Source organism: Nannobrachium achirus (genome assembly GCF_963921795.1).
Source record: "Nannobrachium achirus genome assembly, chromosome: 1".
NCBI classification, from domain to species: domain Eukaryota; kingdom Metazoa; phylum Chordata; class Actinopteri; order Myctophiformes; family Myctophidae; genus Nannobrachium; species Nannobrachium achirus.
Window position 1 is genome coordinate 26,865,723 of NC_137810.1, and position 60,000 is coordinate 26,925,722.

At 42.7% G+C, this 60,000-nt stretch overlaps 3 protein-coding genes across 4 annotated transcripts in view; all 3 read right to left on the bottom strand.

Annotated features, from left to right (window-relative positions):
- Positions 1-5,552, bottom strand: part of LOC308284222 (prothrombin-like) — a 24,862-nt gene extending 19,310 nt beyond the window's left edge. Inside the window, exons 1-2 of one of the 2 annotated variants that reach the window (XM_080724772.1) lie at positions 5,441-5,552; positions 5,200-5,354 (exon numbers count right to left, since the gene is read on the bottom strand). Coding sequence is in view for 1 of the 2 variants with exons in the window: in XM_080724771.1 (XP_080580897.1) it covers positions 5,441-5,498 (58 nt within the window). In the remaining variant the exon portion in view is untranslated. The remainder of the gene's footprint in view (positions 1-5,199; positions 5,355-5,440) is intronic. The other variant, XM_080724771.1, reaches the window with a different exon arrangement.
- A 7,336-nt stretch (positions 5,553-12,888) lies between these two features.
- On the bottom strand, positions 12,889-36,941 carry kank4 (KN motif and ankyrin repeat domains 4; the record flags this gene model as incomplete). Its single annotated transcript, XM_080727877.1, has 9 exons — positions 12,889-13,021; positions 13,846-14,046; positions 15,814-15,956; positions 16,585-16,804; positions 17,422-17,506; positions 20,680-20,961; positions 27,547-27,637; positions 31,043-34,810; positions 36,923-36,941. The coding sequence occupies 9 exons, from the start codon at positions 36,939-36,941 to the stop codon at positions 12,896-12,898; spliced, it is 4,935 nt and encodes a 1,644-aa protein (XP_080584003.1). The 3' UTR covers positions 12,889-12,895.
- Positions 24,263-26,297, bottom strand: LOC308299467 (triokinase/FMN cyclase-like; the record flags this gene model as incomplete). The annotated part of the gene is made up of 1 exon (XM_080743245.1): positions 24,263-26,297. One exon carries the CDS (start codon positions 26,295-26,297, stop codon positions 24,339-24,341), a length of 1,959 nt encoding a protein of 652 aa, XP_080599371.1. The 3' UTR covers positions 24,263-24,338.
- Positions 36,942-60,000: the final 23,059 nt, after the last annotated feature.

Genomic DNA, 60,000 nt, shown 5'->3' on the forward strand with positions numbered 1-60,000 from the left:
ATTGTAGTCATATGTAGGCCTACAAGTAAAATGCAATGGAATTCAATCCTGTACTATAGGCCTACTCAATTCAATTCAATTCAATTCAAATAGCTTTATTGGCATGACTGTAACAAATTACAATATTGCCAAAGCATCAAGTGCAGTGGAAAATAATGATAATAAAATAAAAAAGACAAAACAAATAATATAGAACATAATGAATACAATAAAATATACAAATTCTGCCATAATGATTCAGATGTACAGAATTGAACTGTGTGTGTGTCAAGATATAGTCCATTGTCAAGATATTCACATGAGTGTATTGTTTGCTTACGTGTCCCTCAGTTTGTGACATGCAGTCACATATTGTGCAGCTAAATGTGCTGCAGGTCCCTCTCCTAGTAGAATGTGTTGTTTGTCATTGTCATCTAGAACTGTGAAGTTTGGAATTAACAGTTCAAATTTCTTAAAGTAGTCTGCTCTTATGTTATTATATTTGCCACATTTTAATAGAAAGTGCATCTCATTCTCGACCTCAGAGGTTGTACAGTGACCACACACTCTTTGTTCTGGAGGCAGGTAGGACTTCTTGTGCCGTCCTTTCTCTATGGCCAGACTGTGGTCACTCAGTATGTATTTGGTCAGTATCTGTCTCCGCTTTTTATCTTTGACCATAAACAGATACTCTGCCAGTTTATATTCATGTTTTAGGGCCAGATAGCAATTAAGTCTGTGTTGGGTTTTGGTTTGATTGGTCCAATGTTCCAGATAGAGATAGGCATCTTTAGTTTGTTTAATAATTAGGTTTACTCTAATTAGTGGCTGCAAAACAGTGCTGGTCTGAGGTTGAGAGTGATCAATAAAACTGTTAACCAGTTGACATAAGGGACTCTTTTGAGGTTTCAACTCCTGGGCTTGCAAGGCCTGGAATCCCAGGGTGTCTTGAGGGCTTGATTTAAGATGCAACCAAAATGTTACAGTTATTTTCCTAATGTTGACAATTAAAGGGTAACGGCCTAATTCTGCCCTGCATGCATTGGTTGGTGTTTTCCTTTGAATGTTTAATATGGATCTACAGAATTCTGCATGCAGGGTCTCTGTGGGATGTTTGTCCATATTATCTATCTATCTATCTATCTATCTATAAAAAATATGTTTTACATATGAGGCATTTATTCCTAGGCCTACAATATTGCAGGGCTACAGGCATAACTGTGCAAACTGCTGCTACATTATGAAATATATTACTTTATGCAGTGACAGACAGACTGACTTCTTTAAAGTGCACTCCGCTACGGCCACCATAAAGTGTGTGTTGCTTTGTGTAGAGATAGCTTTGTAGGTAGCCAAGCCTATAGTTATGCAAATGTCAGTCTGCTATACAAGCATCCTACTGAACTGAGGCATGGACTTGACAGTGAGTTGATGTCACTGTCACAGTATCAATCTGGTTGACTTCAGCTACTTACACTATAATGCTTCATGTACATGATTATAAATATTTATAATTGAGAACTGAGAGGTGCAGTAATCAATGATATATAGATGCTGTGAAGTAATGACCACCACTCATCTCTACTTTCAAATTGCCTAGGTATGAAATAAGGCTAAATTGGTGCATGCATGTATAGTTTAATAAAATCAAGTAATAGTAACTTAAGTAATTCTTAGAACTTAGGTAATACATCATTACACCAACATCAATTACATCAAATGCAAAGAAATGGTAGAATTAGTTGGCTAATCTAAGAAAAACATAGTAGACAAATGTTTTCAAACCAACAAGGAAAGAAAGACAGACAGGCGAACAGCAGAGCTTTTCCATATGACACATGCCCAGCTGAGTTGATAGAGAGCCTTACATTCATTCAAGTGGTGGGCTGAATGGGCTGGAACTGGTTTTGCGAGGTGGACAAGGACACAAAGAAATTAAGCTCCCAACCCCCACCAACAATTGTGCAGAGAGAGCAGGCAGAGTGTGATGCAGAATGGGACAGGTTAAGGAGAAAGGACATGATCAGAATACAGAAGATGTCAGTCAAGAAGGAAACATAGGAAATAATGGTAAAGCAGCTGAAGCAGCAGAAACGAGTCAGATGGACACAGATGAAACAGTGTGATGGGATGATACCTATAAGGGTGTTGAGAGTAACACTCTCAAAATAAAACAAACTCTCTCTCTCTCTCTCTCTCTCTCTCTCTCTCTCTCTCTCTCTCTCTCTCTGAAAAAGTGGAACTGTTATTAAGTGCTGATAATAAGCTCATTGTCATGTGAACTGTTACCTTGATAATTATCCATTTTAGTCCCACAGCCAGTTCTCAATTATAAACATCTATAATCATGTTTCACGAAACATTATAGAATAAGTACCTTAAGTCAATTCAATTCAGGGCCGCCGGTGAGAACAGGATGTGGGACAGACATTAGCATAACCTGTTTTTGGCTTGGCCATCTGATATACAAAGGTGTTCCACTGCAATCCCCTCCCCCCCAACTCTCTTCTCTCCTTTTCTGTCAAACTAAGCAGACAAAGACACATGATAACATAACAGTAAACTACAAATCTCCCCCCCCCTCTCTCTCTCTCTCTCTCTCTCTCTCTCTCTCTCTCTCTCTCTCTCTCTCTCTCTCTCTCTCTCTCTCTCAGTAAAAGTAACATTTTGACCACAAAAAGTATCATAGGATTATCAATACATGTGGTGTGATACTGTGGACTCTGTGGCCTAGTGGATTTGTACAACTTTAGTTACTAGTTACTTTAGATTTAGAATATTATCAAAAAACATAGGCCTACATTAATCAATTCAGCCCTGTCAAACTAAGCCAACAAGATAACATAAGAATCTGTTTCTTTCTCTCAAAATTGAGACTATAGGAACAGTTTTTAATGTATTTGAACTAATTTAGCCTCAGTCACACAAAATCACTGCCTGTGGTGAGATTTGAACCCACGAATGAGGAACTAAATGGATCACTAGTCTAACACCTAGCATAGTGAGCCACTGAGGTGGAGACATAATGTATAGGCTTCTTACATAACAAAACAATGACAGACAGTGGGACATTCTGCCTAATGAGTAATTTTACTTTTGGTACTTTAAGTATAATGCAACATCATTTATAGGTACAGCCCTGGTGTTGTTTATTTTATATTAGTGGTCTGTGGAAATGGAAATACTTACTCGAGACTACAGGAACAGTTTATAATGTATTTTAACTAATGTAGCCTCAGTCACACATAATCACTGCCTGCAGTGAGATGCAAACCCACGAATGAGGAACTTGTAGATCGGCTATTTTCAAATGATTTCCATATATTTGAAAACTTGAAATGGGACATTCTGCCTAATGAGTAATTTTACTTTTGGTACTTTAAGTATAATGCAACATCATTTATGTGTAAAGCCCTGGTGTTGTTTATTTTATATTTGTGGTCTGTGGAAATAGAAATACTTTTAAGTTTTAAGTTCAGTTGATTTTGAGGGTTGTAGATTCATTTGGCTCTGATTTCAACAATATATATAAACAATCTCCATTTAAGCAAGGCAACTCACAGAAAAGAAAAGAAACTATTTACAAGCTCACAATGCAAGTTAAAGTAACCAACAAGTAATAGACTCGAATAGCCGACTCAAATTGAAGAATCGCCACCCCGTGGCTGAACAGCCACACTACACGTTGAAATACAATATCACATTTCTAGGGGGCGCGGCTAAGAATTTGGAGGCGTGTTTGACAGAGGTACCTCTAGGTATCGCGAGGTATTTACTGGTGTCATTTTAGACTTGGCGACGCTAAATTTTGTCACCCACTGTACAGTACAGTTGACATACAGAACACTATACAGACAGTATATTTGACATACAGAACACTATACATACAGTATAGTTGACATACAGAACACTATACACACAGTACAGTTGACATACAGAACACTATACATACAGTATAGTTGAAATACAGAACACTATACAGTATAGTTGACATACAGAACATTGTTACATAGTTGACATACAGAACATTGTTACATACAGTATACTGTAGTTGACATACAGAACATTGTTACATACAGTATAGTTGACATACAGAACATTGTTACATACAGTATACTGTAGTTGACATACAGAACATTGTTACATACAGTATACTGTAGTTGACAATTGACATACAGAACATTGTTACATACAGTATAGTTGACATACAGAACATTGTTACATACAGTATAGTTGACATACAGAACATTGTTACATACGGTATACTGTAGTTGAGATACAGAACATTGTTACATACAGTATAGTTGACATACAGAACATTGTTACATACAGTATAGTTGACATACTTGTCAGACACAGCGGACAAACCATGGATAAAGAAAACAGCGCCTCCTCCACATTAAGCGGCTTCCTATAATGGCCGACACTGACTGTTTGGCCCTCCTTTTGGAGAGGCCAGCCTGTAGCCTAACTGTGAGATGGTCTGCTCTAGCTGTTGATATTTCAGCACTTTGGTTGGAAAGGCTTCCAAGCTGTAGTCAAAACTACAGCCGACCTCGAGAATGAACACCTCATAAGGTTTTCATTTACAACATAGACATCAGTGGTGTTAGCTGTAATGTTTGTTTGAGAACACAGAATCATCATTACACAGGTTAAACTATATTGTATAAGCGCGTGCTTATACAATATACAGCTTGATGGAGGACCTAAAAAGTAGAAGAGAATATCTTTAAATCTACTATTCTGTCATGCCTACTTATGTAGAGGCCCTGTATACATGGCAACCATTTAAGATGTGGGACATGGTTTCAGTTATTTGCTCAATGCCATGATGTAACTGTATACAGTGAGGAGCATGACTGCCTGGAAACCAGATGCAGAGAGTAAGTTTAGATGGTAAAACCATTTTATGGCAAAACATTTTAACACAGAGTGAGAGACAGAATGGTCCGCAGTAGATATACATGCAGTCTTCCCTTGTAGTCTCAACCCATTAATTTATTAGTGAATTAATTTTCCCCATTGACTTGAATGGGGAAAATTCAAATGGTAAAACAGATTTAATTTGCAAGTGTGACTCGTGTCACAACAACCACACTTGCAATTTCCTTGAGCATTAATCAGTGGAAGGCGGTGTTCTGTTCCACACACAGTCATTGCTCTGACAGAGATACTGGGGTCAGATATAACATTCTCTGAGTCAGAGTTAGACCCTACCCAATCCAGGGTAACATCAGCCCAGCAACACAAGTCAGTTAGGTCCAGCCAGTCTGACACACCGAAGCCAGGGAAGCGACTGTCCAGCTTTCCATTGGGTTTCCTCTTGAAGCCTAGGAAGTTAGTCCCCATCCCACGCCAGGGGGACCTTGAGTCTTTTTAGATCCAAGAATTAGTACACTCTCAGAGTTACAGATCCGATAGTAATAATAATAATAATTCATAATGATGCTATATTTACCATGGTTAGCCTGGTTGCTACATAGAAACAGCAGAAGGAGAATTAAAGGGTCCTTCATGGTTCAAACTCTAACCCCGATGTGGTGGCGGTCACTCTCTCTCTCTCTCTCTCTCTCTCTCTCTCTCTCTCTCTCTCTCTCTCTCTCTCTCTCTCTCTCTCTCTCTCTCCTTCCTGTCATCCAGGTTCATTGATTGACAGGTCAAATGATCAGTTTGTTTACATTTCGACTTGCTGCTTTGGCAACCGAACTTTTATTTTATTTGTTAAACAACTCAAAGTGCATCTGAGTTCATAATGAGTCAAGTTCAAGTTTTATTTGAAGGACCCCCTTAACTCTGAGAGTGCCTACAAATGGACCCTCTCAGAGTTACATACCTGTAAGGGTCCATTTGGTTTCATTTGTACACTCTCAGAGTTACAGACCTGCCATTGGAGCCTGCCCCAATGCTCACAGTGTTCGCCAATGCTCACAACCCTTGTAAATATGCTCTTTTCACAAAATACATTTCTTAATTCTTTAATGTATGCTTTGTACTCACAGACATGAGTGTACAACATGAGAAATTGCTGGGATTGTCTACAAATTAATTCAATATTTTGTATCATTGACTGCCAAGAAAAAAACAGTGACTTTCAAAGGGGGTTTGTCTGCAAGGTTTTGAATGGGAGCCAAAGCAGATCCGGATCTTGTTTCCTGCACAGACAGGAAGCACTTTATTTTTGGCTATTCGGCACCCTTTTTCTGCGATTATTTTTTAATACATTTTATTAATATGATAGTTTTTAATAACTCTGGAATCTCTGGGCTGGCACTCATGAAAAACTTGGGAAATTCGGGCCTTGGCAGTCAAGTCTTGAGACTTTGTGTTCTACTTCTGATTTATTTAAATCTATTTCCCTTTCATACATATTCAATAAGTCAACCATTGTCAGTAACCATAGTCAACTAACAACAGTCAGTAACCTAGTCAGTAACCATAACCATAGTCAACCATAGTCAGTAACCTGGTCAACCATAGTCGGGTCCAGAAAAAGGTTAAACTCTGTGTGATTACTTTTTCACCTTGTGTCTTGTCACTCAATTCATTTTCACGTTAAGTTAACAAATTCACAATTTCACTAACCTGATAACTTGAAACTTGAGCTCACCTCACCTGTCCTACCTATCATGTTTGCAGATGGTCTGATAAATAGGTTTTTGTTTAAACAATGTATGTATTTTGTTTTATATTAATATGCTACACACGGTATGATCTGAACTGTAAAACTATAGTTTGCTAATATCTGAACTAGCCTACAACAGACCAGCTGTCACTGTCTGTAAGATGAGGAGATCACACCTACAGTAACGTTGATCTATCAGATTCAGTCCTTTGATGTAGGACTAAGATTGTTGTCTCCCTGCATGTGTCCTTTGATCAACGTCTTGCCTCCTGTGTGAACAAACTGTCTGTCTGGTTAGGCCATGACTTTGTGTATTCCTACTGGATTAAGGTGACTGTAAATTGACGTTAGAACTCAGTTTTAGCCTGGCTTCACACAGGTGAGGTCAATGCTTAGGACCCTGTCCTCAATGCTGTGTCTCTCCTACTTGATTTATGCCATTCCGGGACCTGTTTTGTGATGCCTGCCAGAATAAATGCTGGAAACTACCTCATCATCTTCTGGATCCTATATTCTTTTATATTTTAGTGAAGGTTCTATATTTCTTTTATTTGTATTTAGTCTGAGTTTCTTATTTATCATGGTCATCTATGGTCCTTTACTTCTCCACCACTTGCCATTGCCAACAAACATCAGGCACCACCACCTGAAGTCGTGCAGTTCCAAAGGCAAGGAGATAAGGCTCCTAAGGCAAGAACAGCTGCCAAGAAACCGCCTTCCATTTTACACCGAGCTTCAGACTGGTACTCGCAACGCTCAGACCATCCTGCCACCAAGGATTACCAGCAAGAGGAGGAGCTTGCAGCATCTATAAGTAGCTCTAGCAGATTCTGCTTGTAGCAAAGCATCTTTGATGTTTATTCACCTGCCTTCTGTGGTGCTTCCCTGTCATGTCATCTATGGCGCTTCCCTTTCATCTATGGTGCTTGACAGCCCATTCATGAAACCCAAAACGGCCTATCTGATTGTATTAAACAACTTTAAACTCATCAATATTGTAACCGGAAAGCTTGGGTCTTTGTCTCTGTCAAGTCTTTGTTTCATAAAAATCCACCGATGTCATGTTATAAGCAGCTTTCTGTCAATAAATTTGTGCGGCCATTACATCGTTTTCAATAACGCCATGCCCTGCTACATTATGTGTATTTTGATTCCGGTCTGTTGAGTGATTTCCAACGCTTCCAAACTTGAACAGAAATAATTCCTGTTAAGAATTGCTTCCCCAAAGCCAAGTGGATGAATTTGGGTCTTGTGCATTTTGTTTGTCTGTTACAGTATGTGTTACCAGGGGCGTCACAAGGGGGGGAAAAGTGGGACTGAGCTCACTGCGAGCTTGTAGATCTGCTATATTTGAAAAGTCGTGAAAATGTGTGCAAATCTTTGAATATATGTATTTTTTAAGCGAACATTTGTAACTAAAATGTTGCTTCTGGGGGGGGGGGGGGGGTGATCTACAAGCTCGCTTGTATATCTGCGAGCTTGTATATCTGCTATATTTCAATAGTTAAAGCACAAAATAATGCGTTCCCAGTCTAAATGGGTTAATCCCCTTTTCCCCTAAGAAGAACATTCATGGGAGGCCCAAAGTGAATCCTTGTACCCAGGGCCCGGAATTTGGTGCGACACCCCTGTGTGTTACATTCCAAGCTACTGAACTGAGATCCAGATGTTCTAATCAAAACATTGAAACCCATGAATGTATCATACATTATGAAGACTGGATGAAAGAAATCATTTCAACAATCTTTATATTTATATATTCAGAAGTACAACTGATTTATGACATACAAGCCCATTGTACAAGGAATATTACATACAAGTACAGGTTTTATACATTTGACATGTCATTTACGTACTCTGATATTCAGTCATATCTTCAAATAAGGATGAAGTTGTCCCCTAGCTTAACCACGTGAACCCTTCTTGGGCCAACATTCTGTGAAAATAGCAGATCTACAAGCTCTCAACGCCTTGCCTTTGCGATGTGTTGTGACTTGTAAGATTGTAGATCACTATTTTCACGAATATATTTGGTGTAAGGGAAAAATGCAAGGGGCCTTGTATGGGCAATGAAGAATATAGGGTTTAAGTAGTTAAGCCAGTTTCGAGTGCTTCAAAATATCCCCACTGATAATGGTTGATGTAAAAGGGCAGCCAAACCACTGTAGTATCCAAGGGCACAAAAAATAGTTCATACCCCGTCCAATTGTTAATGAACATGAACCAGACAATTATTATCTCTCACCCCAAACACGGTCAGTGGAATATTTGTCCATGCATACATATATTGTTTACAGTAAAAATATAACATTTTGAATAAATACTAATTATTATTTGAGAGGAAACTTTCAGACAATACATGATATATATATTTTCTTTTTCACAATACTTTATGTACATGTATTGGACTGGATTTACAGCAACAGAAAATAAAATGTTGTGACTCAGATTAAATGGGTATTTATTACTGGCTAAACCGTAAAACCCCTCCTAGGCTGGGTCACAAGAAAATAAAGCTTTTCCCTTGAGGCTCAATTTACATCAACAGAACATATCAAATATTAAACTTTTCTGTGGCACATATGTGTTTTTTTCCGGGGAAATAGAATATAATCTGATATTAGCCACAAAAGCATTTAAATACAGATTTGTCTGGTTTTGTGTAAACACAACCTTATTGCTAAGAAATTAATTAAGCTGATCTTCTCTCAAACTTTTTTCTTCTTCATGAAAATGAAGTCATGTAGGATCTATATAGTGCTACATATAGCTTTCATATACTTTATCTATCAGATGTGAATGTTTTGGTCAGTCTATACTATTCCATGTAAAGACCCATATTTATAAATATATATATATATGGGAATGAAGAACTACTGATTGGCCACAACTAACAATATATACTTTTAAATGCAATTTGAGGATGTGAAATCGAGATGGCTCACAAGGCAGTGGGACATGCTCTATGCATGACACTATGAACTCCAATATATTTTTGAGGCACCCTAAATCAGAATTCACATGAACACCTCTCACGAAGCCAAAAGCAGCAGTGCCCAGATTCTGATTCTGTCATGTCATAGACAAGATACCAGATACCACTTCCTGGCGAATTCATTCTAAGCAAATAATTGATCCAGAAGATATGAAGTACTGTATTCTATCATAATGTAAACTGAAATACAGCATTATTTGGACTTTGGTTGCCTGGTTTCTAGCTTTGGGCGAGAGGTGTTCATATTCATAGATTCTGAATGGACTGTCATAGACATTAAGAGTGGCATTGCCCTATACAGCCTCCAGGATAAAGTCCACCTCCAGTGAGCCCCATCACCCCACTCAAAGGTCTCCATGGCTCATCAAGTACAGTACTGTACTGCTAATCGCCGGTCGCAATACCCATGGAAGTTAGTCAAGTATGAATACAGTACATTTCTCCATTTCATACTACAGGGCCAACCAATGATTTGCAGACAAAGTCTTAAAAGCATTTCATTGTTACTGAGGTCACTGACAAGAAACTTTAAATAGTAAACATGGTTTCAGATACTCCTGTCTCGTTCTTTATGAATATGGGTCTAGATGTCTGGTAAACAGGAGAGAAAGAGTCTGCCCTCCATGGAATTCAGCTTCATTACAGCACCTAAAATGTGGGCCTGTCTTCTTAAGGCTAGTCAAACAACCACCTTTGTTTTATGATTGCCAAGGTAGTATTCCGATGATATTGCTCTGCATTCCAAAAAAAAAAAAACATAATAAAAATGTTATGTTTTTTCTGTTTCTACATTTTAAGACAAGGAGGGACACAATGTCACTCAGCTTTGGTCAGATTAGATATCGACGTTCTTTTGTGGTAACAGTGACAAAACAAAATCCATACGTGTTGTGTTTGACTATAAATTCTGTGCTTCAACAGGCTTGCAGGGTCCTGTGGTCCATGCCAAGTTTAGCTACATTTTCTCTGGAATGTATCACAGCCAGCCTAACATTCTTTGTGCACTTTGTAGCAGTTGCATACAATAGCTTTGAAATGAGCGAGCGAACAAGCCTCACAATATATTTGAATTGGAGGAAAGAAAGAGAGTAAAGAGTATTTACACATTTCACTGTGGCAAACATCTGAGGTTTTCATGGCTGTGCTATAGGCACTGCAGTGACAAAGTATGATCTTCTGATAAGCTGTTGGTTTCGGTCCGAAAAATCTAGTTTAGCAAGGTTCTTCACAGTTAATATGCAACAGGCAGGACTGGCGGATCCAGAATTGTCTAGACCAGGGGTCTTCAAAATTTTCAGGCCAAGGACCCCTTAGTCGAGAGAGAGATGAAGCAGGAACAACCTGTTAATAGATTCCATATACAGTGGTTTCATTGTGTGACAGCACAATCATCAGTGTATTTTGGATTCATGTCAATTTATGTTTTCAGATAGTTAACCACTTGAGCCATCATTACCTAATGAACTTCTTGACCTTTTACTCTATACTTAGTCTGCTCTTTTTCCCCTCTACACCAAACCTCTTTGCCGAAAAAAGCCGATCTACAAGCTCACAACGTTGTGAGCTTGTAGATCTGCTATTTTTGGCTACAGTTCTCAGAATATGGACACTAGGGTTCAAGTTGTTAATATAAAAAGGATTGGAAGATTTGGAGGACCCCCTGTAGTAACTCTGAGGACCCCCTAGGGGTCCCGGACCCCCTGTTGAAGACCCCTGGTCTAGACAAAAGCATAATGATCGTTTTCATCAACGTCTTTCACATCATGTTTGCACAGCCACGAGTAAATCAAACACTTTGCCAAAGGTCCTGTGTAAATTCCAGAAAAGGAGAGAGAGAGGGAGACAGACAGTATTACAACATACTGTGATGTGGTACATTAGGACAGCCAGCAGAGGGAGCAACTGTTTATTGGCATGCAGCACCTTTTTGTTTTTTATCAGTACTTTTATCAGTACAACCTTCCTATTGGAAGACCTGGGAGTCTCTTCATGATGGTCATACACAAAATCACATCTGTGGCATCCTGCAGAAACCTCTGTTGTTCGTCTTTAATGTAAGCAGTGATTATAATTTATGGCATTGCAAAATGTTAAATAATTGGAAAAACTGGAAACACAAGGTGGTTTGCACCTAAACCAGCTTATTTTTGTTCGTTCTGCACGACACCAATTATATGACAGGAATAATTATACTACAAACAGTAAAACAAAGTGCAATAGAAAATATACATTTGCGCGTGTGTTAATCTAATAACATAATACTCTGATAGAATAACATTCTCTATACTCTTTATATATTTTTATGCGATTCCAATAATGGCTTATGTCCAAATATAAAAAGAATGAGGTCAATGTTATTTAAAAAAAGAAATGATAAACATATTTTCTTTCTGTAATATGATCATATTTGGAAGGTAGATCATGTGCTTTTAAGATTCTTTTGTGAGGAGCTTGTTGATGATATCAAAGCAGCTATTTATCCATTCATCACTCCACTCCATCCATCCACCCACCCATCACTCATAGCCCCTTCCTCACGTCAGTCACTCTAGTTGCTATGGCAATGTCCCTTTTTTGCAGTCTTATCTGCCCAGTTTCTGACACCACACTGTCGTAAACACCCACACGGAACGTTGGCAGAGATATGGTGGGAAAATGTAGTTTGAAGCTCAAGAATCAAAGGAGTTAGTGAATGAGGCTTGGATGTAAGCTCCTGCAGCAGTTGTGAAGTCAGGATAATACATTGTGTATATATGTTGTGTGTGTGTGTGTGTGTGTGTGTGTGTGTGTGTGTGTGTGTGTGTGTGTGTGTGTGTGTGTGTGTGTGTGTGTGTATATATATATATATATATACACACACACACACACCCACACACACACACATATATAGACATCCAATCTTTTTAAATGGGCATTGTAATCCCACCTGACAGTCTAATTATCTTTGACACTAGAGTGTTAAGCCTGAGTTACACATTTTGCGCGCTGTGTCGTGCATCTAAAATCGCAAGAAGTGTGCGTGACACAGCGTGCAGCTAAGTATAAATCACCCTTAAGTTCATGGTTCACTCTGTAAGACAATATACCCAGCTGCTCAGCTAGCAGCACTATATCACTGCTAGGAGGAGAGAGAGAGAGAGAGAGAGAGAGAGAGAGAGAGAGGGGAAGCAGCCTTTGGCAGTGCGATGGATTCTGCCTGTGTTCACTTGATTTGGTAGAGGGGGGAGGGGCTTGGAGAGTAAGAGGTGGCAGATATTGCAAGAGGCAAGGGGCCGGTAAAGACGAGTCAGGGCGCCTCAGTCCAGGGCTGGGGCAGAGGCAGAGGCAGGGCCAGAAGCTCTGGCCTCTTCGTGGGCCTTCAGAAGGTCAACAATGTCTTGGTGGGAGGCTGCTGTGGCCACCGCCAGGGCCGTCTGGCCGTCCTGGGGACAAAGCACAAGCAGAATGTCACTGCTTCAAATGAAAGACATTGCAGTTATGCTGCTTATCCAGCAAGTGGCAGTATTGTCATAAGTTGAAGATCCTCCATTAGGAACTGCACCTCAGAAACATGGGTCCAGCGGTTCACCCTCCTAGGGAGCCACGCCACATATTAAAGCGTGCCATCTATACAGGGTCGGGTGAACACTTTGTGGTGCCATGGCCTAGTTGTGCAGGGGGCGCAAGTTGGCACCTCGACAGAGTGCAGTTCTAGTTACTTGCGTAAGCAGAGCGCGCAAGTACTGTAATCGGCTGGCTATGCAGATGTCCCCTATTTTTGGAGACCGTAGCCCTATAACGACTGGGATTCTGGGGATGTATGTTGGTATGTGTGTCAATCCAGACAAAAAAAGTCCAGCATTGAGTTCAATGGGGGAGTGGGAATGTATGTATGTATGTATGTCAGTGTCTCATCATTAACAGCCAATGAGGGACCAGCATTCCTGGTGATGCCACTGGTGATGTCAGCAAAGTTTGGTTTATAAGAGCGTTCTTGGTAATGTCTTCATTAACATCCAATGAGGCCAGCAGCGTACACCTCCTGGCGTGCTCTGCTTGCGCAAGTTGCACAAGTTGGCACCTCGACAGAGTGCAGCTCTAGTTTATACTGTGATGCTTGCCAAAAACAAAATATTTCCGGCACTGTATGAATTAGACTTAAATTGTGTGCGCTAAAGCACTCACGGGAAAACAGTAGGCTGCTTTTCTGCACAAGCAAATATGCAAACGGCGCTCAACTCTACCCGGGGGAAAGCGGTCGGTGTACCTTATCAGTGAGGCCGGTGTCACACCGTCCGGTCTCCAGCAGTAGACTGGTGATGTTTGTGTGTCCGTGCTCGCAAGAACACATCAGGGCCGTGGAGCCGTCCCTGTCCTGGGCGTTGACATCCGCACCGCAGCTCAGCAGCAACTTCACCATGGCAACACGACCGTGACTAACTGCGAGCATGAGCCCAGTCTGGCTGGCCTAGAGAAAGAGAGAGACGCAGGTATGTGGTTTGGACAGGTATGCAGAATAAAGGCAAGGAAGAATGTGATTTGGGAGGAGATTGGAAGGAGGCACAAGAGAATGGTAAGAAGGGTAAAAGATGAGTAAAACAGGAGATAACTGGAGAAAGAAAAGGAGGGACAAAATGAACAGAGCAATGTAGGTGGAGGTGATGATGATGATGACTGCTAGGCTGAGTGCAGGTGCTCTCAATTGAGTTTTACAGATGTGGATTACTGGTAAGCCCCAGGCTTATAGACTAATACGTTCCTTTCTGTAGCCCACAAAGAAGCATGTCATGGTGAGGAGAATTAATGTATTCAAGAATGTACCGGTACGCCCATTTGTGTTTTTGTGGGGAGCATGTCCATTTAGCACATACATTTGATGGGTGCACCTTTATACAGTCCATAGTAGGTGCATACTAATTAACTGACCTCTCTCATTATTATTATTTTTTTTTTTTGCGAGTGAAGCTTCTGCTGATGTTTTTTAAGAATATTATTCTTATACATCAATATTAATATTGATGTTTTTTTTGAATATTTATCGCACCATTCTCTTAAAGTCAGCACGACAGTCCCAGGAGGGGGATGGCTGTTTCGGAGATGCTGGAACCAACCACCATATCTGGCAACAAGCACCACACCACGCTGCCTACATCACATGCACATCCTGCCTATTCTAATGTCTCATCTCTTGACCCTGTCTGCCCTATACTGTAAATCATCTATTCCAGCTGACCAGTAAGCTTCTAGTCTGAAACATGAAGCCAGTGCCGAAAGGTGAGTTCACACAGGAGGATATTTTCTATTTGCGTCGCTTCATTCCTGAGCAAAGACGAGTTGGAAGCAAATGTCACACATTCGCTTTGCCCGGTTCGCCTCACGCCACACAAAAAAAGAGCTTCACCTCCAGTGTGAGCTCATCTGAAGTGTCCTAAACCTGCATTCTAATGGCCAGCAGGGGGCCACTCCACTAGTTGCAAAAAGAAGTCTGTATGTAGTCAATGGGAAAATTACCATACTTCTCACTTGATTTATTACCTCAGTAAACATTTTCCTAAGGAGTTTTTGTTCTCAAAACACTTGAAAATGGGACTTGACGTGACGTCATGGTGACTAGGTCCATTACTTTTCATACTTAGTCTATGTTTGCAGCCAGGCTGTTAACGAGCAGATCCACCTAATAAAGTGGCCACTGAATGCATAGTATTTGTGTGTGTGTGTGTGTGTGTGTGTGTGTGTGTGTGTGTGTGTGTGTGTGTGTGTGTGTGTGTGTGTGTGTGTGTGTGTGTGTGTGTGTGTGTGTGTGTGTGTGTGTGTGTGTGTGTGTGTGTGCGAGCGTGCGCATGTGCACTTATCTGTACACACAGTGGGCAAAGATATGTATAAAGTCAAAGTGCATGTAAATGGCGCATTTATACAGCATCTTTCTCCAAATGAAAGCACTTTACATGGCTTCCTACACCCATTCACACACAGACAGCAGAGGCAACAGTGTGTTGCTCAAGGACGCTTGGACACTACGCCAGGAGGGCATAGAACCGGAAACCTTCAGATTCCCAAGCTGTTTGCTCTACCTGCTGAGCCACTAATCATCCATTCATACCTCCATTCGCCCAAACACCTGCATGTGTGTGTGTGTGTGTGTGTGTGTGTGTGTGTGTGTGTGTGTGTGTGTGTGTGTGTGTGTGTGTGTGTGTGTGTGTGTGTGTGTGTGTGTGTGTGTGTGTGTATACTGTACCTGGCTGGATCGGGCATTGACCTCGCCCCGCTTCAACAGCTGTAGCACCACCTCCAGGTCATCAGGGCTCTCTGCAGCTGTCAGTGCAGCCAACATCACTGCTGTGTAGCCTGCCTTGTTCACGTTATCTGTCTCACATAAGCCTGTACGCACACAAGAAACAAATAAATCTATAACATTGGAGATGTGTTTCTTTTTCTTTTTGTTTTTAGTCCTTTGTTAAGTTGCTGCCAAGGCTTTTGTGCATGCTGCAATTACACGACAATGAAGCTCACATACGTTCTAGTTCTAGTGAAATCACTTTGTCCGATTGTTCCTTACATTGCATAGAGGTTAATAAAATGCTAAGCGTGCACTGCTCAGTGCTTCGTCATGCTACTGGCGTTTGTAGCATACTGTAAACATGTGACGTTACCACTGAAAACCATTCAAAACATACTGGTTTCAGGACAAAATTACTGGTGGATTCTACCCCCACTAATTAGACTGTACAGTATTGGGGATGGGACAATATGAACATTTCTTGTCACGATTACTGTGACCAAAGAAATTGCGAAGAGATTTGGTGAGAGTGAAAAAAGACTGTATCAAGTACGTTATGTCCAGGTCCGTTTTACCAATTATAGAGGGCTTAAATGGTACCCGCAGCTCGGCAAATAAAAGGTGAATTGATCAGTGCATGTGTTTTTCATCACGATAAACGATAATAACGATTATCCTCCCATCCCTATACGGCATGTCTATGCATCTCACACTCTCTCTCTCTCTCACCTGTATCCAAAAGCAGTTTGACCACAGGGAAGTTGGAATGGGACACGCTGTAGTGGAGTGCTGTGTTCCCATTGCCATCTGTCAGGTTAACAACGTATGGCAGCAGGGTTGGTGTGGTCAAGCCCACCTGCCTCAGGTATAAGGTGACGGTGTCGGCCAGGGAGTCTTTCTGACTGGACACTTTGAACCACTCCTGATAGAGCACCAACAGAACCTGACGCTGAGAGAGACAATACATTGTGGTTACATTTCCACCATGCCCCACACCACATTTATAGTCTTAAGCCCTATATACTTTGCTGTCCCCCAGGGCTCTGTACTTGGTCCCCTTGTTTTCCCCCTCTACACTAAACCTCTTCGCCAAAAAGCTGATCTACAAGCTCATAATGTGTCTTGTTGTTGTGCCGCATTGCAAATCTTGTAGATTTAAGAGCTATTTTGGCCAAAAGTTTGCTGTTTTTTGCCTAATGTTCGCGTATTAGGCCATGCCAAGAATAGGGATGCTAGGGTTCATGTGGTTAACAGGTGTCGAGTTGTTTGCATTTTGCAATCTTTATCTAGGTTTTTAAGGTTTAAGGTTTAAAACCAGAAACTGACCAAATTCACAAAGTGGCTATTTTGCTTAGCCCACCCTGTCGAGTATGACATTAGAGCAAAATGGCTGCCATGTGAATGTGGTCAATGGTACTGAGAGAGCCTCTCTTCTCTGTCTATTAAACACAAGAAGCATTTACCCTGACGCCAAAAATAAAATTTCTTTTACTATACACAGAACACACCTTGACGTCTTCAGAAGGTACCTGATTTACAACGATCAGAAGGATGAAGAATCCTTACCATTTCTTTGTCTGGAGAAGAAACCTCTTCCATGCGGTCCTTGACATAAACGCAGGCATCTATGAAGTTCTGGTTAACCTGCTCTCTGAACAAAAAGACATAACAACGCAGTGAGCGACTGAGGTGTATATTATGCGTATTGTTCCTGTCGAGTGGAAACCTTGTACTGTATGTCCAAAATCCTTCCTTTTGTGTTATAAAAAATCAAACCTCGGTTCGAAGTGGAGCGGTGAATTTGAGCAGCTGTACCCTATGTGAGTGAGTGAGTGAGTAAACTGTGCCTGTGAGTGAGTGGTGAGTGTGCCTGGCCTGCACAAAACAGCGCCCCTCCTTTAACTAGTGTGTTGTGTGTGGCCACTCAAGGTATTGCCAGGCTACGGACATGGCCAGCCAGCCACCCAGCCAGCCACCCACCCAGCCAGCCACCCACATACCCACGGACATACCTGTCTATTGGGAGCGCTTTCACCGCTCCAAAAACACTTATAAAAGATCTACAAGCTACACAAGGTCTACAAGCTCATGTGTCACATAGTGACATGTTGTGAATTTGTAGAGTTTCTATTATTTTCACTACTTTTGTGTGACACTCTTGTATGATGACGTAGCAGGGCGTTAATTTAGAAAGAACATAAAAAGTTGAAACATGGAGATACAACACTTCTGCCCAACAGCAACATTATGTATTTCTTTCTTAATTATTTTATCCCCCACAATTGTGTAACCCATTTTTCACCCAGTGTCAATTATCTAATGTAATCCTGGGCGCTACACACCCTCTGCCAACCCGAGGAGAGCAACGGACTGACCTCATGCTTCCATCTATGCATGAGCAGCCCAAGTTGCTTCTTTTCACCTGACAGGGGGGCGTTTCCCCGGTTGGACGTATCATGTGGAAGGAACACGCTATTCCAACCAGTTCCTTCCCCTCCATCAGGCGCCCCGGCTGGCAAGGGGGAGGCAGTATAGAGACCAGGATTACTGCATGTTCTTTGTGAGGGTACCTATCCTAGGAGACACGGGGAGAACATGCAAACACCACAGAGTTTTGCAAACCCCACCTAGGGTATGGGCACTGATGACGCGGAGGAGAGAACACACCCCAGCACCCACAGCATCCCCGGCGGGAATCGAACACAGGACCTTCTCGCTGTGAGGGTAACATGTCCTTGGTTCGAACTCCCTTTGGTCCCACCACCTAAACCTAACCTTAACCCTAATCCTAACTTCAGTAAAACTATGCCTAAACCTAACCTTAACCCTAACCCTAACCTCAGTAAAACTAACGCTGGTGAGTAGCTAACCTGCCGACGCTGGTGAGTATAACTGCCGACGGTGTTCGGACCATGGGGAAGTCCCCGCTGTGAGGCGACAGCACTACCGACCCTTTGTATACATTTATAATGTCCTGCTAGGCTTTATTAATCTATTAATATCCTATCCTGCCTGTGACATCGCTGCTTAAACTTTGGAAAACTATTTGAAAAATTATTTTCATTTACTGAGACTGATGAGAGCAATACTTTCGTTTAGCCACTCACACAAAAGTTCAGCTGAGCTGATAATCCATCACACGAGGGACTCGCTTGCCAAATCTACAACCTGAAAGGCATCGCGATGCGAAGCGTAGTCTTCTTGTAAATCTGTTCCTTTTCACAAGCATCAATGATGTACTTATTGTTAACATTACCCTTCAGTGCATGACTGTTCTGGTGTTAAATGGGGAACTGATGTATGCGAATGATTCACAAATGAACATGATTTTGATTGGTGGGATTCATCATGTGATATTTTTGTATACTATTTAAATGGTTTAGAGAAAGAAAATGCTGCTATTTGTCCCAAAGCAACTGCTAAAGATTGCTGCTATTTGTTTCAAAGAGCTTTATACGCTGTATATATAACATGTATATAACAACGAAATGTGATGAAATGTGGCTCTGTTTATACAATGCTGTACCCTCCAACGGTATATATATGTTCCCCCTTTTCAACTGTTTTTATCATATTTTGACACTTGCTTTGGCAATGTAACCGTATGTTTCCTCAGGCCAATACAGCTCCTTTGAATTGAAATTGATACCTCTATGGATGTGTTGTGCACGCCTTTTGGGAATCCCACATTGGCCTTCACTTAGGAGCACTAAAATATTGTATACATTTAAGAAGAGCTTTGTGACTGAGGCCCCATCTTCTGCTAAAATTCTACTATACTTGCAGGAATATTTGGCCCTCACAAGTATAGTAACACACACACACACACACACACACACACACACACACACACACACACACACACACACACACACACACACACACACACACACACACACACACACACACAAAGAGACAGGTGGTGAGTGATTGTTTAATAAAAAGCCCACCGCTGCATCTGATGTGTGGTTCCTATGCCCCCAGCCTCCACATACCTGAGACAGTTGATTGACTCAGGGACCACCAGTCACCAGTGAGAAGCATGCTGCTGGCTATTTGATGTGTGTGTGTGTGTGTGTGTGTGTGTGTGTGTGTGTGTGTGTGTGCGTGCGTGCGTGCGCGTGCGTGCGTGCGTGCGTGCGTGCGTGCGTGCGTGCGTGAGGACAATTTTGCAGCATCATTCAGCACCTGTCTCATGCGGCCTATAGGCTGCAGCTGGACATAGACAAAGCACTGCATTGTCTCTAGCTGACAACCCTCGCCCTGAAACCCAAAGACAACGTCATCATCTAGATCAGTGATTCTCAAATATTTTCATGGCAAGGACCCCCAAATGCATACTTATTAGGCCGTGGACCCCAATCTGAAAATATTTTGTGCCAGGGGACCCCAGAAGAGAAGATTCCAAAACACTCCATTCCAAATCTTCCACGATTTTTCATTAGAATCTTTTATAAATAGCAGATCTACAAGATCACAGTGCCGATAACGCATCACGTTAAAGCGGTTAAACTGAGCGTGATGCTATATTAACTCATTTTGCAGGGGACCCACTGTAACCCCTTCAAGGACTCCCCGAGGGGTCCCTGGGTCCCACTTTGAGAAACCACTCAGTGGTTCTCAAATTGGATTCCAGGGACTCTGTGGGTTCCTTTAGGGTGGTCTAAATTGACCCATACAAGTCTGTAACTCTGACAATTTACAAATGAAACCAAATGAACCCGTCAGGGTTCTATTTGTACACTGTCAAGAGTTAAGGTGAGACCTTGAAATGTGAAAGTTTGAGAAACCACAGATCTAGACATCCTTCCCTGTCTGTCTCACCCCGTGGCTCCCTCCTCCTCCCCCTGGAAGTCCAGGCTGCCCTCTGGAGCCTGCGGGCCTCCTTCCGCCTCCTTCTCCCCAGACACGGCAGCTTCTCCCTGGGCCAGGGCCTGGGCCGTCTCCTCCTGCGACACGGCTGCTTCCTTGGGCTCTTCGGCTGCCTCGGCCTCCTTCTCCTGCTCTACCTCCGGTTCAGAGCTGTCCTCCTCTTCCTCCTCCGCCTCCTCCGCCTGACGGCTCTTCTCGTCTCCGCTGGACTCCTCACTGGACGTGGTCTCATAGCTGGGGGGTACAGAAACACAGTTATAACCCCTTTAACCCTGGCATCCCCATTTTGGACATGTCATTATAATAAAAACATTTCGGGGGCCGCTCTCCATTCCGACATGCTGCCATACCGACTTCTAGTGGCGGCACTTCCATAGAGGTTATGTATAGGGTCAGTGTCGGAATGGCAGCATGTCGGAATGGGGGGATGCATGCCATTTTTTCACCCCATCCCATATTTTCGCCAATGTATATTTGCATGAACATGATCTTGATTGGTGAGATTCATCAAGTGATATTTTTGTATACTATTTAAATGGTTTTGAGAAAGAAAATGCGACTATTTGTCCCAAAGCAACAGCAAAAGATTGCTGATATTTGTTTCAAAAAGCTTTATACCCTGTATATAACATACCGTACTATAACATGTACGTATATAACAACAAAATGTGACATAGCTCTTGTGTCATAGGATGTCGCTGGATGTGGTCTCATAGCTGGGGAGTATAGAAACACAGTTAACACCTTTAACCCTGGCATCCCCATTTTGGACATGGAATCATTTTTGCCCCCATCCAACATTTTTCGTCAACAAAAGATTTTCTTTCTTCTTAGAAGAGCCTATGTATATTTGCCAGTGTATATTTTCACATTATATGACATTATGTCCTCTGCATTGACTCACCCTAACTATTGGGAGCAGTGGGCTCTATTAATAAAGCGCTTGGGAAAACCAATATACTTAGTTGACCGGGTCTCGCAGGGATCTATAATTCACTCCTTTTTTTCTACACCAAAACTCTACACCAAAAATAGCTAATCTACAAGCTCACTAGTGGTTATGGTTTTGGCACTTGGCACTTCGACATACAGTGGACCATAGCTGGGGTGCGAATGTGAACCACACACTTACATAAGCCACATCAGTGAGACTTACATGTTGAAATGACCGGGAAGGTATTGAAGTAACATAGGCCAAGGCTAGATAAATAGGTACTGATCAATTAGCCTGTTTATGAAGCATTATGTGAAAGTGATCCAGTACAACTGTGGCCCCATACATCCATAACATGGTGTGCACCCCCCCACCCCACACACACACACACACACACACACACACACACACACACACACACACACACACACACACAAACACACACATATTGAACAAAACCCAACCTTGTTCAGTAACGGCAAAATTCTGAAGCCAGGTGATATAGTTAGTGAGTGTGTGTGTGTGTGTGTGTGTGTGTGTGTGTGTGTGTGTGTGTGTGTGTGTGTGTGTGTGTGTGTGTGTGTGTGTGTGTGTTTGTGTGCACTGTGCGTATGACATACTGTATGAAAGAACCTATATGTGGGGCCGACGATCAGATAAGTCTCTTATTGAATGCTGCTCATTCATGCTATGTTGGAGGCACGCACGCACGCACGCACGCACGCACGCACGCACGCACGCACGCACGCGCACACACACACACACACACACACACAGAGTGTACTACTACTCAGGGGCCACAAAATTCCCTGGATTCCAGCGGAACTCAGGGATACATGCGCATATATGTGTGCATGTATATGAGAGAGAGAGAGAGAGAGAGAGAGAGAGAGAGAGAGAGAGAGAGAGCTTCTACAGATGAAACCAACTTCCTGGTGGGCACCCAAAGTTTGCTGTCCTTATTTTGGGTTATGTCATAATGCTGTAGGTGAAAATGTTAAAAAATCTCCCACAAAAAAAGAAAGAAAAATATCTGAACTACAATCTGTATGTAGTGTTAACCATACTGTATCTTCAAGCCTGAATGAAACAAGTTCATTTTTGACAATGACAGGTGATGCTACAGTATCTATTCTCAGTCTTCTTCACTACTACAGTACCTCTCTCTCTCTCTCTCTCTCTCTCTCTCTCTCTCTCTCTCTCTCTCTCTCTCTCTCTCTCTCTCTCTCTCTCTCTCTCACAAGTATTTGCTCTACTGACTGGTTAAAGATGAAATCGTGTTGTTACTGTTCTGTATGAGAAGCCAATAAAGTGGCATTTACCACATTTAGGAGGAACGCCTTAGGACAGTCTCTCTGGTGTGTTCTTTTAGATTTGAGCCTAGTTTAGCCTTAAGTCATCCCTGTTTTATTGCACAGCACAGTTGGAAGAGGCAGGAAATAGAGCGTAGAATAAGCAGGAGATGAAACGCAACAGGAGGCTGATTCAAACCCATGATGTCATGATTAGGGATGAGCCCAAGCAGGACATGATACTTAGTACAGCTGTGGCCTAGCTCGAAAAAAAGTTAAAATAAAAAAAGGGGGAAAAAAGTAACAATTGTTGCCTTAAGGTGAAACTTTCACACTCCAGCAGACAAAAGAATAAGATTAGTTGGTGAACAAAGAAAAAGCTTAAGCCTTGGCGTGTCCATATACTTTCAGGTGAACCCACCCCCCAAGAAAAGAAAAAAAAAATCAACAACAACAAAACACGGATAGCACTCTGAATCTTGCTTTTAAGCAGCATGCCCCAGAAACCATTTGCCTTGGCATACATGGAAAAGTGCCAACATGAAACACAAATTGTGGCTTAGTTGTCCTCTGAAGCATTATGATAACACACTGAATGATCATTATGATAACAGAATGAATGCTCGGGAACCGGTCTACTCGGGAACGATGTAAATAGGAATGAATGCCCCGCCCTTTAATGCATTATACCTGTTGTCATGGGACCCGTTTTGACAATCTGTTTGCCTGTGTCCATTTATGCCCATGTATGGAGATATCTGTATCTGTAAATGGTAAATGGTAAATGGTGCATTTATATAGCGCTTTTATCCAAACCGCTTTACAGAGATTGTGCATTACATTCACCCATTCACGCACACATTCATACACCGGTGGCGGAGGAAACCATGCAAGGCACCAACCTACTCACCGGGAGCAATTAGGGGTTCAGAGTCTTGCCCAAGGACCCTTCGACATTAACTCAGGGGGAGCCCGGATTCGAACTGGGAACCCTTCGGGAACCCTTCGTGCTCTAATAACGGTTTCTCTACCCCTGAGCTATGCCGCCCCTACCATCATTTTATGGGCTGTTTTTTGCCCAATCAATGTTTTTTTGTGCAAAACAAATGCTTGCAATGGACTCAGCACTAGTGTATAGTGAGTGAATGAGACCCAGAACTACCCTAGCTGTCAAAGACCCTCCCAGGGAAACTGAATTCCAGTCTTTGTGAGACGTGCCACTAGACACCTCCACAAACACACCGGTGAAGAAATGTCCCGGTAAGGAATCCATTCCAGGACCTTTTAAGATATCCCCCGACTATAATAACAAATCTCTATCCATTCCAAACGCTAGCTGATGACATCAGTTTTGTGATAGGCCTACACCGCCCGTGGTTGCTAGATTACTTCTGTGCACCGATTGACGACAGCACGGCTCTGAAGATGGCGGCGATCGCCACGGCGCCCGGGTCCCGCTGGGTCACCCGCTCTTCGGCGATGTAGCTGGCTCTCCCTGCCCTCGCCGTGAGGTCAAGGGTAGACTCCGCTCCCAACTCGGCTTTCACCACAGCTGTTTGCAGTATCACAAGTTCACTGCCAGGTGGTGCTGTGGTTACTTTCATCAGCTCATCCACTGCAGGGCACAGAGCATCCAACATTGTCCTGTCTCCAGGGTCTGCACCACCATATCTCCGCATGGCCTGGGTCCCAGCATGCACTGCGTTGGCCCAGGCTACTGCGTTGCTCCGCCCCTCAGTGAGATGACCAGCTGCTGCCGTCAGGAAGAGACTGTACAATGCTCCAGATGACCCGCCCATCTTCTCCTCCACCAATCCAGCGAGGACAGACAGCAGTTTCCCCGGGCAACCAGGAACCACCTGACTCTGGAGCCACTGCTGAATAGCTTTAGCGGCCTGTGCGTGGGTGTTCCCACAATCTCCGTCCCCAGAAGCGCGGTCCAGGGAGTTGAGTTCCTCCTGGTGCTGTAACAGAGTGGAACAGACCGCCTCCAGACACCTACGCATCACAGGGCTCAGGCTACCTTCGGTGTGTGTTTGGTCCTGAGGTCGTGTGCCCAGAGCTGGAGCTTCCACGGTGCAGTTACGCTCACTCACACACACCCTGCTGAGGGTTGGCCATGCTGGAGCACTGCAACCAGCATCAAACAGTCTCAGTGTTTCATGGTCAACTTTCATCAGCGTCAGCGACACTCCAGCCATCTCCAGTGACGTCATAAAAGAACCCGACATCACCCTGGCAACCGCAACACCGCGACCCTCCAGACAGTTGAGAACAGCTCTGGTAACCACGGCCATCTCTAGACAGGACAGAGCTCCAAGATTGTTCACACACACCACTACACTGTCACCTGACTTCAGTGACAGATGTGACTGGCTGTCAGGGTTGGTCATGTGATCCACCATGGTTTTCACCACCTCATCAGTAGATGACAGCTTTGATCGCTTTATGCCTGGTTCACCATGGATACCCAGTCCCAGCTCCATGTCTCCGGGCGGCAGGTCAAATGAGGGCAGACATCCAGGAACACTGCAGGAAGACAGACTCACTCCCAGAGTACCAATCCCCTTCAAGGCCTCTGTCATCCTGGAGACGATCTTTTTCAATGCACAGCCATTCTGTGCCATTGCACCTGCCAGCTTGTGTATGAATACGGTTCCACACAAGCCACGCCTCCCGGCCTTGCTGGGACGGTCAAAAGAACAGTCATCAACGACTATCACCATGTCAACGGAGACGCCCTGGCTACGGGCCTGCTCAGCAGCCAATCCAAAGTTGAGACGGTCGCCAGTGTAGTTTTTAACGATGAGAAGGACCCCCAAGGCGCCTGCATTGTGCAGATACAGTATGGCAGCTAGGATACTGGCAGGAGGTGGAGAGGCAAAGACCCCACCTGCTACAGCTGCTGACAGCATACCTTTACCTATATACCCTGCATGTGCTGGCTCATGTCCCGAGCCCCCCCCAGACACCAGGGCCACTTTGCCTCTGAGCGCGTCCAGGTCGGAGCGCACCACCACCCTGTGTCCCCTCAGTAAGGACAGGCATCCGCTGGCCCTCACCACGCCATCCAGAGCCTCGTCCACACAGCTGTCCACACAGTTCAGCAGCTTCTTCCGTGGCACGATCCGTTCAGTTTCTGGGCTAGTCGTGGGATCATTTGTCCTCTTTCTTTTGTTGTCAAGTCCTCGTTTATCTTCCTCACTTAGAATTTCTCGCACTAGATCCTCCGACTCCACGCCTGCAGCCATACCCGTCTCCATCTCTCCCCCACTCGACCCAGCACACTTCCTTTGCACACTGGTTCCTTCCGTTCCGTTCTCTATCTGTCTGTCTGCGTCCATTTTATGCCAATATATGGAGATCTCTGTATCTGGCTGTCTGTGTCCCTTTTATGCTTGTATATGGAGATCTCTGTATCTGTCTGTCTGTGTCCTTTTATGCCTATATATGGGTATATCAAACATGACCAGCTACGTCATTGCTTATATTGTGTGTTGCTCAAACCACAATGTAGGCATATACATGAAAGGGTTTAAATAGCACAGGGAACTGGTTTTGTGGGGAGAGATATATACTACTCTTCACTGCATCATTGGAGCACTGAAAGAGTACAGCATATTAACGACCGCCACACAACGACAAGTATAAGGTGTCAGTTTGTAGCTTCATGCTGTTGGCTTCCATTTAAAATGACTTGTAGCCTTTGCCGCCGCCAGTTTGAACTATGAACACAGCATGAGACTGAAATAATTACTGCGCGCGCGTGCGTGCGTGCGTGCGTGCGTGCGTGCGTGCGTGCGTGCGTGCGTGTGTGTGTGCGTGCGTGTGTGCACGTGTGTGTGTGTGTGTGTGTGTGTGTGTACACATACAGGTGTCAAATTGCCAGTAAACTAGTGCAGGCTCCCAGGCAGATCGAATAATATCGCAGTGTGAAGTCAAAGCTCTCAACTACATCTGTCTGACACATGTATACAATGTGTGTGTGCGTGCGTGCGTGCGTGCGTGCGTGCGTGCGTGCGTGCGTGCGACCAGCTATGCATACCGTATAATAAACATACTATAATACTATAACATGAAGTAGTGTCCAAACCTCCCAGTATAAATGCCAGTATAACCCACTGCTCATTTCTTGTTATGCTTTTTCACAGAAGAAGCACCTAATATTTGATGTACTGTACCTTCAGGAATTACTTGCCGGTTTTCTTTCCATACTTTTCTAGCTACCAGACTAATCCTTCTCAGCCTCCCTTTGGGGCAGGGGACATATGTTAGCTGCAAAAAAGATACATGTGTAATCCCTGGTGTTTGGAGGGCCATGAGCTTCAATGGAAAAACGCAGACACAAACTCAAGACAGATTTACAGTATAATTAGTTGCATGACGGTGTTGCGCCCTGAAAAATGCAAATCTACAATCTCACAACGTGTTGTAGCATAATGAGTCATGAGCTTGTATATCAGCAATTTTTTGGCACATGACACAGACACTGGCTTGCAACTAACTATAAATCCATGCGTCCTCATCACAAAGAGCAAGCACACACAGTAGACTAAACAGAGATGGGATGCTAATTAAAAATATATACTTTACCCTCCATTCACCCCAACAAATTTCAGGTTTTTCTTGGCTCCCCTGTTCCCCTGCTTGTCAATGCCATTTTTCTTCATTATAGATTTTAGACCTGGAGGAGGGGAGAGAGAAAGACAGAGTTATCAGGTTCTGGGCAAATATTACTGTGCGTATGAGTTTGTCTGTGATTAGTGATTGGTTGTTATTGTAGAGCCTAACCTGGCCCATATACAGTACCGGACATCATTTGACTTTTTTGATCGTTATCTGCAAGCTAATTTGTCCCAATTTTAACCACTTTGAACCCGCACAAAATAGGGACTATTTTGTGCGTGTCACTAAGTTTAAAAAATTGATTCGAATTTGATTAAATATCAGGATCCATAAATATGGCATCGGTCAGGCTCTATTATTGCATTTATTTATTATTGCACTATACCACAATATGCATTCCTATAAACATTCACCAGCGTAAAACAAAACAATGATATGTCAAAACAGCTCCACCAAAACCGTTTTGGGGGAAAAAGCAATATCAGTTTGCCAACAATGCTCCTTTAATTTGAGCAATTTTTGGACTGTCCATCACCTTCCATGGGAGCTGTCCACATCCATTTCCAAAGTGCAGAGAGACTGCAAATGATCCTCTCAGGTTTCTTTTGCGTGTCAGAGAGTTCCCTGTGCATGTGAATATAACCACTTCCCTGTCTAATACTAACTAATGTGTGCATGAGTACTATAATGTGTCTCTGGCTTTCATAGCATACACACATGTACGCTCATCAAACTGCGCTTACAATGTAAGTGTGTGCATTCTGTTGGTTGCGGGGTGTGTGTGTGTGTGTGTGTGTGTGTGTGTGTGTGTGTGTGTGTGTGTGTGTGTGTGTGTGTGTGTGTGTGTGTCTGCGTGCGTGCGTGCGTGCGTGCGTGCGTGCGTGCGTGCGTGCGTGCGTGCGTGCGTGCGTGCGTGCGTTGTCTGTCAGAGGAATTGCAGAGGAACCTGCTGTCAAAAAGCAAATGAATGAAGAGCTTCTAAACGAATGCCATCTCAACCCACATACACAGACATGTATGTGCAGCTGATAGAACCACTTCCGTATGAGGGGGGGACATCACAGGCTACTCCTTCATATTGTACTCCAGGAACGGTAGGTCTGAGGTAATGCATTCACCGAAATATTAAATGCCATAGTTGTCATTGACAAATTGCAGGGGGGTCAGGGAGTGTTCTTCCTTGGCCTACTGACAGCGCACACAGAAATTTGGCACTAAATAGTCCAACGGTTTGTGAGATTAGCTCCGGACTAGCACACAAACACGCACACGCACGCACACACACACGCACACACACACACAGAATGAGAACATGATCTCTCGCCACACCTTCAGCTGGAGAAGATAATTACAAGCCAGTAGAGCTCGTCAAATGGTGTGGAAACCCTGTGTTGGCACAGAAATGGTCTCCTGGAGGCCCTATATCTGTACATTCCACACACACAGACCCTAATGAGATCAGTGTGAGTAAACAATAGCACACAGCGCTATACAACAATTAAAGTACTATTCAAATGGCATTAGTGTACATGAGGTCCATTAGAACTGGTTTCTCAGTAAAGGTGAGGGTATGGCAACAACATTGTCCAATGACAACATTAATGCGGTTGGAATTATTATTGTAATGTTGATAGATACAGTAGGTTGGTTTAGACGTACTGTATGTATACTGTACTTATTAAATCCAGGAAACAAGCTATGTTTACACTATATATATTTCTACCGGACAACACTAATGAGGGACAACTGCAATGACTGGATACAGTAGGGAAAGTTGTGGCTCCTGTTGTGATAGTATTGAATCCTTTTCCAGCAGGAGTGGAAACACTGCTGCAGGGTAATAGAAACCAGACTGGGACTCTCAAATGTCAAAGATGCGTAAACATGCACCAAAGCATATGTCTGCGGATGAGCACACGCACGCACGCACGCACGCACACACACTTCTCCTCTGAACTTAAAATGAACTCTAAATATTAAATAAATGTGATGGCAGAGCAATTTTGTACTTTAGCTTGTGGGTCAAAACACAACAAGGAGATGTCAGGGGAAGTAATAAAGGCACTTTTGATGCGTGTGTGTCTATTTGTGTGTGTGTGGGGGGTTGGGGATGGGGATGGGAGGGGTGTGTGGGTGTGTGGATGCATTTTGCCCGTGAGCTGAGACGTGCCAAGTAGGGAATACATATTTGATGTGTATTTGGAAGCCATCCAAGCGTGTCATTTTGCCCGTGCTGGCGTGCTCTGAAACATGTGTTGCCTCACCTTTGCTTATTACAGCCTATAGCTACGTTAGACTTGGGAGGGGTCTTGACCTGACCTAGACAATACACTACATCCCCGGTGTGATCTGAAACTCTGCAGACACATAGAGAGCTGTACTGTCAGGACAGAACACCAAAGGCTTAGTGTTATGATAGAGATACATTAGCAGCATTATGGGACCATTATGCCGTTAAGCATTTTTCCACATTTGGAACTGCATGGATGCTAAAGAGTAATGGGAAGAATAAAACGGGTCGTCAATTTATTTGGGAAACATTACGATAAAAGCTGAAGATTTCTGAGTGGGGCTAACACAATGGTATAAAATGTATCCACGTCACACAAGTCCAAACACTTCAAGCTAGTAGGAAAGGAAAGGAAAGCAGTTTGTGTCTATATCTACTGCGCCATATAATCTTTATATTGTTAATGGCCAAGACAGGGACCCTGTTAAGGATAAAATATAGAAATCAATAGAAATCTATGGAGTCAGGCCATGAAAATAAATCTCTGTCCCGCTGGCACAGTTTCAACAGAGCGGTTTACGGGGGAAATCATCATTGGTGAGATGATAAATGACAAGGTTGATGGCATTTCACTTTCTGTCAGGCTGAAAATAATAACAGAATATTGAAGGGAATATCCAAGTGTTTTGAAAAGCCTCGAGAGGTTGATAGTTCAGCATTAATGTCATTACAGCAGGAAGCCACCAAGGAAACCTGATATTGTCCTAGACTGTATAGTGAAAGAGGGACATTTCCACACCATTCAGGGTAGAGGAAATATTATATTAGTACTGACTCTGGATGAAATGGCACAGACGGGAACTTTTAAATATAAACAAGGACAATATTGCAGCTAAAACAATATTACTAATACTTTAATTCAAAAGGTGCTGTTATAGAGTTAGAGCTATAGAGTGTTTGTTCAGTCACAAGGGACAGCTCTTCTCTGCAGCTAGTTAGTAAACAGAACATACATTTTCAGGTTGGCAGACCAATCTGATCAGGAGAGATAACTCATACAGCATACAAGATAAACTGGTGAAATTGGAAGTGATGAAATGAAACAAAAAATGTGTAGAAGTGGAAATAGGCCCACATTTTTCTTATGTACAGTAGTTGAGTGTATGAGGGCATTTGGGGATATACTGTAACATGTTTTGAATCTGATCATCTGTACATGATTAACAGGCCTACCTTGCTCTTGTTGTTTGCTGGCTGATGCACTTTTCTGTCCTGGCGAGTAGAAGGCAGATAGGACACTGAGGGAGCTGACTAGTTGACTCTGAATAGAGCTCATCTTGGACGGGCCTGGCTTTCCTGCTGGCTTCCCTGCTGCTGCTCCTCCTCCTGCTGCTGCTGATTTCCCAGCAGGCTTGGCTGAAGTTCCTTTCCCCGCCGATACTCCTTTCCCAACAGTCTGCTTCTGTGTGCCGAGACTCTCCTGCTGGCTGGACCCCGGCTGAGCTCCAGAACCACTACCCAGCTGTGCCCACTGCTCCCCCAGCAGGCCTGTTAACCTGGTTACAACCTGACCCAGAGCTGCGGGAGATGTTGGAGACTCACTGGAGCCACTTGATTCCCGACGGGAGGCTTGGGCTTCACTTGAACCACCTCGTTGGGCACCATCACCGGAGCCTCTGCGCACAGGCTGTGACTCGCCAGAATCTCTGCGTGGGGTTTGTGATTCACTGGAACCTCTACGAGCGGGATGTGACTCACCAGAACCTTTGCGAAGGGACTGAGTTTCACCAGAGCCCCTGGCAGGGCCCTGAGAAGGAGGCTGCGCCTCACTTGATGCCCGGCGGACAGTGTGGGCCTTGATTCCAGCAGATCCACGACGAGACGACTTGGAATCACCAGATCCCCTGCGTGGGGGTTGGACCTCTTTGGAGTCTGTCTGGGGGTCAGAGGGCTGGGGTTGGGATTGGTCTGGTTGTGGTTGGGTTTGAGATTCACTTGACCCTGAACATGGGTGCTGAGGCACATCCTGTGCATGAATCTGGGATTCTGATGGTGTCTGAATGATGCCAACTTCCACAGGAGGGCTTTGAGGTGGCGCATGCGGCGACGTCTGAGGTTCAGACTGTTGAATTTGGGTCTCACTAGATCCCCTGCGAGGACGAGGAGGGGCTTCAGCTTGTAACTGAGATGGGGCCTGCTCCTGAGCCTGCGTTGGCTTCTGGGGCTCAGGTAGCTGACGTTGAGTTTCACTGGATCCCCTACGTGGACGTTGGGGTGGAGCCTGAAGCTGTGGCGGTGAAGGCTGGGGCTGGGACTGTGATTGAGGCTGCTCAGGTGTGGGCCTCCGGCCTCTCTGAGGTCTCACTGGAGCAACAGTCTTCATGACTGAAGTCTCAGAAACTACTACCACAGCCTCAGTGACCAGAGTCTCTTTGGTCACAATGCTCATTGCCTCATTGTCTACAACTGGTGTCTGCTTCTCTGCATTCACTGATGTAACTTGCACAGTTTCAACTATTTCAACTGTTGGTTGCTTCTCTGCATTATCTGATGCAACTGGTACAGTTTCAACTATGTCAACTGTTGTTTGCTTCTCTGCATTCTCTGAAGAAACTTGCACAGTTTCAACTATTTCAACTGTTGGCTGCTTCTCCTCATTCTCAGAAGCAACTTTCACAGTTTCAACGATTTCTGTAACAAAACACAACACTCTAGATTCCTTGTCTCCACTTTCCCTTGCTGCTGCCATGATTTGGCTGTCATCTCCTTCGTCTTTGGACTCAACATCTGGACCCAAGCTTTGATTGGCTACACTTTCTGTAACAGCAACTGATGGTTCCTTGTCAACATCCGCCATGGCCACAGTGTCCTTGGCTACTTCATTTTTATCATCTTTTTCATCCGCATTCTCATCGCTGACTGAGCGCTCAGTGTCAACCTCTGCCACTGCCACAGTGTCAGCCTCTGCCACTGCAACAGTGATGCTGGTTACTTTGTCTTTAGCATCTCTTTCATTCACATTCTCACCTCTAACTGAATCCTCATCAACCTCTGCCACGGTCACAGTCTCACTGGCTACATTCTCTTTATCATCTCTTTCAATTGCGTTCTCATCTCTCACTGCTTCACTCAACACAATATTGCTGTTCAATATGCTTTGACTGCCCTCACTTTCTGCAACTTGACTCTCCGCCTCCACATTTCTGACTGGATTGTTGTCCGGCCGCCTGTCTCTGTCTGTCTCTGTCTGCTGGTCTGTCCTCAATGCTGCCTCTGTCTCTGTCACCCTGTCCACAGTGTCCACCCTGTCTGTCTCTGTCCCCCGGTCTACACTTCTGGCCCTCGGCCTCATCGGATGATCCGTCGCCACCTCTCCCTCTGTCTCTGTCACCTGGTCAACCCTCTCTGCCGCTGGTGTCTCCGTCACCTGATCCTGTGTGTCAACTCTCTCCGTTTCTGTGCTCCGATCAACGCTGTTGGCTCTTGATCTTACTGGACCAACAGCAGCCTCTATTTCTGGTACATCACCATGACTGTCAGTACTTACGGCTTCTGCTCCTTGATCTACACTAACAACACTTTCACTGGACACACAAACTTTGATGCAAATCCTCTCTGTATCTGTTCCTTGATCAATCCTATTAGTAGACTCGGTCAATGTCTCCTGGTTGGTGATATCCACTTTCTCAGTTTCTGTCCCTCTATCCACACTCGCCCTCCTTACTCTGCTGTCTCTCTCTGTCGTACATACCTCCACTCTCACTCCCTCGCTCAGCTGCAGTATCTTCACTTCTTTAAGCTTATTCTCTTCTATTTGATTACTCAAAAGTGAGTTAGTTCTCTCCAAGTCTTGGCTTGCCTTGGTTAGGTTAGCCTCCAGTAGCGTTAGCTTCTCCTGCAGATGGTGGACGTTAGCTAGATCCTTGTTGCAAGCGTCGGCTACTTTATGTGTTGCTGATTCCTGCACAGTTATGTCCTGTGATAGTTGCTCTAATCGACTACCTAACTCTAATGGCTGTGTTTGCCTGTCACGTTCCTGTGCTGATTCATGTGTCTCCCTCTCTCCGTGCGACACACTGATTTCTGCTACACTCTGTGTCTCCTTGCATATTGGCTGCTCCACTGACAGGGAGCCTGAAGCTCCGGCCTCTTGGGGCTGAGTGTATGTTCCCACTTCAGTACTTAGAACTGGGCTAGAGGATGAGACAGAGGCCTTGGCCTGTGCCTGGAGTTGAAGCAGCAGCTTTTCCCTTTCCTCTCTCAGGAAGGAAATCTGAGCCTTCAGTTCTGGGATAGTTCTGACCTGTTCTTCCAGCTCTCTAACCCGCTTCAGAGCCACTGTGATCTGCTGGTGTAGCCCCACGCGTTCCGGAGGCACAGAGCGTCTCTCTATGATGTCAGGCGAGGCACGGAACACATTCTCAGACGAGCCATTCTCCGGTGTGCCCAGCACACGATCTGGACTACCAGTGTCAGAGCCTTTCCGATGCTGGGCAGTGACAGGCATACTGGAGGCTCGGAGCAAGTTTGGCCGACTCTGAAGCCCCAGGAGATGCGGCTCCTGCACCCGAACCCCCATAACAGCTTCTTCTCTTGGCTTGGTCGAGGCATAGGTAGTCACCTGGCTTGATGTCCCTCTGCTACTCTGGCTGGTTGTACCCCCATCACTGGGCCTGAAGTCAAATATTTGTTGGACCTCTGTCACCCGGGACTTGGGCTTAGGTCCTAGGGTGGAAGTCCCAGACCAGATAGTGTCCTTTTCCTTGGGGGCAGGCCTGGGACCATGCCCAGGAAGGCTGAAGTTCCTAGGCAGAGTGCTGAACTTGGGGCCCCTGACTCTGCGGTGGATGTGTACCCTTTTGATGGTGTTGCCTTTCTCAATGTCATCAACATATTTGAGGAAGTCCAGATCCAAGTGGAAGCCATAAGGGGTCTCAACTGAATAGGGTAGCTGCTTCCTCTGACCTCCCCCCTCACCGGTCTGGGACGGAAAGCCATTCGCTGTAAAAAAAAAGAAAAGAAAAAGAAAAAAAGAGAAAAAAATAAGTTAATAATAATAATAATTAGAGTCAACCTGGGAGTGATACAAGAAGTGTCTGATGCCAGGGGTGTGTACAAAATAAAACATCTCAATCAAAGAGAAACATACTGTATCTACACCCATAACGGCACTGGTCTCAATGAGGACTTTGAAATCCTTACAATAGTCATGAATAATTGGTTTAGACAATATATATCTCTTTCTGAAGAAAATCTCTGAAATATACTAAACATGTCTTGAATAGATATTTTAAGAGAATTACATGAGTGACCAATGTTAATAATCAAAAACATTGTGATGTAACTGTATTCCAATGTTTCTCTTTGTTACACCATCCTAAGCAAGGAAAGGTTTCCCACGAGAAGGCCATGATTTATACAGTACCATGTTTTGTATTTCTTGTCATATTTTTATTGCATGATGCCCCAGGGGGGCAGAAGAAAAGGCTGTCCACACTGTGTCACACCTGTGAGGACGGTATTATCCCTCTGTGTCTCTTTGTCTCACTACACCATGACGAAGGTGCAAGCCTACACAGGTTATGGTATTTAATGTACTGTATCTAGCCCATTAAATGAAATGCCTTTTATACTTTCCAAATGTACCCTGAAGACCTGGACTTGCCTTTATTTTTGGTCATAACCTTTTAACCTTTTCTTGAATAGGCCTATTAAGCCCCTTTTCCACTGGCCCAACACCACACCACTCCACACCACACCGTCCACTTGTGCCAGGTTTTCCACTACAAGGACTGAGTGGGGTGGTGTGAAAGTGGTACTAAATGAGGTACTAAAAAGTATCCAATCTAGAGTAGGTCTGAGCTAGGCCAAACAGGGCCAAACACTTCATAATGCCTGATCACTCACTGACTTTTCATTTAGACAACCAGGATACATAGACACAGGATACATACATATAATACATGATAAATAGATTCTATTGTGTTATAACCACTATTATAATCTATTATAGTGCATTCCAATTATCATAGTAGTACATTAATACTTTATAGTGTATTATAATCACAGTTATAATCCATTATAGTGTATTATAATTTAGGATAGTTGTAATGCAAATTTATTTTGTATTATAATCACAGTTATAAAGGTCAATTTGTTTCTTACCGATAGGGGTACTTTTGTGCAATGGAAAATATAGATATTTTTATGTGGTGCGGTGCGGTGTGGTGTAGTGTGATGTGGTGTGGTGTGGTGTAGTGTGATGTGGTGTGGTGCTAAAGCTGCAGTCGAAAAGGGGCTTTATTCAGTTCCATGAGCACAGGTGGTTTAAGTGATACCTGTCACTTCTTTCAATTACAGTTGTAAGAGCCATTTCATTTCATTAGTACACACAGGTGTGTTCTTGATTCAGTGAAGCTGTTTTTTACCATGGATGTACAGGTGTAGAATTTGTTTGTTTGTTATCTTTAAAGTTTATTAAAGAAAAGTAAAAAAGACAATGTGTGTAATCTGAAGCTCTTTAACACAGAGTGGTTTTTAAGAAAACCCACCTACAACAGTCAACCTAAAGTCACAATCATTATCAACAGACTTTAAACAACCCATCAGATTAATATTTGTACAGATTAAATGAAAATTTCAGGATAAAATAAAATTCTATAAAAACAGGTTACATTTTCATAGCACAAGACGTAAATAATGTATCTGACCGTGACCAACAGACACATCTAAGGTTATAAGTTATTACTATTATAATTATGATTATTATTCATTTTATGCACAGACAGACTGTGGTTCACGCAGTGCTTCATTATGTAAAATAATGCTACATACTGAGATGTAATTATCATGCAGTGATTGCACTAAAATATACTCATCAGTATGCAAAACCTTGTGCCATGTCAACTTCTGCATATGCGTCGGGACAGCAAGCACAAGAAGGCAGTAATTTAGGTAGGAAGCTCTGGCCAGATTCAGGGAGGAAATAGAAAGTTCGACCACTGATGTTTAACTCTTTATGGAGTGCATACAGTATATAACATACAGTATATAGCTACCGGTATATGAACAGCGAAAAGTAATCTTACGTAAGTTTTCAAAAATGTTCCTCACCATTTTTCTTGTCCATCATTGGTGTTGAAGTTCACAGTCATGGACTTGTGTTTGGTACAGTTTGAGCTGGCAGCCTAGAAAGAACAGAATTAGAGGCACAATTAGTGGACATTGAAGGATATAGCTAGGGATTTTCTTTAGTCTCTAGAGTTGTCTGTGCAGCCTGCTAAGAAGGATCATTTCATACATTTATTTGCATCTACAAACTGGTGAATCATCATACACCACGCAATAGCACCAGTCACACTGTACTGTAGCACTTGGTTCAGTGCTGCACACTTGAGCCAATAAATAATCATCTCAGAGAGAGCGCAAACCCCTCAGCCCATAGAAGATTGGTTTGGATATTGAGATGGTGATGAAAAAGAATATAACAAAAAGCTGAAAAACACCCTAATAAGATTTTTTCTGGTTTAATTTCACACTACTGCATCGGATCTCTAAGGGACATGATGAAGGCTTAGATAATAATGTAGGCATTTAGCAGATCACACTGGATAAAAAGTGCTGGATTTAACAAAAGTTAATATTTAACATCATAGCACTTTTTCAGCAGCACAAATCAAAATCCAACATGAGGCATTAGGGTCTATGGCCATGGGTCTGTCTCAACATCTTAGATTATTCAGTTGTTAATAGATTGACATGCATACTGTAAATGCCCAGGTGAAAAAGGTACAGTATTTGCAATCTCAGCTAGATTACTGGAATTTACAGTGACCCAGCACCAGCAAACGTCAATAGCAGTGAAAATGCATCAACATCCTGTCCATCAACTTTGACCATTTACATTATATTCTAACAGAGTCGGAAACAGATCCTCAGAGACCCTTTAAAGTCACCACAGCACTTAACAGACCCACAGTTCCATCTAACCGACGGCAAAAGCGTTCCATTAGGGTGCCATTTTGTGCCATTTGTTCCAGTTGGGGAGGCCAAGAAAGCAGAGCCCCATGCCTTGGAATGAAAAACAATTCCATGAAGACAGCCCAAACTTTGAAAGGCATGTGATGCCAACACTAATAATATGCCCATTCCTAGAGGCATTGCCTTCAATAAGCTTCACATTTGTTTTAAACCAATACTTTAGTACTTTAGGGCCAAATATCAACTCTAATACTATTTAGCAAATGAGCACATTATTCATACAATTTACATGGAAATTTGTTTCAGCAGAGGGAATAGCTGCCACATAGGAAGGCAGAGCGACTGAGCGCCTGAAGCATCAATTTAATGAAAACTGCCTCACAAAAGTTACCGCTGGTGTTTTGAGACGTATTTATTGATCTTCTTTAAGGTATTTCATAGTGTGTAATACAAATAATACTAACTTGCACTAACATCACCTTTTTTTTTAGCAGGATAGGATTTTAAAACTGCCGAGAGGAGGCTTTGTTTAAAATCTAATTGTAGCTGATATATTTTGTTTATCAAAATGGGCCACATACAGTACAGTATACCACGCAAATCGTGAAAAGGGCCAAACTGTGTCTGTACAACCTTTGGGACATTCTACAGCAGCACCATCCAGAGCATCCTGGTGAGCTGCATCACCACCTGGTATGGGATAGGGACGGGACCATAAGCAGGGTTGTTAAGTAACGGATTACATGTAACGGGATTACGTAATCAGATTACAAAAAACAGGTAACTTGTAAAGTCTCAGGTTACATTTTAAAATGTGTAATCTGGATTACAGTAACGGATCTGAATGATGGGGGTTACATGCTGGATTGCATTGTCCCCTTGCCCTCATCAATTTTACAAATAAGTTATAACGCCAAACAATAAAATAATCAAGTCGAATCAGCGTAAAGTACTGCCACTTCGCTTAAGTAAAATTCTGTTGTCCTTTTTCTAATTTCATTGGCTCAATATTCTTGTCTAGTTATCAATGGTAAAACTTGTTTTATTTAATTAAAGAGTTTTGCTAAACAGTAATCCAAAAGTAACTGAAAGTAACTAGTAGTTACTTTTTAAATTGTGATAATCAGATTACGTTACTGACTACATTATCTTTGCAAGTAACTTGTAACTGTAGGGGATTCCTTTTTAAAAGTAACCCTAACAACCCTGCGATATTATTGTTGATCGTGATAAAAAACACTCACAGCAATCGCATCGTGGAGATTTAATTTATCGTGATATCGTCCTCCATCATGCACTGGGATCAATTCACCTTTTATTTGCAGAGCTTTTTTTCACTCTCTATCAAATAGCCGATCTACAAGCTCACAACGTGTCACAACGCTGCTATTTTTTGGCAAATGTTCCGCCCCAGGATTATGGATTTTGATTATCGTGATAATATCGTAAATCATGATTTCTTTTGTCACAATAATCGTGATATGAAATGTTCATATCGTCCCATATCGTCTAGTATGGGAAGTACACCACCCTGGACCGCAGAGCACTGAGCACTTTCAGGAGCTGAAAGCTCTTCGGAGCTGGCCGGGTGTATGGAGAACCGGAACGATTGGAGACTCCGATGGAAGCTCGTCTGAGGACGACCGAGAGAGAGCGCTACAGCGGGAGGTGCATGTGGACGGCGCAGCACATTATTGGAGGTGAGCGCTGCAGAGTCAAGGCTAAGACACACCAGCCACAATCTGTTCACGCTGCTAGCACCATGAAAGCGACGCCACCGTATTAAATGCTGAACGAACAGACTAAGGGACAGCTTCCACAGTTATGACGTACAGCTGAACAGGTGTCAGCCCCAGCCGCAACATGATAGCAATTCTGTTCATTTCAATATGGCCACTGACAGTTTTACAATTACATTTTCATTGGTACACTCACTTGGTACGCCCACTTCTATACGTATATTTGACTATGCATTTTATGTAATTGTGATGTCAGAACAGGTCAGCTATATCTTTCTGCTGAGCTGGGATGATATTGATTGACGACATCAGGGATCTCCATATATGGGCATAAAAGGAACAAGGACGGAATTTATTTGCAACATTGTGATGTCAGAACAGGTCAGCTATATCCTTCTGCTGAGCTGGGATGAGTTGTCATTGTGATGTCAGAAGAGTGACAGACAGACAGACAGACAGACAGACAGACAGACAGACAGACAGACATGAGCTGGAGGTTTTCATACTGTAGCGACCTTCGGTCGGAATAATATCCAAAATATCAGAAGATACGTATCTAGTCCCATATCACAATATCGATAATATTGCCCTGGCCTTGGCCTACCTGGTGTAAACTTGTGATGTGACAATAAAGCTGAAGTTGACGTTGAGTCACCATACTGCACCACACACTGAACATCTGTTTCCCTCCAGGACATTATTCTCGCTATTACACTATTTATTATGATACCATCACGGAAACATTTCTGCAACAGCAAAACCAAAATGCTAGCGGCCTTTAGGGAATATGAAAGCACTGATGCCATAAGAGGCTGAAAATGCTGCTCTGATCGGAACAGAGTTGCTACTTTATGCTATAATGTGACACAATCCTCAATTTAACTCTGAAAGTGTACAAATGGAGACAACATGTGTATACTTTCAGAGTTACAAACTGATACATTTACTCTGCAGATCTTAATGTATAGAAGAGTACAGTACTGTACTGTAGCTCAGGCTGCCAGGCAGTTTTGGTGTGTTGGAGAATGTGTTACCCAGTCTAACACCATGTTTAGCCAATGTTGGTATGCCACACACTGGAGAGATGCTGACTGATTACAGATGGCGACACTGCATTAGGTAATTATCTTAATGTGCTCTAATGTTTTGGTGCACTACTACTAATGGACAATATTTAGTCAATACAGTTTGCAGAATGAGCTTTCGGTCCCCTGGCAAAGTTTAAAACAATAGTGTGCTGTGCAGCATCAAACAGGGACATTATTGCAAGGCAAGCACTACGTCGGCTGGCTACACCATCAATCATAATGACAAGCAGTCCACACAGGGATCTAATCAGGCGCTGTGACAACCTCTATTTGGCCCTTATTCTGTCTTCAACAGAGTGAGCTTTAACAGTCAAAATAATAGGCAACCTAGAAGAGAAATGTTCCATCAATGCAGGCTCTCTATATCTGTCATTGTTGTAAACGATCACACATGCTGGGTGACTGACAGGCAGACAGCCAAGGTACAGGATCCTAAATCATGTGATGGCTACCATGGCAACCACTCTTGAATCCACTACTTCTGCTTCCTGTCCCAAGTGTGTAGAGAGCAGGGGCATCCCTGACTCATCCTAATGTTTAATGCGACTTCAATCGGCTAGCTGTCCTTAAGGCTTAATTAGCTGATTTGCAAGCAGAAGAATGCCACTCCTAATTGCTAAGTAAAGAACGGACAGACCCTGTTGGCAATTATATATACAGTAGGCAGGCAACCCAAGTCTCTTTAATTAGATCCTTTGCAGAGAAAGAGAGAGAAAGAGAAGATAAATGAGAGAAAAAGCCAGAGGGACTAAGAAAGATGAAGATGAAAACAGAATTATCGAGCAAGAGAAAGGGATGTAAGAGAAGGAAGGATGACGAGAGTGAAAAGTAAGGAAACGAGGGGAATTAAGATAGGATGACCTGAATATAGGGACATATTCAGCGACTCTGTACAATTTAAAGTAGCTCCTCTAATGAGAAAGACCAAGTGGGACCATGCTCAAATCTAGTGTTTTCAGGAATTTTCAAGTCTTTCCTTTTGTAATTATTAATAATGAGTGTAGTAGCTAGTGTGTTTGTATGCATGCATATACAGAATGCACATTGTATATTCATTCATGATTTACTGCACGGGGGGATGGGGGAAAACAATCTCTGGCCTGGAGAAATATTCCGTCACATCACGACAAGTTGTGAGCTTGTAGAATCAATGGCTATTTTATTTTTCGCTATTTGTTGTAACTGGAGTATAAATATAGATGCAAAGGAAGTTAAGGAACCAAAATGCAAAGCATAAAACAGCAGCCTTCAACTGCTTACAGAACAGCTGCATATCAACAAGGCAGAGGCCTGCCAACACCTGCCATATTTTCAGCTAACTCCCTCCCCACACTGTCGGGAAATCCCAGTGGGGCCAACCATTTCCTTCCATGTTGACACTGACAGTAGCCAAATCTATGTATTCAATCGAATGTGCTTTTCTCGTCTTGATTAATAAATAAGGCTGCTATGGGTATGTGATAAAAAATTATAACCAGACAGTCATCGTTGCCCAAGGTTACCCAACGCATATCTGATAATTTCAATATATTTTGTGTCAAGTAAATGTTCATTTCGCCAAGTTAGTGGTGAATAATAGCAGAGTAGTAATGGTACTGATGCAGTCCAATCTGTGTTGAATTATGTGATAATGCCTATGATCTGAAAGCTTCTGAACATTATGCTAATGCAAATTGATAGGACTGGCTTGTGTATATAATGGTCTAAAATGGAACATGTACTGTAGGTATTATTGTGTGTGTGTGTGTGTGTGTGTGTGTGTGTGTGTGTGTGTGTGTGTGTGTGTGTGTGTGTGTGTGTGTGTGTGTGTGTACAGCACACAACACCCGTCTCACACATTCTCATAACCCCTCAAGGACATGCGTCCATCTCCTAACACCAGTCCAATAAGTGTGACAGCTGCTGGAAAGGTGATGACATATATTATGTGAAGCTCGGAGGAGTGTGATAATGGGGATGCACTAAATATGCTGGTACATGTACTGACTACCAGGCCTTTTCATATGTCATCGCTGTCCTGTGGAAACTACAGTACTACCCTACTTTTAGTTATAAAAGTCTTTTATGCTCCACCACTGAGAGCTCATGTAGTCTCTCATGTGGAAATTGATTTATGGCCCTGGGAACAAGCCAGAAAATGTATAATGCATTTGTAAAACGCTAAATAAAGAAAATGTCAATGGGAATTCATTTGAGAATTTTTTCCCCTCTGCTTGAATGAATATAGTGAATTAATGTGAAAGCCAATCATTTTAAATCAGTGATGAGGTGATCTGAGGCTGAGCCCTGAAAACCACATGGTGCTTTCTGTGGTGCCACTCAGGGTCCCTCTTGTATTTGTAGAAAAATGTCTCATCTACAGAGTAAACTGAGCTCAAAGCAGCTGTCATCAGTCCAGACTACACGCTCCAGCTTACAATGGACTTCAACTGAGGAAAACAATAAAATAAAAAAGGCTTGTGTCTGATCAAAATACAATCATCAAAAATAGAAATCAGTTGATTTCTCCATGGTTTGATTTGTAGACATCCCAAGTCTCCCGGATGTTGTGAGAGTCTCCCGGATATCAGCGTCTCCTCCGGGCCACCCGCGAGTGGCACTAAACCTCACGGAAATCCCAACCTCTCATGCAAATGGAGATGTGGGCGTCTAAAAGTGACCAACCACTGGTCTCAGATGCAGAGACTGCGCTCTCAAGCGCGAAGGATATAATCAGCTGATAACAGAAAACAGACAGGTTTTGACTAGTCTTGCTTAACTAGTCCTTACCCGTTCAAAGATATGAGCTCCGAAATGATGTGCAGTGTGTGGGTTATGGGGTGTGCACTGTGCACACAGTATATGAGGGATGGAAAGTAACTTTAACTGGTGCTTGCATGATAATATGTAGGAGACCCGTTTCGTTTAAAGGCTACAGAGATACTGTGTACCGATCTACATGACAACATCTGAAAGAGGGCCAGCCAACACACACCCCCCCCCCCCCCCGCCCACACACACACACACACACACACACACACACACACACACACACACACACACACACACACACACACACACACACGCACACGCACACGCACACACACACAGAGCTGGTTAAACATGTTGCCCCATGCTAGATGCAGAATAGATATGCCTCATGCTAGATGCAGAATAGATAGTAGTTACACCATAAAAATGCTAATATACAGCATATGATTTGTGAAAGTGACAAACGGGCTTCACAGTTATGTCAGGTGTGTTCATATGCTAATGGTGATGCGATTTCAGATCACTGAGGAGAAACGCTGTGACAGACACTCAGACACTCAGACAGACACTCACTCAGACATTCCGAAAATTATATGTTAGATATGAATAAAATAACAGTACTTTACAACTGTCGGTTATTTTTCACTGGACATACAACTAGACATATAGCATGAAGTCTGGCGTCTTTGAAGGGTCTTGTTCAACATTAGTGAACCTTAACTGGACACCAACCAATAGGACAGAAGCACCATGCATTGACCCCACTTGGCAACATTTCGATTGACAGATCCATGTTGATGACAGGACTCTAGACATACTGTGTACCGCTTTGCGTGATTTTAGGACAACATCTGTAGGAGCAATGTCCAAAGTTTGTTTTGCAAGAATCAGCTTCATGGTGGCGCTAGAAGAGGGCCATGTGAGACATGAGGGGTTGTGGTTTAGCAGCCAAGGAGTGTGTGTGCAAAGTTTGGCATGGATAGGGGCAACGATAGCGGAGATATGAGTAGGGGGAAAGTATGACGTGACGTGACGTGACGTGACGTGACGTGACGTGACGTGACGTGACGTGACGTGACGTGACGTGATGTGATGTGACTGACTGACTGACTGACTGACTGACAGCTGGTGGAGGTTTTGATAGTAACTGCGACCTGACGGTCGCAATTATAAGCAATGCTCCGACCTGGTAGTTATTTTAATGCTGCTTTGCAGGGGAATTGCACTTTTAACGGAATACAGAATAGCCTCTACCAACAATTTGTTCATTGTCGTTCATTATGTTACTATGGCTTCACTGAAGGGGCAGCTCAGGAGGCAGAGCAGCCACTTGGCAATCGGGATGCTCCTGGTTCGATCCAAGTCTCCCCTACTGCCGAAGACACTGAACCTAATTGCTCCCAATGAGCAGGTGGTGCCTTGCATGGTTTCCTCCACCGTTGGTGTGTGGTGTCTGGGATGGCAATGTATTGGAAAGTGCTTTTGATAAAGGCGCTATATAAATGCACCATTTATTTAGGTTATATACTCATGAATTAGAAATGATGTGCTGTACAGTATGAAAGGTAGTGCTGATTCCCCAAGGCCCAAATTCAGGAAACATGAGCATGGTATAGGCTCTCGAATACGTGGTTAAATCAAAGTACAGTAGGTACCGTAGTCGAGATACAGCTGAAATAATTACTTCCTTTTAAGATATTAAAAAACCCCAACAGAGTACACATTCAGTGGGCAGTCCTTCCACACTGACTACCAAATAGAAATATTAGTATGTGAAAAGCACTCATCAACCATATTTCAGATGGATATCTGGCTTTGAAATGAAGCTCTTCAGATGCCTACCGACCGTCGACCGACCCAGCCGACCAAGGGCGGGAAGCGTTAATTGAAAGTCATGGGTCATTACACTACAGTGGAGATTGAATTAGACTAATACATTGATACAGAGCAGGCTGCGACAGCGGACAGGGCAACAGGAAATAAGATTGGAATGAAGGACCGAGAGCCAGCAGATGGATGAGGGAGAGAGTGAGACAGAGAGAAAGAGGCAGAGATGGGAGTGGCAGCTGCACATGTTCCTATCTCGCAAGCTCAGAGAGATGGATGTTACATTTCACTTTCTCTTTCACTTCAGTTCTCCATTGAATTCCTACATTTCTTGCTCTTTTTAGAACTTGGACCCCGGTGTCCTTATTCTGGGACGAACGAAGACAGCAGCTGCTATTTTCGGCAACGAAATTTGGTGTAGAGGGAAACAGTAACAGACATATTATAGAGCCCCGGACCGTTCCTTTTGTATTCATCATTTTAAAAATGAACTAAACTAGTGAGAATAGCAGATCTACAAGCACACAACGCCTTCCGGGATTGGCTGTTTTCACTACTTTTGTGCGACAGCCTTGTATGATGAAGCAGGGCTTTACTTGGTGAAAAAAGTACAAATTTGAAACTTGGAGATACAAGGTTTCTGCCCGAGAGTGACAATATAGTGCTATAGTAACAGAAGTATAGTGGTAGTACCTATACAGTGGTACTAACGTGTTAGTAACAGATTGATTGATTGATTGAATATTTTATTAGACAAAAATGTAGTACAGCACAAGAACAGTCAAACAACCTGCCTAAAAGGAACAGCCCAAAAAAGCCCAGGTTGTGGTCTTGTTTCCGCTGGAGGTCTTTGGTATTCAATTCATCTCATCGATATACAGAAGTATATAGAGCCCCTGGAGGACCCCTGTCAACTAAGTAGTAGTAGTAGTAGTAGTAGCAGTGGTTAAAAACACGTGAAGGCGGAGTTCTTCCGGTTCACGAAACAAGATGGCAGCTTGAACGTGGAGCTCCGTGACGGTGATAAAGAAATAACCTCGTAAATATCTAAATAAAGTCAAAGGGTGCTTAATTCAAAGTGATGAGCAGCGGGGTATCTACTAGAAGGAGAACGTATGCTTCCGTGACCACAAATATGGAAGAATGGCCAGAACACGGCGACGGCCAGAACGGCGGCGGCGACGCGGAGATCCAACCCCATGAGGACATGGGGGAGGAGGAGGAAGACGGCCCAAGCCTACTAGACATACTAAAAGAGCTTCGGGGCTTCAGAAAGGACAACAAGGCACAGCTTGCTGAAATAAAACAAGAGCTGAACAAGACCAACAAACGGATGGACGAGGCAGAGAGCCGGATAGACGAAGTTGAAACGGTACTACAGTCAACAACAGTACTGGTGAACCGGCTTCTGCAGCGACAGGCGGAGATGGAAGCTAAAATGGTCGACGCCGAGGGACGGGCAAGAAGGGGGAACATAAGACTTTATTGTGTTTCGGAAGAGGCAACAGCTGGCCTACAAGGCAACGAAATGGGGTCTTTTGTTGAAACCATGTTGAAATTAGCATTAGACTTCCCAGCTGAAACAGACCTGGGGATTGAACGTTGCCACAGAGCCTTGGGACCGGCGCCCACAGACCCCGAGGCTAAACCGCGCTCTATCATCGCCAAGTTTGCAAGCTACAAAATGAAGGAAGAGGTGATTCGCCGAGCGTGGCAGAAAAAGCAGGTCTTCTACCTTGACAAGCGTTTTTTCGTCGACCATGACTACCCACCTGCTGTCCTCAAAGAGAGGGCAAAATACTCTGGAGCAAAGAAAGAATTAAAAAATCAAAAAATAAAGTTCCAAACCCCCTACCCATTCAGAATGAGGGTATTCTACAGCGACGGGACCGTTCTGTACCAGAACGCAGCAGAGGCGACGGAGGACATGGCCGCGAGGGGTTTCCAGATCGACATCATCCCAGCTGCAACCAACCCAGACCAGCGTGAACTTCAGCGTCTCTCAGACTGGAAAGTGGCAGAGAAGAGGAGGAACCGATCGGCGCCCCAGTCTTCATCCAACGCAAAGAAACCCAGCGTTGCCATACAAAAGCTGCAGCAGTACAAACGACGTCCTACTGGTGCAAGAAAATAAGGTTTTGCAGATAAGTTCGTGATAAAGTTCTTGTTTTGTTTTTGAAGGGGTTTTTATTTGTTGGTTTTTGTTTTTGTTTTTTATGAGGGATTTGTTGTCCTGTAATAATAATGGCCATTGATTTGATTTAATTTAGAAAGTATTGGAAGCCATAAGTCTCCTTTTATTTAGATTTTATTTTTTATTTTCTATCAAAGTGTAAAGGTCACAATGTTTCAACACCAAGACCACACACGTTTATGCAGTCACTTCAAAGGGCCCTACTTTTAACCTTAGTTAGGAGCAGGCCATCCCTTTCAGGGGAGTTAGTCGTCTTAAACCCCTCAAAGGCTCAAATAGACAGAGCCTCTTTTTTGGAAGACAACGAAAAATGTAAAATGAATCTATTCATTTCTTTTTCTTTTTTCTCTCTTTTCCATTTTGTGATGTTTGTAAGAGGTACAGGGAAGCATATTGTTTTGAGTTTTGTTTTTGTTATGGGGAGATATACAGAAAATCTAACACTTAAAGGGAACCATGGCTAATAATCAGGACTTGAAAATAGTCTCATTTAATGTAAATGGAATTTTAAGTCCGGCCAAGAGAAGTAAGATCCTGAGTAAAATGAAAAAGGAGAACGCACAAATTGTATTTTTGCAAGAGACTCATCTTAACTCGACTGAACATGAAAAGTTGAAAAGAATGGGTTTCTCCAAGGTGTATTACTCATATTATAGGACGGGGCACAGGAGAGGAGTAGCTATTTTATTTTCTCAAAAAATTCCCTTTGAATTAATTTCCGAAATAAAAGATAAAGAAGGAAGATACATACTAGTCTCTGGCAAGATAGACGGTAACCCAATCACGTTACTGAATGTGTATGCCCCCCCAGGCAGTGATTTTAGTTTTTACAGGAAAATGCTAGATTTAATGACGGACACCACAGGTCTGGTCATAGCTGGGGGAGATTGGAATATTAGGCTTCAAAGGTCAGACACATCAAAACAATTTACTCAAACCTCCCTGCATAGGAAATTAAAGGTACTTATGACAGAGCTCGGAGTTATAGATCTTTGGAGAGACTTCTACCCTACGGGACGTGACTATACCCACTACTCCCATCCCCACACCCTATACTCTAGAATAGATTACTTTTTTATTTTCAAAAAAGATAGGCACAGGGTTCGATACTGTGAAATAGGAAACATAGATTTGTCAGATCATGCCCCTCTTTCTCTCTCACTGCAACTGTCGGGTAGCCCCAGAAATACACTTTGGAGGTTAAACTCAAGCATTCTCAATAATTTAATTTTCAAAACCCAGATAAGGGAAGAAATAAAAAAGTTTCTAGAAGAAAATGATAACGGTGAGGTCGGGCCTGAAATTATTTGGGACACGCTTAAAGCGGTGTTTCGCGGGAAGATCATTTCATATTGTGCATTTAAAAAGAAGGCAAGACAATTGAGGCTAATTGAATTAAACAGAAAATTGAAGGAGCTTGAAACAAAACATAAGGAGGAGCAAACTCAGGAACTCATCTCAAAATTGAAAGAAACTAGGACTCAAATAAACATTTGTTACACACAAGAATTAGAAAAAAAGATGATATTCACAAAACAAAGGTATTATGAATGTGGTTCTAACTTCTCTAAACTCCTGGCAAGAAAATTGAAACAACAACAGGCGGATAATACAATTTACAAAATCAGAGACCCTGACTCCAAAAACATTGTATATAAACAAAGTGACATACAGCTAGCCTTTCAAAAGTTTTACAAAAAGTTATATACACAGCCACCTTTAAAAGAAGGGCAAGAAATTGAACAGTTTTTGGACTCACTTGATTTACCTACCCTAACTGAAGGGCAAAGTAATGAAATGGTATCCAGAATAACTGAAGAGGAGGTAAACGCCGCCATCTCCAGGTTGAAAGCGAATAAGTCGCCTGGACCCGATGGGTTTAGTTCCGACTGGTTTAAGACCTTCAGGCCAGAGTTAATCCAAAGTCTAGTCAAGGTTTTTAATGAGGCCTTAATAAAAGGTAAAATCCCACCATCGTGGAGGGAGGCTACTATATCAGTAATACCCAAGGAGGGTAAGGATAGATTGGACTGTGGTTCATATAGACCTATTTCGGTCCTTAACACTGATTATAAATTGTATACGTCTATTCTTGCCAGGAGGGTCGAGGCAGTGATTTCCTCACTCTGTCAGACATGCCAGACAGGTTTTATCCCTTTAAGAGCCACTCATGACAATATCAGACGCTCCCTACACATACTCAGCCACATACAGGATCATAGAATACCGGCGGTTCTGGTCAGTTTAGACTGCGAGAAGGCTTTCGATTCTGTGTCTTGGAGCTTCTTATTTAAGGTTCTGGAGAAGATGGGGTTTCATGAGGTGTTCATTAAAGGAATTAACACATTATATGACAACTCTGTTGCTCGAGTCAAGGTAAACGGTTATCTATCGGATAAAATTGAGCTAAAACGCGGGACAAAACAGGGATGCGGGCTGAGTCCTGGGCTCTTCGCGATTTTCATAGAACCATTGGCCCAATGGATTAGACAGTCGGATAACATCAAAGGCATTTCTATTAAAGGGGAACAACACAAATCGGCGTTATTCGCAGACGATGTGTTGATATACCTAAGTCAACCATCAGAGTCACTGCCTGAACTGTTTAAACTTTTAGACACTTTTGGAACATACTCAGGCTATAAATTAAATGTTCAGAAGACTCAGATTCTGACCCTAAACTATGCTCCAACAAAACAATTAGAAGATAAACTCAATTTGAAGTGGGGACAAAACACGTTAAAATATTTGGGCATACTGCTACCCAAAGACATTTCCACATTGGAAAAAATAAATTATGATCCCCTGCTGGCGAAAATAAAATCCGATATCCAGAGGTGGAACTCCAATCCTTATATGAGCCTTACGCAAAGAGTTGAAACTGTTAAAATGAACATCCTCCCAAGATTCCTGTTTTTGTTTCAGGCTCTTCCAGTTGAGATCTCAACAAAACAATTCTCTGAATGGGATAAAATGATATCACGCTTCATCTGGCAGGGTAAAAAACCTAGGGTTAGGTTCAAAACTTTACAATTAGCAAAAGATAAGGGTGGAATGGCTGTACCATGCCTCAAAGATTACTACTACTCTTCCCAAATTAGACCATTGATTAATCTATGTAACCCAGGGTACCATGCCAGATGGAAGGATATAGAGGTGTCACTAATCAAGGATCCCCCAATTAAAGCAATGCTTGGCAATAATGATCTATCTAAATTCATAGATAAAGAGAAAAATCCCTGGATAAAATTTCAAATAAAGGTCTGGAAGTCTGTTAGAGATGAATATGGTCTATGGAGTATACTCAGAATAATCAGATGGTGTGCATATGATCCTGATTTTAAACCCAATCAATTAGATTGTAGATTTAAACACTGGCAGTCTAAAGGAATAACAACATATTATTCAATAATTGGAAAAGGTCAACTAAGAGATTTCCAGACACTAAAAAGAAAACATAATTTGGAAAAGGAGGACTTTTACAGGTATCTGCAATTACGAGACTACTTTAACCAAAAGGTTAAGCCATCATTAGATTTGGAGGATCCTATTCTGAGAGTAATTATTGACGCTCACTCCTCAGGTCCCAACAGAGGTATCATTTCCAGATTGTATAGTGGACTTATGTCTAAAAAGGGTTATTCAACAGAATATGTGAAAAACAAGTGGGAAAGTGAAGGTAACTTTGAGATATCAAATGAGGAATGGGGTGGTTGTTTTGATTCCCAATGGAAATGTACCAACTCCCATTCGTGGAGGGAATTTGGTTGGAAATGTTTAATTAGATTCTTTATCACACCAAAGCAGAAGAGACATTTTGCAGGGGAGGACGCAACGTGTTGGAGACGGTGTGGCAATCAAAACGCCAACCACTGGCATATATTCTGGGACTGCCCGGTAATAAGACCTTTCTGGACAGAAATACACAAGGCACTGGAGGACGTGTTTAAGGTGAAAATACCGTTTCAATTTGACATCTTCATACTGGGGAAAACTGACTTCCACAATGGTCATCTCAACACCTACCTGTTTCATATTTTGCTACTTGCCTGAAAAAAAAACATCACCAGACACTGGTTACTTCCCGACCCTCTTAAAAAAGAGGATTGGGCGGATATAGTGAATGACATATACATAATGGAGAAAATCACCTTCTCAATCCGCCTGCAAATGGAAAAATTCCTAAAACTATGGTCGGATTGGGCTAGTTATGCAATAAGGACTGGGTCTGGCTTTAGTATAACATGGTGAAACTAAATGATGTTCTTTTTATGCAGGTATTTACTTTCAAATGTAGATCTTTTGCATGGGATTTTTCTCCCCCTAACACAAAGACATAGCTGGTAAAAAGCCACAATGTTCTCTTTGGTTTTTCTGACGTTTCATTTTCATGTCTGCTTCCCTGACCTCATTCATGCTTTTATTTTATTTTCCTTTTATGTTTGTGTGTAAAAAAAAAAGAAAAAAATGGATGGTATTTAGGAAGAGTTTTATTCAGAAACAAAATCATCCTTTACCAATGTTATACATGTGTATATATTTATATATAGATGGAATTTTGTAACAGGATGTAATTATTTTTCCCTAAATAAAGAATTGCAAAAAAAAAAAAAAACACGTGAAGGCACTGGAGTCACACGTGAAGGCACGCACACGCGTATGCACTTAGGTACCTGACTGACAAACACAGTGTGCAGATGCACCTCATTCATCAGCCATGTGAAAGCAGCGGTGGGGAACTGCTAACAGCAGCAAAGGACAAGCCAACAACAACAACTGTTTGCGAGAAATGAGTTGTGTTTCCCTCCAGGGTTCCAGGTGCAGCTCTTCGGAGCAGCGGGGCCTTATCATGGGTAACAGCAGCTATCTCTGTTTACCTCTGTGCTAGCCTGAGAACGTGAACAGTGTTGTCCAGCTTTAACACACAAGCACTCAAACAGAGCCAGACGAGCACAAGCACTGAGGTAGCACATTCAGGTTTAATGCTGTCATCCGTGGCCCAATCTCAAGATAACATGGTTTCAGTGGAGTGTTGGGGTGCAACAGTTAATCAAACGTAATAATAATGTAATTAAATAATCGATTAATTAGTGTATCCCTATTTTGAAGTACTCGAAGTACTGCACTATATGGTGTAGTCTATTGCAAAAACAGTTTACTTTGTAATTTCACTTTCTTTTCTTTTTTTAAATTTTTTTAAAATAATTGATTGACTGTTGCACCCATACAAGAAAACAACAGGATGCAATTGTTGTCACCCAAATCCAAGTTCACCGTTGAGAAATGTTTCTCTTATCTTGGTGATTATCTCACTGCATGTGTGCTCTGCAGGGGTGAGATTGTGATGGCTGAATTTCATGGTCATCTCAGTGTCAGACGCACCCTTTCTGGAGCCAATGTGTTCTTGACCTGCATCCAATGCATCTCATTTCAGTCTCATTCCAGCGTGTTTTCCTGTCCGCTCTAATCCAATCCAGTCCTGTGTGCTAGTGTAGTCTGCAGTCTGTGCAATGTGTTGTGCAGGGGTCAGAATGTTCCCAACATCTGCCTCTGAACCCCAGAGAGATCATGAACAAGGGAAAGTCTGTCTGTGACAGTGTCACAGTACGATAGCACTACATTCAGCTACTGTTGACTCCTGTCAGTGGGTTTGACTGAACACAGCACTATTACGGCACAGAACTAATTGTCAAAATTACGTTTTATATGAGGAACTTCAAATTTGTTCATTTGCTCGTAAAAGGGAGCATCATTTAGGATATATGTATGCAACAGTCATGAACATGCGTCAGCAGACACTTGCTTCAAAATAGTACTGAGTGTAAAACAGAGAAAAGATAGAAAGTTAAACCCTATATTGTATATAGTTGACTGGAGTGCCCCAGGGGTCTACAGTGCACTAGTACCTATTTCCCCTCAGAGGGGATTATTTGGTGTAGAGGCTCTACACCAAATAATCAATCTACAAGCTCACAACGCACAGCGATGCATTGTGATGTTGTAGATCTGCTACAATATTTTCCTGGAATGTTCAACTCCAGAATTATCTTCTGTTACTATCCGTTACTACTTCTGTTACTATCCGTATTGTACCATCTTTGATTTTGAATGCTTCAATGGAAAATCAAATAAAATAAAATAAAAAATAAAACAGAAAATAATAGTTGTAGCCCTACTTATTTTACATTACTTACTTAAAGGAGCTATAGTCAACTTTTTCTTGAAAAACGGTTGCTAAAATAAAAATTATGTTTCAAAAATATTTTATAAAAAAACAAGCTTCATATATGTGTTTCTATTCAAAAATGACCACAAAAAGCGTAACATAATGATAAAATAATAATTTTGGCCATTGTCAGACCGACTTTGTTTACATTCTAGTCTATAGACTAGGATGTAAACAAAGTGTCGGCCCTACAATGAAAAAGTTGACTATAGCTCCTTTAAACCAAGAAAAGTGGAAGATGTTGAGGGAAGGTTCTGTCTGTGTGACTAAATCTATTGTGACTGCTCTAACCTACATGTTGTGTTCCGTGTGGCTGCATAATTGAAATCGCCCTCATTGCAGAGCATACAACAGGGACCTGCACTTTTACAAAGAAAAGCAATAATAAAACAGCGAAAAAAACCTAAAAGCCACCGACAGAAATGAATGTGCATTTATATAGCGCCTTTATCCGAGGCAATTTACAATGATTGTGCATTACATTCACACACATTCATACACCGATGGTGGAGGAAACCATGCAAGGCACCAACCTGCTCATCGGGAGCAATTAGGAGTTCAGCGTCTTGCTCAAGGACACTTCGACAACTCTGGGGGGGCTCGGGATCGAACTGGGAACCTTCCGGTTCTCAATTAAGCAGCTGCTCTACAGACAGATGCCTCTTAACATTGCACATCACATTGACACGGGGTATTTTTCCCCTACACAATATATATGATCTCCTCACACCAGAACAATGCTATTTATATAGGTTCAAAATCCCAATAATTTATTATCCGATTGTACATTCTTTAGGTCTATGTTTCAAGTATGTTTCATTGATTTGGATGTATTGCATCGTTCAATAATATATGCTGTCCTTCTCAAATAGACAAAACGAATGTAATGTGATTCAAATCAGATTTTTGCTGTTCAATCAGACTTGATAAAAACAATCTCATTCCAATCACGATAGGCCAGAAAAAAAGTAGTATTAAATCTATGCACTCACAAGACACTTTTGATCAAGGAACCCACCAGACATTTTAATGATTATTACATTGCAAAGTGGACATGGTTTGGATGAATACCAAAAGCAGGAATAAACCATATCCCTGCCGGTGCTAAAAATTAATGACCAGCGGGGAGATATCAAAAGTTTTGGGAATTTCCCCCATCCCTCTGAGCAAATTAAACCCTGCTCGGAATTTGGGCGCCCGCTGGCCTACCGGTCCAGGCGCATACCACATAAGCTCTGATGCCTGACAGCGTGTTGCGGGTTTGAGTCCCGATCCCGACAACCTTTGCTGCATGTCACTCCCCATCTCTCTCCCCATTTACTGTCAGTCTACTGTCCCATCAATAAAGGCATAAAAGCCCCGAAAACAAATCTCAGAACTACAGCACCAATACTGGCGTGTCATCTCACAGCATAACCATCCCTCGTACTCTGCCAACCACGGCATCCTCCCAGGGACAGATAACCTTTATGCCCCACACATTGTGGCCACATCTCTTTTCTTATCTCTCCATTGTTGCATCTCACGCCATACCTAGAAGAAAAGTGCCTTGCTATTTGGACGGGCATCCTGCTTTGTGGCCCAGTGGCGTTTTCAGCATTAGGAGCAGCCGTCTGCTTTCATTAGCGATAAGGGAACAACACACGCCATCTATTATTCATTCAGGTCCACACAGTCTGCCAGTTGTGGCTGATGTGGATGATGTAGCATGGCTAAGGGCTAGCGTGGCAAGCCGGCTGTCCCTCCCTGTGTAAGAGGTAATGTGGCGCTAGAAAATGTGTCTTTAAAGGTAGGGCAAGTGATATTTTGTGGTTAAAACAAAAAGTGTTTTGTTAAAAGGTTAAAGCACTATATTATTATAGTAATGTCTCTCCAGCTCTTGAATAAACAGAAAATACATGTTCAGGTGGGTGGTCAAATTTCAGCCTATCAGGAGAGAGTGCCCATTTATCAGCTTCATTTTTATAGTGTTCCAGTTCCAATTTTGTCTGCTCGTTTCTTTGTGTCATCACTTCCAGCTTCACTTGTTTATAATTTATCCTGTGTGAGTCGATTAGATAAAATTGGTACCCCGACCTGAAAACCTATTTTCAGTTTTCTAACAAGCTGGAGACACACTCTATAGAAGGGAAGTTACAGTACGCTCGAAATGCCATTTCATGTGGACTTTAATTCAGGGGTGGAAAAAGTACTCACGTTTATTACTTAAGTAAAAGTATCAATACCGCAAAGTAGAAATACTCTGTTACAAGTAAAAGTACGGAATTCAAAATGTACTTGTGTAAAAGTATGAAAGTGTTAGCATCAAAATGTAGTTGTACCAAAAGTAAAAGTAAACATTTTTGAAAATAGCAGATCTACAATGCGACGCGTTGTGAGCTTGTAGATCGGCTATTTTCAAATAGCCTGGGTATAAAATAGAGAAATAGTGGATTAATGTATGTTTTACAATATCATCAGTTTTCAAATAAATGTAGTGGAGTAAAAGTACAATATTTGCCTCTGAGATGTAGTGGAGTAGAAGTAAAAGTACTGAAACCTTTAAATACTCAAGTAAAGTACAAATAACTCAAAACTGTACTTAAAGGAGGACTTCACCACTTTTCAACCTATCTTCATATAATTGGTCCTCACTAAAAATAGCTTTTTTTCCCCCCTCAGAGGAGGGTTGTGGGCAGGTCAGGAACCCATCGTCTTGTGACATCATCGATTGGGAATCCAAGCTAATAGAAAATGCCAGGCTATCTATTCCTAAAAAGTTGCAATGTTAAAGTGGAAGCCATTGTTCTTGTGATAATAAAAATCTAAATAATCTAATAAATCTCTCTCTCTCTCTCTCTCTCTCTCTCTCTCTCTCTCTCTCTATATATATATATATATATATATATATACTAGAAAAAAAGCCCCCTGCGGGGGCTTAAGGGGAACACACGCTGGACGCGGAGGCGGCGCGGAACGCCTCGTCTGCCGTGCCGATACGCCACTGTTCTATTTGACCAGCGTTGCCGCGCGTTGAAAATGTTCTCCCATGCTTCTCCCCACCGGGGGAAATGGATGTGCTGTGTGGCAGCGCGCCGCATCCAGTTGGGGTTACCGCGCGGCACTTCACGTGCGTCGATACCGCGATGCGACGCTGCGCAGCTGCCTGCGTTCAGTGTGTGCTCCCCTTTATGTCCCTAGTGCCCAGTTGTCTAGGTGGCCACCTCTCCAAGTGCCCACATATCCCTATTGGCCAGTTAAAGGGAATGGCCTACAGCAAAACACGGCCCTGACTGCGTGGGGCCCCAGACAGCCACTGTCAGACTGTCCATGTTTGCATATTATCTCTTTGTCATTTAAATATTATAGTGACTGTGACAGTGGTGTTACAGTACATGTCAAACCTACACACGGCTATCCTATGCACTCCATAGTAATCACATAAATACAGAGCTATTGGAATCAGGTGCGCCCAAATAGTTAATTAATTTATGTCCCGATACTACATTCTTTGGTGCAGTATTGAACAGTATTGTAAAATGAACAGTATTATAGGCCTATAATGTTTTAACATTAGGCTATACAAAATAGATATGTAGGCTATTAGCCTATATAGGTCTATATAAGATATATAATACACCTAAATAGCCTATAGAATCAACCTTGCCTGTCAACAGGCATAAAAAACTATTTTGCCATTTTTTAGGAATAAAATGTGATGTAAATAATAAATGTCAAATAAACTGTTAGATTCACTTGACACCACTGTCACAGTCACTATAATATTTAAATGACAAAGAGAAAATATGCAAACATGGACAGTCTGACAGCAGAATTGAGGGTAGGCGAAATGGCTCAGACAGGTAGGTGAAAAGACTCTCCTCCAAGGCGAAAATGCCAGGCGAAAGGACCAAATGCGTGTAGGCGAATATGTTATAGGCGAAAGTGCTGGTGACCTTTTTTAGCACCAATATAATAGGAGTCAGGACAAATCAAATGGCGAAAGTAGGCACGTTCTGAGACATTGTCGACCCGTTGATTGTTGTTAATATTTGGGGTTTTTGATGTTGGAAATTACATAAATGCCTCGCTGGTATCATGTTTTTTGTGTATTCCACTATTCCTCATCCTACCCCTGCTCTCCATTGCAGAAAGCAACATAACGAATGAAGCTTGCACGTTAGAGCAGCGTCCCTCCGTCAACACAATGTTACATGCGTAGGCTATTTAGTTACACCATAGCATTTGCACGATCGCGAATGTGTCACTTTGTGCGTTCGGCGTGCATGTTCTATTAACGCATTATTATGATGCACGATCCAGTGGTTATGGAGTGAGGCAATGTTTTTTGTGAACATGGATCGGAGAGACAGAGAAACAGACAGGTTTTCACTGCAGCGCACGCACACGCACACACACACACACACACACACACACACACACACACAGGACGGAGGACGGTGTATCTTTCTCTGTCTGTATCATTCCGATCCGAGGCATTAAAACGGTCCGGTCGCGCCCCCCGCCGCCGCCGAAAACCGAAAGAGAAAACGTGTTCCTAAAAGCTGTTTATGTGTTTGCAGCGTGTGTATCTTGTGCAATAACAATACTATCCGTGTTGTGTCCAAAAATGCCATACGATTCTCTGTCTGCTGCTGCTGCTACTGCGTGTTAGATATAGGACGTTCGCGAACGAATCAAGTCTTGTGAACGGCTCTTTGAAATGAACGATGGGATCCGGTTCGTAGTAGGGAGCCGTTCCTTTTGTAAATGAACAGTGGTGGAAAAAGTACTTCTTTACTTAAGTAAAAAAAATATCAATACTGCAATCCATGTGGAAATACTCTAGCCTGGCGGGGCCCGACGTCATCTGCGTTCACTCACTCATTCCTTCCACAGTATAACGTCTGGACTTCCGTTGATTGGCAGCGAGTATACCGATTATTCTCTGATGGGGGCCAATCAGTGACTGCTTCCGCACTATGCTTCCGCACAACAAACGTAGTCTTCCTGACAACAAGTGAAAAGATTTCCCTGATTGGTCCATGTGTAGACGGTGACGTAGATGCATGCTGCAGGCTGCAGCATTTTCAAAACAACAATGGCTGCCCTCGCGATGCAAAAAGTGTAACAGTTAACGCTCTAACCATAAAACAACCAATAAGTGCAGTTATTTCAGAGTTGGAATCAATTACAACAATTAAAAAGCAACACGGAGGATGCGCTAGTGGAGTTTATCGGCCGAAAAGACGTGTTTGTTTGCCGTTCTTCCGACTGGCTGAGAGATGGTGATTGGTTAGAGGAGTCTGTCTGTCAAGGCAAGTACTCCCGCCCACTTTTCAAGCTGCCAATAGGCCAAAGGCCAGACGTTATACTGTGGAAGGAATGAACACAGATAACGTCGGGCCCCGCCAGGCTAGAAATACTCTGCCACAAGTAGAAACTTGGAATGTTAAGTAAAAGTACAAAAGTATTGGTATCAAAATGTACTTTAAGAATGTCCTATTTCACAGGTTTTCCAATGAATAAAATGTAAAAAAAATGAAAAAAAAAATATTTGTGAGCTTGTAGATCGGCTATTTTCAAATAGCAGGTATGTAGGCTACATATGTATGTCAGAAATACATTTATATAGGGTTGAAGTTATTTGTAATCATAATCAAAATGCCAAAATCTACATAGTAACTCAAATGAGCCAGTCTTTTGAACGGCTCTTTGAAAGGAACGGATCCGAGATCCGGCTCACTTCAGGAGCCATAAATCCCATCTCTACTGTGTGCACTGCAGTCGCACATTCGCAGTAGAGTGGGAGGGGGGTCCTAGCGAGAGGTGGCTAAAATATATGCCTGTATAAAAAATGTCGTTTTATATTAATTGTATGACAATTAAGTACAATCATGGCGGCAAACATAGCTTAGTAGCTTGCCAGAGTATTGAGCAGTGTACATGCCAAGCGGGGAACCGTTACGTTTACTGGTTTGCTGGGAATAGCCCTTCATGGCCTCCATGGCCTCTCTCACAAATAATATTATAAAGATATATATATATATATATATATATACACACATATATTCTTTTTTTCTTTTTTTTTAATGATGATGTCACAAGACTATGGATTTCTGAACTTCCCACAGCTCTCCTAAGAGACTTGGACCGAGTAGAAACAAATTTGGCTATTTTATTATGAACATTAGTGAGGACCTATTATATGAAGATGGGTTGAAAAGTGGCAACGTCCTCCTTTAAGTACAGTGCTTAAGTAAATGTACTTAGTTACTTTACACCACTGCTTTAATTGCAGATTAACCATTCATCGGTGGCCATGTTGCTCTCAAATCATACTCAGAAGGGTGATGATCTGGGGTATAATAATGTGAAGGGGAAGAGGAAGGCAGAGGGAGGGAAAG